Source organism: Carettochelys insculpta, chromosome 12 (assembly GCF_033958435.1).
Source record: "Carettochelys insculpta isolate YL-2023 chromosome 12, ASM3395843v1, whole genome shotgun sequence".
NCBI lineage: Eukaryota > Metazoa > Chordata > Testudines > Carettochelyidae > Carettochelys > Carettochelys insculpta.
This window is the reverse complement of record NC_134148.1, coordinates 45,592,251-45,658,622: the sequence shown is the minus strand read 5'-3', so window position 1 is coordinate 45,658,622 and position 66,372 is coordinate 45,592,251. Positions and strand designations below refer to the sequence as shown.

General features: G+C 64.0%; 2 protein-coding genes across 6 annotated transcripts; one reads left to right on the top strand and one right to left on the bottom strand.

Annotated features, from left to right (window-relative positions):
* The first annotated feature begins 30,275 nt into the window (after positions 1-30,275).
* On the top strand, positions 30,276-60,568 carry ANPEP (alanyl aminopeptidase, membrane). 5 transcript variants are annotated; one of them, XM_075006506.1, is made up of 21 exons: positions 30,276-30,346; positions 39,948-40,679; positions 44,247-44,389; positions 45,474-45,610; positions 45,687-45,813; positions 46,388-46,542; positions 47,317-47,430; positions 48,844-48,987; positions 49,088-49,153; positions 49,686-49,751; positions 50,942-51,114; positions 51,431-51,510; positions 51,922-52,058; positions 52,220-52,275; positions 56,534-56,681; positions 56,848-56,939; positions 57,429-57,539; positions 58,465-58,632; positions 58,761-58,901; positions 59,454-59,535; positions 59,948-60,568. In XM_075006506.1, the coding sequence occupies exons 1-21, from the start codon at positions 30,333-30,335 to the stop codon at positions 60,107-60,109; spliced, it is 3,048 nt and encodes a 1,015-aa protein (XP_074862607.1). In that variant the 5' UTR covers positions 30,276-30,332; the 3' UTR covers positions 60,110-60,568. The 5 variants fall into 5 exon arrangements, with proteins under 5 accessions (XP_074862607.1, XP_074862609.1, XP_074862608.1 ...); XM_075006508.1 differs by having other exon boundaries at positions 30,296-30,346; positions 39,812-40,679; XM_075006507.1 differs by having other exon boundaries at positions 30,302-30,346; positions 39,808-40,679.
* A 1,948-nt stretch (positions 60,569-62,516) lies between these two features.
* On the bottom strand, positions 62,517-64,435 carry LOC142019824 (uncharacterized). The gene is given in 3 exon segments (XM_075007129.1): positions 62,517-62,674; positions 62,677-62,728; positions 63,428-64,435. Coding segments are annotated over 3 exon segments (1,185 nt in total). The 3' UTR covers positions 62,517-62,549.
* Positions 64,436-66,372: the final 1,937 nt, after the last annotated feature.

Genomic DNA, 66,372 nt, shown 5'->3' with positions numbered 1-66,372 from the left:
GGATAGGTTACAAACCACTGTTAATAACTCCGCAATTTCACATTTGAGTTCTTTCAGAACCCTTGGGTGAATACCGTCTGGTCCTGGAGACTTGTTACTATTCAGCTTATCAATTAACTCCAAAACCTCCTCTAATGTCACTTCGTCTATCTATAGACATCTATCTATAGACATCTATCTAACCTGTTCTTAAATATCTCCAGTGATGGAGATTCCACAAACTCCCTTGGCAATTTATTCCACTGTTTGACCACCTTGACAGTTAGGAACTTTTTCCTAATGTCCAACCTAAACCTCCCTTGCTGCAGTTTAAGCCCATTGCCTCTTGTTCTATCCTCCGAGGCCAGGAAGAACAAGTTTTCTCCTTCCTCCTTATGACACCCTTTTAGATACCTGAAAATCGCTGTCATGTGCCCCCTCAATCTTCTCTTTTCCAAACTAAACAAGCCCAGTTCTTTCAGCCTTTTCTCATAGGTCACATTCTCTAGCCCTTTAATCATTCTTGTCACTCTTTTCTGGACCCTCTCCAATTTCTCCACATCTTTCTTGAAATGTGACACCCAGAACTGGACACAATACTCCAGCTGAGGCCTAACCAGCGCAGAGTAGAGCGGGAGAATGACTTCTCGTGTCTTGTTCACAACACACCTGTTAATGCATCCCAGAATCATGTTCGCTTTTTTTGCAACAGCATCACACTGTTGACTCATATTTAGCTTGTGGTCCACTATAACCCCTAGATCCCTTTCTGCTGTAGTCATTCCTAGACAGTCTCTCCCCATTCTGTATGTGTGAAACTGATTGTTCCTTCCCAAGTGGAGCACTTTGCATTTGTCCTTATTAAACTTCATCCTGTTTACCTCAGACCATTTCTCCAATTTATCCAGATCATTTTGAATTATGACCCTATCCTCCAAAGCAGTTGCAACCCCTCCCAGCTTGGTATCATCTGCAAACTTAATAAGCGTAATTTCTATGTCAATATCTAAATCATTGATGAAGACATTGAACAGAACCGGTCCTAACACAGACCCCTGCGGAACCCCACTTGTACTTTTCCAGCAGGATTGAGAACCATGAAGAACTACTCTCTGGGTACGGTTATCCAGCCAGTTATGCACCCACCTTATAGTAGTCTCATCTAGATGTATATTGGAAAGGGTCCCATATGGGGAGAGGCTAGAGAGACTGGGACTTTTCAGTTTGGAAAAGAGGCGATTGAGGGGCGATATGATAGAGGTATATAAAATCATGAATGGTGTGGAGAAAGTGAATATAGAAAAATTATTTACCTTTTCCCATAATACAAGAACTAGGGGACACCAAATGAAATTGATGGGTAGTAGGTTCAAAACTAATAAAAGGAAATTTTTCTTCACACAGCGCACAGTCAACCTGTGGAACTCCTTGCCCGAGGAGGCTGTGAAGGCCAGGACTCTATTAGGGTTTAAAAAAGAGCTTGATAAATTTTTGCAGGTCAGGTCCATAAATGGCTATTAGCCAGGGATAAAGTATGGTGCCCTAGCCTTCATAACAAGGGCAGGAGATGGATGGCAGGAGATAAATCACTTGTCTTCTGTTCTCCTTCTCTGGGGCACCTGGCATTGGCCACCGTCGGCAGATGGGATGCTGGGCTTGATGGACCTTTGGTCTGACCCAGTATGGCCATTCTTATGTTCTTATGTTCTTATGTTCTTATTTGCCTAGTTGTTTGATAAGAATATCATGCGAGACCGTATCAAATGCTTTACTAAAGTCTAGGTATACACAACACAGTTAAGCCAGTGCCAAAGAACAAACGATACTGTTGTTTTCTGCGCATCGCTGTAGTTTCACATACGTGTTTTAGACCTGGTAAAGGCAAGGCAGCAGACTAAAGCTGTTTGCTTAGGACCCAGTAGTCCCAGAGTGGAGGGGGGGTGTCCCCAGGCCCTGCGCCTCAGCCGTAGTGAGAGGTGAGACTCAGCACACAGAACAGGAAGTTTATTAGGTGACCGAGACACATTGTAGAAGTGACAGGAACCAGAAGGAGTCAGTACCATCTATGCTGGGGAGAGCAGCCCAGAGGGGGTCGCAGCCAGGGCCCTGGTCCTCCTTCCTTTCCAGCCAGCCAGGACTGCCCCACTCCCCAACAGCCAGACCCCTCCTCCACCTGCTGTTGTTTTGGGGAAAAGGTGTCACCTGGTTGCCCTGGTTACAAAGGGCAGGGAGGGGCATTTCCTGCGTGTCTGCCTTCAGCACTGAAATTCCCATCAGCGGCTGTGCGCTGATGGTGTGCCTAGGGAAGCTGAGGCACAAGCGCGCTGTTACTGTAGGAAACATGCACCACAACAAGGGGAATCAAATCCCCAGAAACCCCACTTCATTGCACTGGTGATGTAACTGGCGTATCTGCCTGAGCCCCAGGCACCTATGTGGTGGGCACCTGGCTGTAGCTGAGCACCAAGAAGGAAGAACTTGGAGGGGTTGCGGGGGTGGACAGGGTGCAGAGTGAGGCTGCCTTGCCAGCAGGGAGGTACAGGAGCAGGGAGTGTAACACCCAATCCCCTCCTATACACAGGGCCAGACAGGCTCCTCCACCTGGCCCCATTTGCTGAGCTGAGGTAGGAGCCAGGGCACAGCTGTGATGTAGTCACATGATAGAGCCCCAGAGTAACATTCTGAGGTCTGTGCTAACAGCAGCAGGCTGGATGTAGGGCAGGGAGCTGCAGGACTTACACTGACAGTGGCCGATGGCGGTGCGGGAGTGTGGGAGTTACTCTGACAGTGGCCGATGGCAGTGCGGGAGTTACTCTGACAGTGGCCGACGGCGGTGTGGGAGCGCGGGAGTTACTCTGACAGTGGCCGACGGCGGTGCGGGAGTGTGGGAGTTACTCTGACAGTGGCCGATGGTGGTGTGGGAGCGCGGGAGTTACTCTGACAGTGGCCGACGGCGGTGCGGGAGTGTGGGAGTTACTCTGACAGCGGCCGATGGCGGTGTGGGAGTTACTCTGACAGTGGCCAACGGCGGTGTGGGAGTGCGGGAGTTACTCTGACAGTGGCCGATGGTGGTGCAGGAGCACGGGAGTTCTACTAACAGTGGCTGAGGGCAGTGCAGGAGTTACTCTGACAGTGGCCTATGGCAGTGCGGGAGCGCAGGAGTTATGCTGACAGTGGCCTATGGCAGTGTGGGAGCGCGGGAGTTATGTTAACAGTGGCTGAGGGCAGTGTGGGAGTTACTCTGACAGTGGCCTATGGCAGTGCGGGAGCGCAGGAGTTATGCTGACAGTGGCCTATGGCAGTGTGGGAGCACGGGAGTTACTCTGACAGTGGCCTATGGCAGTGCGGGACAGCGGGAGTTATGCTGACAGTGGCCTATGGCAGTGCGGGAGTTATGCTAACGGCGGCTGAGGGCAGTGTGGGAGTTACTCTGACAGTGGCTGGTGGTGGTGCGGGAGCGCGGGAGTTATGCTGACAGTGGCCTATGGCAGTGTGGGAGCACGGGAGTTATGTTAACAGTGGCTGAGGGCAGTGTGGGAGTTACTCTGACAGTGGCCTATGGCAGTGCGGGAGCACAGGAGTTATGCTGACAGTGACCTATGGCAGTGTGGGAGCGCGGGAGTTATGCTAACAGTGGCTGAGGTCAGTGTGGGAGTTACTCTGACAGTGGCTGGTGGTGGTGCGGGAGCGCGGGAGTTATGCTGACAGTGGCCTATGGCAGTGTGGGAGTTATGCTAATGGTGGTTGAGGGCAGTGCGGGAGTTACTCTGACAGTGGCTGATGGTGGTGCGGGAGTTATGCTAACGGTGGCTGAGGGCAGTGCGGGAGTTACTCTGACAGTGGCCTATGGTGGTGCAGGAGTGCGGGAGTTATGCTAACGGTGGCTGAGGGCAGTGCGGGAGTTACTCTGACAGTGGCCTATGGCAGTGCGGGAGCGTGGGAGTTATGCTAACAGTGGCTGAGGGCAGTTACTCTGACAGTGGCCTATGGCAGTGCGGGAGCGTGGGAGTTATGCTGACAGTGGCCTATGGCAGTGTAGGAGTGCGGGAGTTATGCTAACAGTGGCTGAGGTCAGTGTGGGAGTTACTCTGACAGTGGCTGGTGGTGGTGCGGGAGCGCGGGAGTTATGCTGACAGTGGCCTATGGCAGTGTGGGAGCGCAGGAGTTATGCTGACAGTGTCTGAGGGCAGTGTGGGAGTTACTCTGACAGTGGCCTATGGCAGTGCAGGAGCACGGGAGTTACTCTGACAGTGGCCTATGGCAGTGCGGGACAGCGGGAGTTATGCTGACAGTGGCCTATGGCAGTGCGGGAGTTATGCTAACGGCGGCTGAGGGCAGTGTGGGAGTTACTCTGACAGTGGCTGGTGGTGGTGCGGGAGCGCGGGAGTTATGCTGACAGTGGCCTATGGCAGTGTGGGAGCACGGGAGTTATGCTAAGAGTGGCTGAGGGCAGTGTGGGAGTTACTCTGACAGTGGCCTATGGCAGTGCGGGAGCGCAGGAGTTATGCTGACAGTGGCCTATGGCAGTGCGGGAGCGCAGGAGTTATGCTGACAGTGGCCTATGGCAGTGTGGGAACACGGGAGTTATGCTAATGGTGGCTGAGGGCAGTGTGGGAGTTACTCTGACAGTGGCCTATGGCAGTGCGGGAGCATGGGAGTTATGCTGACAGTGGCCTATGGCAGTGCAGGAGTTATTCTAACGGTGGCTGAGGGCAGTGTGGGAGTTACTCTGACAGTGGCCTATGGCAGTGCGGGAGCGTGGGAGTTATGCTAACAGTGGCTGAGGGCAGTTACTCTGACAGTGGCCTATGGCAGTGCGGGAGCGTGGGAGTTATGCTGACAGTGGCCTATGGCAGTGTAGGAGTGCGGGAGTTATGCTAACAGTGGCTGAGGTCAGTGTGGGAGTTACTCTGACAGTGGCTGGTGGTGGTGCGGGAGCGCGGGAGTTATGCTGACAGTGGCCTATGGCAGTGTGGGAGCGCAGGAGTTATGCTGACAGTGTCTGAGGGCAGTGTGGGAGTTACTCTGACAGTGGCCTATGGCAGTGCAGGAGCACGGGAGTTACTCTGACAGTGGCCTATGGCAGTGCGGGACAGCGGGAGTTATGCTGACAGTGGCCTATGGCAGTGCGGGAGTTATGCTAACGGCGGCTGAGGGCAGTGTGGGAGTTACTCTGACAGTGGCTGGTGGTGGTGCGGGAGCGCGGGAGTTATGCTGACAGTGGCCTATGGCAGTGTGGGAGCACGGGAGTTATGCTAAGAGTGGCTGAGGGCAGTGTGGGAGTTACTCTGACAGTGGCCTATGGCAGTGCGGGAGCGCAGGAGTTATGCTGACAGTGGCCTATGGCAGTGCGGGAGCGCAGGAGTTATGCTGACAGTGGCCTATGGCAGTGTGGGAACACGGGAGTTATGCTAATGGTGGCTGAGGGCAGTGTGGGAGTTACTCTGACAGTGGCCTATGGCAGTGCGGGAGCATGGGAGTTATGCTGACAGTGGCCTATGGCAGTGCAGGAGTTATTCTAACGGTGGCTGAGGGCAGTGTGGGAGTTACTCTGACAGTGGCTGGTGGTGGTGCGGGAGTGCGGGAGTTATGCTAAGAGTGGCTGAGGGCAGTGTGGGAGTTACTCTGATAGTGGCTGATGGTGGTGCGGGAGCGCGGGAGTTATGCTGACAGTGGCCTATGGCAGTGTGGGAGCGCAGGAGTTATGCTGACAGTGTCTGAGGGCAGTGTGGGAGTTACTCTGACAGTGGCCTCTGGCAGTGTGGGAGTGCAGGAGTTATGCTGACAGTGTCTGAGGGCAGTGTGGGAGTTACTCTGACAGTGGCCTATGGCAGTGTGGGAACGCGGGAGTTATGCTAACGGTGGCTGAGGGCAGTGTGGGAGTTACTCTGACAGTGGCCTATGGCAGTGCGGGAGCACGGGAATTATGCTAACAGTGGCCTATGGCACTGCGGGAGTTATGCTAACGGCAGCTGAGGGCAGTGTGGGAGTTACTCTGACAGTGGCTGGTGGTGGTGTGGGAGTTATGCTAAGAGTGGCTGAGGGCAGTGTGGGAGTTGCTCTGACAGTGGCCTATGGCAGTGCGGGAGCGCAGGAGTTATGCTGACAGTGGCCTATGGCAGTGTGGGAGCGCAGGAGTTATGCTGACAGTGGCTGAGGGCAGTGTGGGAGTTACTCTGACAGTGGCCTATGGCAGTGTGGGAACGCGGGAGTTATGCTAACGGTGGCTGAGGGCAGTGTGGGAGTTACTCTGACAGTGGCCTATGGCAGTGTGGGAGCGTAGGAGTTATGCTGACAGTGGCCTAGGCAGTGCGGGAGTTACTCTGACAGTGGCTGATGGCGGTGCAGGCTTGTGGGAGTTACTCTGCCGGTGGGTGATGGTCAGCGGGTGGAAACGGTAGAAGGAGGTTGCCACAGACCTTGCTCAAGACGAGCTCTCCTGTGGTGGAAGGCGGCAGTTGGGCTGTGGTGTCCTGCCAGGAAGCCTCAGCAGTTCCCCTGGAGCGTGCAGTTACTGTGCAGTAACGCCTGGGCAGTGGGAGGGGCTGGTGCCAGCCTGTGTCCCACTGTGGTCCTGCTCCAAGGCCCCTCAGCAAGTGTCCCACTAGCGCTTTGGGGCTCTGGGCCCATCTCCCACAGCAGAGGGGAGGAGTCCTCTTGCACTGGGCAGCTGCTTTCAGCCTGGGTTTTCCTCCCAGGGCTCCAGGAAAGGTCCCTCCGGGCCCATCACCCAGCTTGCTGCACCGCTTTGGGGCTTGGTACTGGTGCCAGAGTCTGAGCTGTCTCTGCCGCGCCTCTGGTCCTCACAGCTTTGGTGGGGTGCTTGGCAGTGCTCTGCCCAGTGACGGTGGCCCCTGGATCTGTTGCTGCCAGTGGGGGCTAGGAAGGGGGCAGCTGCCCCGTGGCCCAGGTGATTTGAAAGGGCCCAGTGGTCCCCTGCGTAGTGGGGCTAAGGCAAGCTTCCTGCCTGCCTCTGACCAGAGCCTGGGCCCAGACCACTCCGCTCCCCTCTGCTGGGGCTGGCCAGGCAGGGGCACCTTTCCTGCCCTGGGGCTGCCCCCACGTCCCCATGTTGTGCCTGCTCGGTGGGGGGCTCGGCCCAGGGTGCCCCTGCTCAGAGCTGTGCGCAGCTCTTTTGAGGGCAGCCTGCCACGTGGCCCTGTGCCAATGGGCTGCCCCGGACACACTGTCTCAGGTCAGCATGGGTGTTCCTGGGACAGTACTCAGCCCCGAAGCTGGCTGCCCAGCTGGTGCCCCAGAGACCGGTCTGGTTTAGGGGCAGCCCCCTGCTCGTGGGGGCACACTATGGAGGGGCTCAATCCCAGGTGAAATGCTGAGAGAGGTAGCTGCTCAGCCCAAGCCCACACTGTGGCACCAAACCAGTCCCAGAGCAGTGCTGGTTCTCCCCGTGAGGGGTGTCAGTGGTCACCTGGTAAACCTCGCCCGAAAGAGCCCCCACTGGCATCTGCCTGTGAAGCCTGGCGGTACCAGCACCCCGGCTGTCACTCCCCTGTGAGCTTGTACTTGTGCCCCGGCAGCGTCTTCGCCTGTGAGGCCTGGCGGTACCAGCTCCTGGCTGGCTCTCCTGGCAGCTCTGCTGGTGGCTCAGTTCCTGTGCTCCACCTGTTCCTCTGCCTGTGAGGCCTGGCCATGCCGGCGCCCCTGCCATTGCTGCCCGTGAGACTCAGCTGGTGCTGCTTCTCCAGCACAGTTGTTGTGTGCAGGGCAGGTCTCAACTGTGCTCTCGTCCAAGCCCTGGGATGCTGAAAAGTGCTCTGGGAGGGTCTCTGAGCTGGAGCTGAGCTGTCGGATACAGGAGGTAAGGGTGGGGTCGACTGCCCCCGTGGCTCCGACAGGGCCTGGTGCGCAGCCCCACCTTCCACCGGCCTTCTGCTGCGTTCCTGTCTCGGCACGTGGCTCCTCCTGGCTCCAGCTGCCATAGCGGAGGTTTCTGCGGCACCACTGAGAGGGCCACATCCAGGCAAATTGCTTAGAACAGGGCTACTGGGGGCCTTCCGTTGCAAGGCTGCGCAGCCGTCATGTGAGCCCTTCTGTCGCCACACGCCTGGCAGGAGTCCCACCAGCAATTTCCCCCGACACTCCGGTTTCCCCTGGGCCACAGCCCAGCCCCTCCTCGCACAGGGGAGAGGTGCTGGAACCCATCACAGCGAATCCACCCAGGTTCCTCCCGCCCCAAAGGAGCAGCCCTGGCCCCGGCCCCACTCAGCGAGCACCTCCCATCGGCCCCCACCTTGCACGCTGGGCCCATCCTTTTGAATCCAGCTTCCCAAGGGCTGGTGACAGAAGGGGAGAAGCGGGCGAGAGTAGAAATTTGTAAAGCACTCAAATTACATGCATCTATCACAAAGTGCTTGATACAGGCTGCAGCAGATGGCACAGGCTGTTAGCTTAGAAGTCTTTGAAGTACAACCTTGTTAGGGTGAGCCGTCATTCCTTCCAGGCCCAAGTTCATAGCACAGATGGTCCTGATGGGATGAGCTGGAATGAAGACCTGTGGAGGAACCCCCCAGGGCCCTCTGCATGTCCTTGCCCAGGTGGAGGGGCTTCTAGTGGTGTTCTGCGTGAAAGGCTGCCCAAGATGGAACGTGTCCCAGGAGTCCGTCCTTCTGGCAGCCGTGGCTTAGCCGCTGGTCTGAGCCTTCACAGCGAAGGTCCTCATGTGGATTGGCACCTGCTAGAGCCGTTTGTCTGTCAAGTACTGATTGACTCAACTAGGAGCCTTTCGCTATAGTTTGCCAAGCCTCCTGTTCTGCTCTTCCAGAAGCGAACGTTTGAAATGCACGTCCAGCGCCAATGGTCCTAATGTCAGATACAAAACTGTTACCTCAGTAGAAGCACAATCGGCGAATCACCAGCTTTCCATAGACATCTCCCTCGGCCCACTGCACACAATTTGGCCCAAACCTAGTCGAGTGGTTGCACCAATGATTTTGCATGTTCGTATCACAGGCCAATCACAGCGCACCTGGTGTTCTTCTGGCCCCATGGAACCCTTCTGGAGAGCTGGAGCTGAGTTGGGAGTTGCTGTGTGGCTCCCTCCCCTTGGAAGGGCTGAATCCCGCCAGGGGAGTGCTACATTTTGGACCCTCCTGCAGGCCTGCCCGGAGGCTTACCTTCCCTCGGGCCCTAGGCCTGGCCCCTTTTCTGCATCACCGGCTCAGTGCTAGGGGCAGGGTCGGGGGAACCCAGAGCATGTGGTTTGAGCTCTGGTACGTCACAAGCTTTCCACACTCCAGCTCAGCACCCTGGTCAGCCCGCAGAGACTGGGTGGGGACATGCTGCCCCACCGAGCTGCCCCAGGAAACGTTCAGGGAGCCCGGCCCGGGCAGCGCTGGCAGGCATGCCGCTCACCTGCTGCAGGCGAAGCGGAAATCACTCAAGGTCCCTGCCAATCTGATCTTGGGCAAGTTCTTGCCAGCCCCACGTGTGGGCAGTTCCCTGGCCACGTGAGGAAGAGCCGGCTGGCCCCACACATGGGACAGCTCAGAGCCCTGCCCTGCCACTGACGCAGGGCCCTGCCCGCAGCTGCAGCTCTCCTGGATGCCTCTGGGGGAGGAGACCCCCAAGTGCCATGTGGAAAGAGACCCCAGAGGGTAAAAAGCAGCCTCCAGTGAAGCTCCCCCAGCCTTCCAAGCAGCCATGCAGGACGGAGGCCATGCTAGCTGCAGCCTGGGGCGCTGTGCAGAGGAGGGCCAGACCAGCAGTGCGGAGCAGCCGTGAGCCAGGCAGCAAAGCAGCAGCGGAAGGGACGGCAGGAGACCTCCCGCACAGCCTCACAGCCCTGTCGTCTAGTCCTGTGGGAACGCTGCCGGGCCAGGCTACGCCCTGCACCCCCGGGCTGGCTACACCGAGGAGCTCGGGCCGGAATGAGCCAGAGGTGCACGAGAGCTGCGCAGGGCTTACCAAGCGCACGCAGTGAGCTGCCAGTGATGGGCGCGGGTGGGGCTGCGTGGCCAAGGTTTCAGGCAGGGTGAGCTGTTAGCCATGTCCCTGTGCTCCGAGCTGGCGCGTGCTGGGAGGGGAAGGGGCGAGCGGCCGGTTATCTACCTCCTTGCATGTGTCTGGGGAGCTCAGTGAAGCCACTAGGGATAAGACTTTGTCTAGGTGAGGGGCTGCATGTGCCTGGCCTCCTGCTGCCTGCCTGGCTTGGCAGCTCTTCCGGCCCAGGTCCACAGCTCCACCTGCTGCTGGGCATTGCCCGTGCCAGCCTGGTGCTCTGTGCTGGGCAGCAGGGGTTCACCCAGTGCCCGTCCCAGCATGGCTGGGGAGGAGATTGCGCCGGTGCGAAAGACGCCAGTGGCGCAGTGCTTTGGGAGGGCTGTGCCCAGCACCGCCCCAGCCTGGCATGGTGAGTGTGGGAGTACTGGGGCACCAGCACCCTTCAGCTGTCTCAGCAAAGTGCAGCCAGCTAGCAGGTCAGTTTCTTAGCCTCCTCAGCAGCCAGGCTGCTGGCTTGTTTACTGGGTCCGCCAACCTTTGGGAGCCCATAAAGCAATATAATGATTACATGACAGAGCTCCAGTTTCACAGAAATAAACCCAGGGTTGTAAACCCTCCCTCAATCTGGGCAAGGGTGGCTCAGCTGGGCAGCCTGTCTCCCATGTGGGCTGGGACAAGACTCACCTCAGTCTGTTGGTAGGGCTATTTTTGGTAAAAGCACCGGCAGATAGTGAGTAAAACCAACAATGGACGAGTGCTGCTGCTGTGCCATTTTGTGTGTGTGGGGGGCCACTGGCGGGTTTTCAGGTGCTGCTGGAGGGCCAAACCAGGGCAAATTGCTCAAAATAGGGTGACTTGCAGCCCTCGACTGGGGGTGTAATATTTAGGGGATTTCTGGGCACAGGTGAGAGAACCAGTCCAGGGCAGATTGCTTAAAACTGCGCCCCATACAGCCCAGACTGTGATTTCCTTCTCACAGAGACGTGGTGGGATAAGATACGACTGGAATGTTGGCATGGAAGAGTGCAGCTTATACGGGGAGGACAGGCAGGGGAAACGGAGGAGGTGTGGCCTTATATATTAAAAATGTGCACACCTGGACGGAGGTGGAGATGGATGCGGGAGACAGGCACGTTGGGAGTCTGGGTTAGGTTAAAAGGGGTAAAAAACAAGGGTGATGTTGTGATAGGGGTCTGCTACAGCCCATCTACCCAGGTAGAAGAGGTGGTTGAGGCTTTTCTAAGCAACTAACAAAATCATCCAAAGCACAGGATTTGGTGGTGATGGGGGACTTCAGCTATCCAGACGTATGCTGGGAAACTAACACAGCGAGGCACACACTATCCACAAAGTTCTTGGACTGTATGGATGACAGTTTTTTATTTCAGAAGAAAAAAAGGTGCTAGGTAACAGCCAGCATGGGTTTGTGAAGAGCAGATCACGCCAGACCAGTCTGATGGCTTTCTTTGACAGGATAAAAGGTCTTGTGGATAAGAGAGAGGCGCTGGAAGTGGTATACCTAGACTTCAGTAAGGCATTTGATACGGCTTTGCATGATCTTCTTATCAATAAACTAGGCAAATACAACTTAGGTGGGGCTACTATAAGGTTGGCGCATAACTGGCTGGTAACCATTCTCAGAGAGTAGTTATCAATGGTTCGCAGTCACTCTGAAAGAGCATAACGAGTGGGGATCTGCAGGGTCTGTTATGGGACAGGTTCTATTCAATATCATCATCAACGATTTAGCTTTTGGCATAGAGAGTTCGCTTATTAAGTTTGCAGATGATACCAAGCTGGGCGGGGTTACAGCTGCTTTGGAGGATAGGGTCAGAATTCGAAATGATCTGGACAAACTGGAGCAATGATCTGAGGTAAACAGGATGAAGGTTAATAAGGACAAATGCAAAGTGCTCCACTTGGGAAGGAACAATCAGCTTCATGCATAGAGAGTGGGAAGCGACTGTCTATTATCGGACGGGGTTTCTGGGCACAGCCAGAGAAATCATTCCAGGGTAACTTTGCTTAAAATCCAGGCTACTTACAGCCCCAGGCTGGGATTTCCTTTTCACTAAGACAAATCCAACCAGCCATCACAGCACCTCTGCCAGCCCCACTGGCCAGCCAGAAGCCACACAAGCAAACCCACAGACTTCCCAGCTGCTACAGCTCCAACAACCCCCAAATTAAGGTGAGCAGTTATTAAACCTGTTTTACCCAACACTGCACAGATTCTTCCAAACCCCGAGGGACCTAGCCCCAGCCCCAGCCCCAGCCCCAGCTCAATATATACGTGGATCTTACCCAAGAAACACACTCACCAATCCTAGACGGTACATGGTTCTGCCATGGGGGCAGGGGACTGGATTCAATCACCTCTCAAGGTCCCTTCTCATTCCCGTGTTCTATGATTCTAACAAGGCAAATCCAGCCAGCCACAAGTGTATCTCTGCCAGCCACACTGGCCAGCCAGACACCACACAAGCAAACCCACAGAGTCTCCACCTGCTCCTAATGCCCGAACCAGCAGCCTCTGTTACTCAGGTGAGAGGTTATTAAACCTATTTCACCAACTCTGCACAGGTTCTCCTGGGCTCCAAAGGCTCCAGCCACAGTCCCAGGTCAGTATATACTGAGATCTGACCCCAAAAGCACGCTGGGCCAGGCCTTTAGAATCTAACAGCTGAAGGGCTATTAAAAAGGAAGAAAGAACAGGTAAAGTGGTACGTTACATACATCAGTTACAGCTATTGATGCAGGCTACAGCCACCGGTCTTTTCCACTGGGTGTATGAAAAGTAAAAACCAAACACAAGGGATTCCTGCCTTTGGCAAAATCAGTGTAAAGGTGGAAACCAAGCAACTGTGGCTGCTGCTGGACCCCCAGGTATGCCTGCTTCCCAACCAAGGTGACTGTAGGTACGCCTAAGGGTGAACAGAAGAAGGATCCAGGCTCCAGCTGAGAGGCTGCCGAGCTTGCGACAGAAGAGGGTGCGGGAGAGAAATCACGTGGAGTGTGTCTCTGAGTATTAGGCATAGCTGGCATGTTTTGTTTGGCATAGTACATTCCTTTGGTCTGTCTGCCATCGCTGCAACCACCTAAATCCTATTTTTGTACTTTACAAAATCACTCTTGTTATGAATAAACCCACTGTGAGTAATTGTTGCTAGAGGCAGGGACGGGGAGATGCAAGAGCTGTGCCTCTCTCTTTCCTTGATAAAAGGGGCAAAGGGTTTGTGAGCCGACTCTGCATAAAGCTTTGGATGGAGTGAGACGGATAAGTCTGAGGTTCTGGTCCCAGTGGGGCTGTGCACCAGGGAGCTGCGTCAAGCCCTTGTGACAGAGCTTTCCCAGAGCTGAGCTGGTGGCCTGGTCTGTTGCTTTGCTGTGGCTCCGGCTCAGTGCTGTTGCTGGAGGAGATGGGGCATCTGGCCGAGCAGAAAAGGGAGATGGGGCACTCCCCAAGGCAGGTGGGTGGGCTCAGTGGTATTTCAGCTCATCAAGGGACCGTCTCAAGGGAACTCAGTGACCAAACCCCTCATACCCCCTGTAAGGCAGTACCACAGGCCGCTGCCGCTGCCCAGGACTGAGAGCAGCTGTAGCAAGGTCCAGCTCCCTGCCTGGGGAGATAGGCCAGAGGCAGGAAGGAGCCATGACTCTGCACAAGTGTCTCCCAGCTGCTTCCAGCAGTGAACAGCCCCCTTGGATCTCTGCTGTGCTCAGTGTGCTGGCTCCAAGCCAGCCCACTTGCAGCGAGACGGTGGCAGCACAGCCCCCAGTGCGGTCTGCACCCGGCTCTCCGAGAGCACAACGCTGCCTGCCTTTCACGCTGGTGGTGGGAGAAGAGGCCAAACCCTCCTGCTGCCAGCAGGGCAGGGCCATACTGGAGCACCACGGCGGGGGTCACACCTTGCCGCAGGTATGGCTACGAGCAAGTCAGAGAGGTCACAGCTTCTGGGATTTACACCCTCTGCCTGCTGTCAGCCCCCGGCAGCAGGGCCAGGCTGTCAGCTCCCCCGGGATGTTACTGCATTGTTACACCCCCGTCCTAGGTTTGCACCAACTCATGTGCCAAGTGCGCTAAGGGAGGTGTCTGCTGGGAGCTGGTGATTCACTGATCTGTTCAAAATGTGTGTGTCATTTCATACGTGGCTTTACGAGTGCTGGCTCTGGCTGGTGTGTGAAATTTGGGTTTCTGGGAAACTCAACAGGAGGTATAGCACCTGCCATGCAAGAGTGCTTGTCAGGCGAGGCCGAGCTTGGCACACAAAGGGCTGTATCAGCGTTCAATCAGCCTCTGAAGAGCTGGTATGTGAGGCTGTAACCCAGCCAAAGCAATGGCCGATTGCGCAAAAAGGACAGCCTTACCTCAGTCTTTGGGAAAATCATGGAGGGGATGTTCAAGGAATCTGAAGCACTTGGAAGGGAGGAAATTGATCAGGAATAGTCAATGTGGATTTACCAACGGCAAGTCCTGCCTGACCAACCTGATTAGCTTCTATGACGAGATAACAGGCTCTGCGGACAGGGGGAAGTCAGTGGATGTGACATACCTTGACTTCAGCAAAGCTTTTGATACAGTCTCCCACAACATTCCTGCCCTCAAGTTAAGGAGTATGGATTGGGTCCATGGATTGTAAGATGGGGAGAAAACTGGCTTGATGGACAGGCCCAACAGGTAGTGGTCAATGGCTCAGTGTCTGATTGGCAGTCAGTTTCGAGCGGGATGCGCCACGGCTCAGTTCTGGGGCCAGTGCTGTTCAACGGCTTTATTAATGACCTGAATGAGGGGATGGATTGCACCCTCAGCAAGTTTGCGGGTGACACTAAGCTGGGGGGGGATTTCCTTCCACATGGGCCAGGGTATCACTTCAGGAGCATCTTTGCTATGAACTGACCTGGAAGGACTGATAATTAGTCATAACATAGGATATAGTGCAGAGATTTTAAGATAGCAACCTGTAATGACGTGGTCTGTGTGAGGGTTTTATTCCTCTAGTTAGGCTGCCTGTGTTTCCTATGGTCATGTAGTAACAAGGTGGGTGCCTCAGTTTCCCTGGGCACAGCACTAGTACATGGTTGGTGATGGGAAATTCACTGTGATGACTTCTCACACAAAGGCAATGGGGCTGCATAGCCTTTGTAACCTAGGAAACCAGGTGACCCCTTTCTTCCCCAGGAAACAGGAAAGGCAGGAGGAGGGGCCTGGCTGGGTTGAATGGGACCTGAGCAGTTGGAGAAGCGGGCAGTCTGGTCTGGCTGGAGAGGGCAGAAGCAGGGACAGGGCCCGGCCTGGGGACCCCTCTGGGTCCCTCTCACCAAGATGGATGGTACTGTCTGCTTTTGGTTTCTGTGCTGACAAGTCTGCTCTGTTCTACCTGCTGACTGTGGGGTTTGATTATGACATGGCAGATGTGTTTGATCAGTTTTATGCCATAACCCAGCCCCAAAACGAGCATGAATGTAGCTCTTCAGTTCTACCTGTAACTAACAGGGAAGTTTGTGAAGGGGCGAGAGGGGGAGGGGGGTATGATGCGGAGCGCTTGTCTGGGTCTAACCAGTTCACGGTGACCAAAGGGAGGGTTGCTCTGGATGTGCGTGTGGGAAGAGAGCTGCCTGTCTGTGCAGAAGAGCAGAGCGCCTGTGACTGAGAGTTCTGACTGTTGGGCCGATGTTTCAGAAGGGAATCTGGAATTAGATCAAGCACAGGGAGAAGTCGCTGACCAGGAAAATGTTTCTCTGGGGTGGGTTGAAGCTGGAGGTCAGGTTGAAGCCCTGAGTTAGGAAAAGGGTAAAGCTTCTGGTAGTGGTTGATTTTTGGCTAGTGAAGTTTGTGAGAGTGAACCTGAACAAGGTGACAAAACACACCAGCAGTCCGGTAGCACCTCAGAAGACTAACCGTACGTTTGTGAGGTGATGAGCTTTCCTGGGACACACCTGCTTCTTCAGACCCGGAGAACCCTAATAACTGACAAGTGAGACAGAAGTCTGTAAGGTGCTGCAGGACAGCGCTTTTATTTTGTGAAGATACAGAGTAACACAGCTCCTGCTCTGAGACTAAGGTGACAACTGGTTTAAGGGAGCTCAGTGCAATCAGCCACTGCTTGTGGAGCCTGGCAGCTTCTCTGCTGGGAGTGGCAGGTTGTCTGTGAAAGAAGCTGTCGCCTTTTCCAGGTGTGCCTGAAACCAGGGACAAAGGAGAGAGTGTCTCTGATTGTCTGTGCTGAGCAGGGGCAGCACGCCTGGGGAGGAAGAGCTTCTTTCGAGTTCTGTGTCTGCAGAAGGTGCCTCTCAGCCTGTGCTGCTGAGGATGCTTACAGCCCCCGAGGAAGAGAGCTCTCGGGGTAGTTTTTGCAAGCAGTTGGTTGTGGCTGAAGGAGCGGGAGTGAAGTGATTCTGGGAGGTCAGGAGAGATGCCTCTCTGGAGAAGGCAGCAGTTTATCTGTTGAGAGACTTGGGTCGGTTGCTAACGGCCAGGATTTTTCTGTGAAAAGTGACTCCGCTGACTTGGTTTAGATTAGGGTGGATGGGTCTGAGGAGGTGTCAGATGGACTGAATGTTGTTTGAAATGAAGGGGAGGCTGCCAGGGACCTGATGCCCGAGAGGCCGTGTTCGACCAGCCTGCTGGGAAGGCAGCATTGTTGGAACAGGAACGTTTCTGTGCTGGCTCTGGCTGTGGACAGGCAGCGTTCCAGGTCCAAAGGGAGGCTGCAGAGCTGAGGAGGCGGTTCACCTCTCCTGGGTGCAGGGCGTGGGAGGTAAACGCCCAACTCCAGACACTGTGGACACTTGTCATCTTTTAGTGCACTCAAGCTCTGATCCCTTTGGAAGCAGATGCTGGTGATGGAAGGACAACAGACCTGTGTCTCTAGGAGGCCAGTGAACATGGACCCTGCCTTCTTGAGGCAGAGACCAACTCTGGAAAGGGGGACAGTCAGAGAGCTGAGAACTGATGAACAGATTAGTGTCTGTGTTGATGACAATGACTTGACTGGGGCAGAAAGAGTCCATGACGGTTAGTAGTACCAAGGCCATTGCTAGCAGAGGGGGCACACCCAGCCAGCAAGGGAGACCAGGATTTGAGCCCACAGGGCAAGCGGGGAGGAGAAAACTTGGCTTAGCACAGGGAAGCCACGAGCTGACCTTGAAATGCCAGGACCCCAAAGGCATCGAGTCATATCTGTGGCTTGAGAAGAACTGTAAACATACACTTGCAATGGGTTTCTTCTTATTGCTGATGTTAACTTTTGTAATTAATGTGCTGCTGACACCAAACACTGTAAAAAAGTACAAGGTGCAAGATCTTTCTCGAATCATGTGGAACATGCCAAGAGTGATACATAAGCCCAGACTGATTGCGTATTGAATGATTCAGGATTCTAAAATTTCACGGTTGGGGCCTGTAACTTGTCTTAGAACTTGGTATGAAAAGGGAAATCAAGGCATGCCGCCATTTTGCTTGCATGGCTAAATGCAAAGATTTCTACACTCAGGGAAAAATAAATGTGCACGTTGATTTGCTTGGATTGTTTGGATTCCAAACATTTGCCAGAGCCTGTATGGATAAGTTAACTACTTTGTTTAGCTCTTACAAAATCACCTAGCGCAGGGAGGAACTGTGCTTCAAAAGCAAATTCAATCCACTATTGTTCTCAGCAAGTGTTACCTGAGCTTTGTAAATGGACACACTGCTTTTGTTACTGCAGTGGTGAAGTCTGTTTTAGGCAAACATGGTTTTCATTCCAGTTACATACTCATATTTCTAATATTGGATTAGAACTTATAGCAAGAAAAAACCAAGCATGGGAAGGCCCAGCGACGCATTCAGGGATGTTACTGTCACCCCCCATGCATCAGTTGAGCATTGGTGCTGTGATGTTATTGGGCTTTCAGATGAATGGACAAAACGCTGTTACAACGCCTGTCCTAGGTTTGCGCCAAGTGCGCTAGGAGAGGTAGGTCTTGGGAGCTGGTGAGTCGCTGCGTCTATTTATACAGCTCAGGTGTTTGTCTCATTTTTATATGTGGAGTTATTAGTTTTGGCTCTGGGCCAATACTCTGGCAAACCTCAAGAGGAGCAGGGGCACCTACGGCGCCAGGGTCCCTGTCAAGTGAGGCCGAGCTCGGCGCACAAAGGGCCGTATCAGATTCCACACCCCAGGAGCTGCTCTGGCAACCTGTGTGTGACCCAGCAGCCAGAGGCCACGGCTGGTTGCCCACAAAGGGCTTGGACCAGCGACCTGCTCATGGGACCGGCTCTGTCTGGGACACGTTTCCACCCAGGGAGAATAATGCAATTCCCTCCACGTGGGCAGGGGTGTGAAGAATTCCTCCACCTTCATCTTCACTCCAGCTCATTACTTTAGGAGCATCTGTGATAGGACGGGGTTTCTGGGTACAGCCAGAGAAATCAATACAGGGCAACCTTGCTTAAAATCCAGGCTACTTACAGCCCCAGACTGGGATTTCCTTCTCACTAAGGTAAATCCAACCAGCCACCACAGCACCTCTGCCAGCCCCATGGGCCAGCCAGAAGCCACACAAAGAAACCCACAGACTTCCCAGCAGCTCTACCAGCCCAGAGCAACAACCCCCAACTTCAGGTGAGAGGTTCTTAAAACTTGTTTCACCAACTCCACACAGATTCTCCCAGGACCCAAAGGGTCCTGCCACAGCCCCCGGTCAATATGTACCTAGACTTACCCAAAACACCACGCTCACCAACCCTTCAGATCTAAATATCTAAAGGTTTATTAACCAGAAGAAAGAGCAGGGCTAGAGAGAGGGACTGTTCAAGTGATACTTCACATATGTCTGTTGCAGCTATTGACACGGCCAGAGATGTTACCTGCTGATTCTTGAAAGTCTCTGAAAGTCCATTTCAGGTTACATGGTTTCAGTTACTGGAAAACTGTAGATCTGGCCTGTTGGAATCCACACGCTGGGACAGGACCCTTGGAGTCAGGCACCAGAACAAAAAAGTAAGATCCAGTCCCAGATGGACGCTGCTATGCCCACATCATGGTTCTTTCTGTGTTCAGGGACCAAGCCCTTTCTTCTTCCCATCAGGCCCTTACAGATCAAAAGTCACCTGACCCAGGTGAGAGGCTGTGGCAAAATGCCATTGGTCACTGGTTTTGCCAGCACACGCCATGGCAGGTGGGATGATGCCTTGGGCTGCATCCCATTGACAAGTCCCACGCATCTGGGAAGAGGATTTGATGTGGGAGCGCCTGTTTCTGAGCGCAATGTCCTGGCTGGGCTGAGTTCACACCTGCTGTTGTGAAGCTTGGCACTGAAATGTTTTCTGCCACAGTGACGGTGGTAAAATCCGTAACCCCACCCACCAGCTCGATACAGGCATGTGAGTAGCGCACTCAGATTCAGGGCTGCCTCAGCATTCACTGGACACCTCCCACGGCCCCCAGCACAATGCTTGGGGCAATAGATACACTGGGCACAGAAAATGGCTTCCAGACCCAATAGAAAAATCTACCCATGTGACAGCATCTCTGCTATGAACTGCGCCCAACCCAGAAGGACCGATGACCTGTCATAACATGGGATATATTCCAAAGACTTCTAAGATAGCAGCCTGTGCTGAAATGGGCGGCGTGAAGGTATTACTCCCCTGGTTAGGGCTTCCTACTGTCCTGTGGTAACACAAGGTGAGTGCCTCAGTTTCCCTAGGCCTAGCATCTGTGCATAATTAGGGATGGGAGTTCTGGTGTGACGAGGTCTCACACAAAGGCAATGGGGCTCCCTGTCCTTTGCAACCTAGGAAACCAGGTGACCCCTTTCTTCCCCAGGAGACAGGACAGAGGCAGAAGGAGAGGCCTGGCTGGTTTGAATTGGAACTGGACTTTGAATGGGGCAGTCTGGTCTGGCTGCAGAGGGAGGAAGGGGGGCCAGTGCCCCAGCTCACAGACCCTCCTGGGCCCCTCTCCCCAAGAGGGACTGTACTAATGGCTCCTGGTTTCTGTGATGCCAAGGCTGTTCTCTGCTGTGGGGCAGGGGAGCTCAGTGGTTAGACCCTTGGCCTACTAAACCTGGGCATGTGAGCTCAAACCCTGAAGAGCCCATTTAGGGGTCTGGGGCGAATAGATTAAAAAAAGGTCAGGGATGGTACTTGGTCCTCTCAAGAGGGCAGGGCCCTGGACTTGATGATGCCTTGAGGTCCCTTCCAGCTCTGAGATATGTGTAGAAGTCTGTTCTACTTTATGTCCCTGGTGCCTAATAAACCTTCTGTTCTCCCTGCAGAATGAAAGTCACCTCTGCCTATGGATGATGTTACCCACACAAACTTTTTAGCCCTTCCACACTCAGGGACACACACAGCCTTACCCCCTCCGTATGGCTCAGGGCGTGACCCTGTTCATTTCAACTCCCCCTAGGGCTCAGGGCGTAATTCCCTGCGGGACCTGCGCCACTGAAAAAGCCTCACACAGTAATATCCTTATTCTTGATTTATTGAGAGTTACCGAGAAAGCAGAATACACGCTAAGCACCCAGTGTCATGCTCGCCAATCCTGAGAAGGCAGGAGCCTTCCCCGGCTGGGACAGTCACCCTCTGGACACTGGTTGCTGCATCTCAGGGTCTTGGGGGTGACTCGTCCTTAAGGTCTTCCTTCTTCCTTCTTCCTTCTTCCCTGCTTGATGTTCTGTTCTTCCCTCTTTTTCCTTCTTGGACCCCAATGTGAGTAGTGAAACTTGAGTCCTCCTTGGCTCTACTTTGACCAATTATTTTAGTATAATTTTACTAACCAATCATAACCCACAGTAACAGGCATCAGAGCGGTAGCTGGGTTAGTCTGTATCTTAGGGAACAACAAGGAGTCTTGTGGCAGCCTGTAGCCTAACAGCTATTTTGGAGCATGAGCTTTCGTGGGCAAAGACCCACTTCATCAGATGCATGAGTGGGGGGTTCCAGAGGAGTTTAAAGAGGGAGTCTCAGTCCAGGGGAGGGCCAGAGCTGACGAGGTCAGTTCAGTCATGGAGGATGTGGCCCATTATCAGCAGTTAATATGGAGCTGTGAACATGAATGATTTCTCCTCTCTTGATGGTCACAACTCCACGTGAGCTGCCAATAATGGGCCAGAGCCGGCTCTGCAGCTGGCTGCCCAGGGCCCAGGTCCTGCTGCCGGGGGAGCAGGAGTGGGGACACACCTGTGCTGCCTGGGGCCGGCTCCATAACAATTCCCCATCTCAGTGGGACTCCGAGGGGTCCGTAGCTGGGGTGCGGCTGGCTCAGCGGGGTGCGGGGAGGGCCACAACTGCTGGTAGAGTGGAAAGGGTGTATTCAGTGACCCCGGGGGAGCAGGTGAGCGGGCGCCTTGTGAGCCCCTGTGAGTGCGAACCTCGGCAGACAGGCGACACAAGCAGAGGGAAGGGCCGACCCCCAGAGCAGGGGTCACATCCTGCCCAGCAGGGGAGAGCTGCTGGCTGTTTTCTTTCCCCAAGATGAGTCACGCAAATGCTCCCCTCCCCTCAGCTGACTTCCCAGCTCCGAGTACGGGCGGGAGGGGACTAGAGCCCCTAACACGAAGGAACTGGATGCTGCTTGGCCTCGGGGCAGGTTTCTGAGCATACGCAGGGGATCCCCGCCGGCTTAGCTAGGGCGCGCGCTAAAGCAAAGTTTCTGACAGCAGGGCCCAGCCTGCTGCCTTCCTACCCTGTGTCAGGGAGCTCCCCACCGTCAGCGCACGGAGAACCGCTGCCCTAAGGCACTGCTGGAACTTGCTGACAGCGTGTGTATCCCGGTAACCTTGAAGATAACTCTGCCTTCATTTCCTGTCCCTGAACTGGCAATACTTTATCACAGGACTTGCCTTTGGATTCGTTCTAAAGTGCAAATGACATGGGGGAAGTGACTGGGTTTCTGAGCCTCCGAGTACCTGACTGGTGCTGTTGTTCTTGGCGTAAGGCCCTGGACACACTTGTCACAATGGGCGGCTCAGCGGGGTCAGGAGAGCGCACAGTGCTCAAGAGCCTGTCTGGCGCCACAGTCGGGCTCTCGCAGCGCCTGTGGGTTTGTGCTACATCTGTGTCTGGTGCCCTGCTTGCTTTCAACCTGCCCGGAGCCGGGGCCGTGTGCTCTGCAGCCAGCAGCAGTGTCACAGGTGCTTTTGTGGGGGCTGCTCTCAGCAGTAGCAGCAGCCACTTAACTGAGGCTGCTGCGGATGGAGGCCTGCGGGGCTGCAACCTCCCATGCATGGGACAGTGCCAGGCTGGGCCATTCATCCTGTTCAAGGCACATTTCCGCGGGAGCCAAAGCAGCGCTCCCCAGACAACAATGGTCGGTCTGTCTGTCGGAACATAGGGCGCTCCTGCCTTGCAGTGGGATGGTGGGGGTGTGGCTGGTGCCAGTAAATCCCTTCTTGCAAACTGCTGGCTGTGTGATTGCCCAGAGGGGGAGCCCAGAGCCCACTGGGGTTGCTCCACACTGCGGTCAAGGCCTGGGGGAGCTGACAGTGGAGCCAGGCAGCTGGTTGGGGCGGCACTACTGCAAGCTGCGGCCAGAGCAGTGCTGGTGTTGCCCCCCCAGAGGGAGGCCAGGCCAATGCCAGGAGAGGGGTGAGCTGCTGGGCTCAGCATGTAGCCTCCTCACCGCGCAGGGCTGGCGGGGAGGCCGGCCCAGGTGGTGGTGAGAGGGGCCTGGTGGCCCTACGGGGTGGCAGGAGGTACCCCCCAGCAGCAAGCTGTGGAGAGGGGTAGGAGCCCTTTGGAGGCTGCCCCCAGCACACGGCTGCAGCATCCCTCCCTGGAGAAAGCCCAGGCTGGGACTGCTGGACCTGGGGCAGCCTGGCTGGAGCCAGCGGTCTGGGCTGCAGCTCTGCCACCGGCTGCAGTGGGGCCAGACCTGTGCTGCCTTGTGCCCCTCTGGCCAGCTTCACCGTACGCTCGCTGGCTGCACACGTGGGCGCTGGCGTGATGCAGCTGCTCCTGGCCTGATGAACTCTTCTGGAGGCTCAGGGCAGCGGGGATGAGACACCTGGGGTTCAGGGGACTCCAGGCTGCAGCCCAAGGCTGTGGGGTCTGGGAGGGGCTCAGGCCGCAGGTTGGAGTGGAGCTGCACGGTCTGGCCAGGAGTGGGGTGCGGAGGAGGCTCGGGGGCACGCTGGGAGTGCGGCTGTTCCTCGCTGGTGCTGGCCCCACCTCACAACCCGGGTCAGCCCCACCCAGGCTGGCACCCGGCAGCGGAAGCCTCGAATGACCGCCTCGGCCTCAGCGCTGTGTCACCAGTCCAGCTGCCAGCGTCTCTCGGGGGCACGGCGCGAAACACCCACTCTGCTGGCAGACATCAGGAGGCGTCACGCACCCAGTCCCCAGCTCCGAGTGCAGGGCTGTGCCCGCGGTGCACGGCCGGAGCCGGCTACCAGTGTTGGGAGTGGGGCAGGCAGGGCTCACCCCCGGGTTACCAGCCTGCTGAGCCCCTGGCTCTGGCGCGGGGGCGGGGGCCCTGCCAGACTGTGGACGGGGCGCCCCGCGGACGCAGTGCTAAGCGCGGTCGGGGCCGAGGCGCCTGGCTCTGGTGCTGCATGTTGGCCAGAGACAACTGCCCGGATCCTGCCTGTGCCTGGCCCTGTGCTTGTGGAACACGGCAGGCGCCAGGCTGTTACCTGGGGAGGCCCGTCTCTGGTGCTGCCCCGGAGGGGGCAAGGCGTTCTGCGTTACCTCCGCCAGGAGACCGCCACCGTGAGAGCAGAGACACCTCCAAGCCTGGCTCCCAGGCCGGCCCTCCACCCAGCGCAGCGCCGGCGGGGCCCAGGAGGGAAGTGGAGCTGTTGGGGCAGGTCGGAACGGACTTGGCACTGTCAGAGCCGCGTGCTGGAGCGTGGCCGCGCCCCTGCCGGGTGGGTGGCTCCCGCGCTCGTGCAGAGCAGCCAGCCCTGGGGACCAGATGTGGGGCTGGCCAGTGCAGGGCCTGGCGCAGCACCCAGGCCCCTGGAGCGCCACTGCTCAGGGCTAGCTCCTGGCTGGGGGGCAGAGGAGAGTGGAGGGCTGGCGGAGGCACCCAGGGAAAGTGCCCTGTGGCTGGGAGGTGCCTGGGTGTGCAGCAGGGCGCCTGCTGTGAGCAGGGGTGGTCTGCACCAGGCTCTGGGCATGTGGCCCGGGGTCACCCTCCAGGCCACGGGTCTGGGGAGGGCTGCAGGGGCAGGGGCAGCGTCGTGTCATGGTGTCGAATCCTGCAGTGCCTGGGCGCACCCCCGGCACTGGCCCCCCCGGTGGGGCTGGGTTTGGGGGAGGGCCTAGAGCGGAGCCGGAGCCGGAGCCGGAGCCGGAGCCGGAGCCCCACCTCCCCTGACTGGCTGTCCCACCCCCAGCCAGTGTGGCTCTGCGGCATGTATCCGGGCGGCTCCCTGCCAGTCGCTCCCTGCATGGCCTTGGCAGCTGGCACTGGGCCTCCCCGGGTCATGGCTGTTCCTGTTCCCCCCGCAGCAGGGGCAGCGCAGGGACAGCCGGCTGGCCGGCCAGGGGTCTGTACCAGCTCTGTGCCAGGCCCGGCTCGGCCATCACATATCAGAGCAGAGGGCCAGGGCAGAGGCCGGGCAGGCCCTGCCCAAGAGGGGTGGTAATGTCCAGGAGGCCGAGCCTGGGCCAGAGACCTTCCCACCAGCTCTGCCTCAAGTCAGGGCTGTGGTGCCATGAGTGGCACAGGGGCTGGCTGGCAGGAATGCAGGTGTTATGGGCACAGGCAGGGGCTGGAGGGCGAGTGGGTGACACCGGCAGAGGCTGGGGGGCGAGTGGGTGACAGGCACTGGTGGGAACCATGCCCCACAGTTACGTGAGCAGAAGTGCAGCTGCTTCTGCTTCGGGGTGGCGAGCCCGGCAGTGCTGTGCCTGCAGGTGCAGGTTCTTTCACTCGCATGGGTTCCCAGAGGGGCACCGGCGCCTCCACCGCCAGGACGCCACCGGCGCCCTGCACTTTTACTCCAGTAGCTGCGGGGCACTTCCCCACCACTGCGCCTGTGCCTGGGCCTGGGCCTGGCCCTGGCAGGGCGGCAAGGGGCAAGTTCCCGTCAGCTTCTCGCTGCCCCCTGTGCTGTGTTCTCCGTGGGCCTGGTGCACTGCCCGGGGCTGGTTTGCAATGCAGCGGAGCCCCAGTCCGGGCCCAGCCCACCGGAGGGGCGCAGGTCTCTGGTGCCCGCGGCCGGGCACTGCTGCTCCCAGGGGGCGGGGGCTGGAGTGGCCATGTCCCCAGCTCTCCCCCAGGCGTGGCCCAGCTCCCCTCCCCACTGCCTCCACTTCCCTGCAGCGGGACAGAGATGACGCTGTTTGGAAGGAATTTTCCTGCGGTTTCTGCTGCTGCCTGCCCCCAACTTCCCAGCCAGGTTTAACCCTCTGGGCACCAGCCAGCAGCCAGTGGGGCGTGGCCGGCGCGGGGCTGGGCTCGTGCCATGCCCTGGTGCTGCAGGCACAGGCTCTGGGAGCTTGGTGTGGCCGAGAGCAGCAGCAGGGCTTGCTGGCAGGGCTGGGACCAAGGGTGCTTGGCACCAGGTCCCGGGTGGCCCCACATGGCCCTGCCCATTGTGGCAGGGCAGTGGCCACCAAGCCACATGAAGTGGCGCACGCTTGCACGGGGGTGGAGGCTGGCGTGCACACAGCCGGGGCGTGCACCTGGGGGTGCAGGCAGCTGCCAGCAGCCCACTTCACCATGGGCGGGGGTGGGCCCAGGGCCGGGTTAACCTTTTGTGGGCACAGCACCAAATGTGTCCGTGGGCCCTATGGGGCAATGGCACATGGATGGGGGGTGAGTCCCTGCAGCCAGGGGCCGGCCAGGGGCAGCCCAGCCCAGCCCAGCACCAGGGCAGGGAGCACACACCCACAGTGGTCAGACTACCCCCCCCAGCCCTATAGGCAGAGCCCCCACCCCAGTGCCCCACACTGACCCCCGCCCCCACAGCTCCAGCACACAGGGCCCCTTGCCCCACACCCGGCCAGGGCCAGCCCTAGGGGGTGCAGGGCGCTGGACAATCCCCCTCCACCCCAGGCCCTGTCTCCACCCCACCTCTTTCCCCAGCCTCCGCTCGGTCCCCTCCCGCGCCCTGCCCCCATTCCACTGCTTTCCCCCAAGCCCCCAGCGACACGGCCCAGGTAGTAGCAGGGCTGGGTGCCTATGGCAGGGGCAGCGACTCCACACTCATCCCGGAGCTCCCAGGTCCCAGCCGCCTGCTCCGCCCCGCCCCAGCAAACCTCTGCCCTTGGCACTGCCCAGCTGGCGTGTGCCCCCGCGCTGGGGCGGCGATGCTGCAGGGAATGGCCACGAGTCCATTGAAGGGCCGGAGTGGGCCTGACCGCGCCCAGTGCCTGGTGCCGGAGGGAGGGACAAGCAGAAGGAACCACCGCGTGACCCCCCCCCCGGCGCCCGGTCCCAGCCTCTGCCCCACAGAGCCGACGACGCCCCTGCGCAGCCTGGTGACCAGCCTCTGACAGCCTCTCCTGGGGGCCTTCTCCTGCTCCGCCCAGCCCTGTCGGATGGAGCCTGGGTCTCCCCCGTGGCCCCGGCGGGGAGTTCCCCAGGTTGCAGGGCAAGAATTCGGCTGGCTGGACCCTGGCTGCGGGTCCCTCTCCTTTGCAGAGCCCAGCGCTGGTGCTCAGAGGTGGGGGGGGGGGCGGCTGCCCCACTTCCCCCCCAGCCAGCGTTTCCTAGACCCCTCGCCCCCCACCCCAGGCTGCTGAGTGGTCCCGGTCTGGCCTTTGACTGGCTCCTTGCAGGCCCCTGCCCTGCCCCCCCCCCGGGTGCCCCAGCTGGCCACAGCCTCTGGCCCTGCTGCACAAAGCCCCTTGCTGCCCACGCTGCGGCTGGTGGCCGGGGCCGGGGCGGCTGGGCTGCGTGTGGCCGGCTGTGCCTGGAGGTGGTCGCTGCCTTTCAGTGCACTGTGGACAGGCAGGGCCAAGCTGTGGCCAGCCACATGGCGGGGCGGGAGGGAGACAAGGGGGCCCTCAGGAGCCCCGGGCTAGGTCCACCCTGGGGCCAGCCAGGCATGGAGGGCAGAGGGCACCAGAGTGCAGGGGGTCAGTCAGGCCCTGTGAAAGGCGTGGAGGGGGGTTCACCCCTCCCTGTGCGAACCCCAAAGCCTTACAGGTAAGGGGAAGCAGAGGCCAAGCCACGTGGTCGTCTTTACCGGCTCCAGCCGCCGGGTGACCCAGCTGCCGTGCCCGGAGTGCCAGTGCCCTGCCAGGCACTCACCTGAGTACGAGGCCCTGCTCGGCCTGGGGAAACACGGCCCCCCCAAGAGCTACTCACCCGACCCCAGGGCTCTCCCGCGGGGGCAGCCGCTTGCGGCAGCGTGTGCCCCCTTGGGGCATGGCCCGGGCTGCGCTGCCCTGGGGCCCAGGATCGCTGTCAGCGGCTCGCCGGGCGTGTGCCAGCGTGTGCTGGGCTTTGCCAGGCGACTGATACTCCAGGGCCCCTCCCTGCGGCAGAGGCGCTGGCCAGGGGCTCCTGTGCACCCTGCTGCTTTGCCAGCCCCGCTCCGTGCCACAGGAGGTGCTCTGTGCCCCTCCGGCTCTGCGGCCCCCGCGGGGCGGGCAGAGATCAGGCCCTGCCCTCCATTCCATGCCGAGAGCCCAAGGCAGAGGTTCTCCGGCAGCGATGGCTACGCCTGCACCAGACCTGCCTGGGTGGCCTAGAGACGCAGCCCCAGGGACACCTCGGAGCAGAGCCAGGCCTGCGCGCTGGGCCCACGCAGGCAGAGCGCCTCGGCCAGGCTCTCGGGGGAGCACCGGCACCGCGGGGAATTGGGGTGTGGGTCAGGCCTGGCAGCGAGCGCCTGCGCCTGTTACCGGCAGAGAATGGAGCTTCCTGGCAAGCGGGGGAGCAAACGTTTCACGCTGGGCCCCGCTTTGCGTCCCAGCACTTAGCAGCCCCCGACCTCCTGGCCGAGGGACACGCAACAGCCCCCCCCCGGCACCAGTAAGACCGTGAGCACAGTGCGGAGAGCCAGACCTGGCCACGAGCACCCCCTGCTCACGGCACCGAGCGCAGCATCTTCCAGGGCCGGCTGAGCAGCGCCCCTTTGAAATGTCATGCGCCCTTTGTGCCAGGATTGATGGCACCTGGGGCTAGTGACCTTATTTCGGCTCTGGCAGCCCCCGGCAGCCCCCAGTCCAGCCCCCAACCCCCAACCCAGCCCGCAGCCCGGCCCCCAGCACCACCCAGCCCCCAGCCCGGCCCCCAGCCCAGTCCCCCCAGCCCGGCCCCCAGCACCACCCAGCCCCCAGCCCGGCCCCCAGCCCAGTCCCCACAGCCCAGCCCCCAGCATCACCCAGCCCCCGCCCCGGACCCCAGCATGACCCAGCCCCCAGCCCGGTCCCCAGCCCAGTCCCCACAGCCCGGCCCCCAGCATCACCCAGCCCCCGCCCCAGACCCCAGCATGACCCAGCCCCCAGCCCGGTCTCCAGCCCAGCTCAGCCCCCACCCTAGCCCCCAGCCCAGCCCCCAACCACCAACCCAGTCCACAGCCTGGCCCCCAGCATCACCCAGCCCCCAGCCCGGTCCCCAGCACAGCCCCCGCCCTGGCCCCCAGTCCAGCCCCCAACCATCAAGCCAGCCCGCAGCGCGGCCCCCAGCATCACCCAGCCCCCAGCCTGGTTCCCAGCCCAGCCCCCAACCACCAACCCAGCCCGCAGCCCTGCCCCCAGCATCACCCAGCCCCCAAGCCCGGTCCCCAGCCCAGCCCTCGCCCTGGCCCCCAGCATCACCCACCCCCGCAGCTCGGTCCCCAGCCCAGCCCCCGCCCCCGCCCCCGCCCTGGCCCCCAGCATCACCCAGCCCGGTCCCCAGCCCAGCCCCCGCCCATGGGAATATTTGACAGGCTCACTCGGTGGGTGACACAGACCCTCCACCTTTGGCCGGGTGCTTTGGGCCCCTGGCTGCTGCCAGCGTCTCTGCTTGCTTTGGAACCACGCAGGGTGGCCAGTCCTCTGCTTGCCCATCTCAGGGCTCGGGCTTGTGCCGAGTCAGGGACAGGCTGCTTGGTGGCCGCTGCTGGGCTCCCGGGGCAGGACCTTGGCTCCCGGCCTCTGGGGCATCTCTGGCATTGGCCTCCTGTGACCAGCCCAGGGACACCCCAGCGCAGGGGCTGGCCCGGGGCAGCAGAGGGGGAGGGCGGGTTGTTAAACTCCTCCCGGCAGCAGCTCAGGCCCAGGAGAGTCGGACTCACTGCAAGCACCTGAATAGGTCATTAAAGTGGCTCGTGACCCCCAGTGCCAACCCCCCCGGACAGTAGGGGTGAGTTGGCCTGACCTGGCCACGCTGAGGCAGGTCCAGGGCTGGTTCCTGCTCTCCAGGACACCTGCACCAAGGCCCTCGCCCCAGGCACAAAGGGCTGTGGCCCAGGGGCAGGGGAGCCTGGCCAAGGGGGAGGGATTCACGCCTTCCGCCACTTCACACCGGACCTGGGCTTGGGAGACAGGGGCTCTGGCCAAGCCCAGCTGCCCTGGCCTGGCACTCAGTGGACCTCAGGTCCCGTGGCTCTGGCTCCGCCCAGCTCCTGTGGGCCCGCCCCGTTCTTGTGGCATGCTGCGCTATTCACAACGAGCGCGCGTCTGGCTGCAGCAGCGACAGGTAAGCACGGCTGGCAGGCCACCCTCCTCCCCACTGCTGAGCTGTGGGATGGGGGCGCACCATGCGTCCCGAGCGCTGCTGGCTCTGCTAGCGGCTCGCGCGTGTGGGTTTCCTCAGTGTGCTGTTTAGGGCCCCAGAAAGGCTGCAGTGCGGCCAGCAATGGGGCGAGGGCTGGCTGGACTGACAGTGACTGGGAACGCACTGAGGCTGGCGCTGGGGCAGGGCCTGTGGCCTGGGATGCAGCAATAGTGGGGGTGTGGAAGGGGAGACACTTGTGGCCTCGTTCTTCATGCACCCAGCACATCTGGCCACTGCTGGAGCAGGGCTGGGGCTCACTGGGCCAAGCCCGCCGGGCTGGGGCTGGTCTCTGGTGTTAGCCACATGGCCGTCAGGCACTTAGCCTGGGAGTGCACCTGGCTTGCCTTGCCCTGGACAAACGCGGGCTGCCCAGGGTGCTGGTGACCACGGCGGGCAGGTGCCACCCCTGGGCACAGGGTTTGTGTGTGTCGGAGTCTGATGGTCACCCCCCAGCAAGTGCCCATTTTGCTGTGACTCTGCACTGCTCAGAGCTGACACGTGGCACGGCCCAGCCACCTGCGCCAGGCCTGCTGACGCTGTGAGCTTCCCCAGGCAGTGCCCTGCTAGCTGAGGAGCCTGGCTGGGCAGCCGGCAGTGCAGGGGTTAAGGTGGTGGCTGGTTCAGGTCGGGTTACTTCCCTTGGAGCTTTCCGAGGAAACTTCCCTTTGCTGCTAGTTTGGGGCGAGCTGGGGCTGGCGGGCGGAGGCAGAGTCGCTGCAGCCCCTGCGGAGTTCACACCCCAGGATGAAACCACAAAGGTGAGTGGGAGCCCCCAGCTCTGGCTTGGTTTGCTGCACCCTCCCGCCCCCCCGCAGTCCACAGCCCCTGCACCCCCCCTGCAGTTCACAGCCCCTGTGTGCGACCTTAGACCCCCCCAGCTACACCCCCACCCACCACATACCCTGCACCCCACAATCCACACCTGCCATGCCCCCCCGGACCCCACCACACACCCCACACTCCGCACCCCTTGAACCCCCGGACACCCACATGCACCCCACACTCTGCACCCCACAATCCACACCTGCCACCCCCACCCCTGGACACCACCATGCACCCCACACCCTGCACCCCACAATCCACACCTGCCATGCCGACCCCTGGCAACTACCATGCACCCCACACCCTGCACCCCACAATCCACACCTGCCACCCCCCACCCCTGGACACCACCATGCACCCCACACTCTGTACCCCACAATCCTTAAAACCCCAGCCACACCCATGCACCCCACAATCCACACCTGCCGTGCCCACCCCTGGAAACTACCATGCACCCCACACCCTTCACCCCACAATCCACACCCCTTAAACCCCCGGACACCCGCACACACCCCACAGTCCAGAGCCCCTGCACAAACCCCTGTGTACAGCCTTACATCCCCAATACACACTGCTGCACCCCCATACCCTATCCCCCACAACGCACACCGTGAACACCCTACACCCCTGCAACCCCCATGCACCCCATACCTTGCACCCCTCAGGCCATAGCCCTGCACACCTCCTGAGATGCACCTTATGCCCCCTGCACACACCCACTGCACACTTGGCTCACACCTCTGTCATGCCCCATATGCCTTGCACCTCCAATGTGTCCAGTACACCTGGCCCTCCCCACAGACACTGCACATGGCCCCCTTACACACCTACACAACCTATACGGCCTTCTGGCCCCTTCCCACCCTCGGCACCCCTCTATCCCCATACACACCTTGAACACCCCATCCGCATGCACCCCCCCCAGCTGCTCTAGCTGCTTCCCTGAGCCCTCCCCACACCTGCGCACCCAATGGCCCCACCCCGGCGCACACACACACACACACACACACACATTCTGCCACTCAGCAATGCCAAGCGCCTTCCCCTTGGACAGGGGCTGCTGGATGGCAAACCCCAAGAGCACAGAACCCATGGGTGTGGCTGTGCAGCGGGAGTGTGCAATGGGGCTGTGAAGTGAGTGTGCAGCAGAGGTGTGCGGGGTGTGCAGGGTGTGGGAATCAAACACAGGCTGGAGGTTGGGCCTTTTACTGCACTTTGGCAACCCTTGTGGAATTCTCCTGTGTAGAGAGGAGAAGCTGGGTGTGTGGAAGGGAGCTGGCCGTGAGGTGGGTGTGCAATGGGGCTGTGCAGTGAGTGTGCAGTGGAGGTGTGGGGTGTGTGCTAGGGAGCAGGCTGTGTGGTGGGTGTGCAATGGGAGTGTGCAATGGGGCTGTGAAGTGAATGTGCAGTGGAGGTGTTGGGGTGTGCTGGGGAGCAGGCTGTGCGGTGGGTGTGCAATGGGGCTGTGCAGTGAGTGTGCAGTGGGGGTGTGCCAGAGAGGGGGCTGTGAGGTGGGTGTGCAATGGGGCTGTGCAGTGGATGTGCAGTGGAGGTGTGGGGTGTGCGCCAGGGAGCAGGCTGTGTGGTGGGTGTGCAAGGGGGCTGTGAAGTGAGTGTGCAGTGGAGGTGTGGGTGGGTGTGCCGGAGAGTGGGCTGTGAGGTGGGTGTGCAATGGGGCTGTGCAGTGGAGGTGTAGGGTGTGCGCCAGGGAGCAGGCTGTGTGGTAGGTGTGCAATGGGGCTGTGCAGTGGAGGTGTGGGGTGTGTGCCAGGGAGCAGGCTGTGTGGTGGGTGTGCAATGGGGCTGTGCAGTGGAGGGGTGGGGTGTGTGCCAGGGAGCAGGCTGTGTGGTGGGTGTGCAATGGGAGTGTGCAATGGGGCTGTGAAGTGAATGTGCAGTGGAGGTGTCGGGGTGTGCTGGGGAGCAGGCTGTGTGGTGGCTGTGCAATGGGGCTGTGCAGTGAGTGTGCAGTGGGGGTGTGCCGGAGAGGGGGCTGTGAGGTGGGTGTGCAATGGGGCTGTGCAGTGGATGTGCAGTGGAGGTGTGGGGTGTGCGCCAGGGAGCAGGCTGTGTGGTGGGTGTGCAATGGGGCTGTGAAGTGAGTGTGCAGTGGAGGTGTGGGTGGGTGTGCCGGAGAGCGGGCTGTGAGGTGGGTGTGCAATGGGGCTGTGCAGTGGAGGTGTGGGGTGTGCGCCAGGGAGCAGGCTGTGTGGTAGGTGTGCAATGGGGCTGTGCAGTGGAGGTGTGGGGTGTGCGCCAGGGATCAGGCTGTGTGGTAGGTGTGCAATGGGGCTGTGCAGTGGAGGTGTGGGGGGGGGTGTGCCGGAGAGTGGGCTGTGAGGTGAGACTAACAGATATTTGGAGCACAGGCTTTTGTGGGCAAAGAGCAGGACTCCTTGTTCTCGAAGATACAGACTAACACGGCTGCCTCTCTGCTGGCAGTGAGATGGGTGTGCAGTGGAAGTGTGCAATGGGGCTGTGGAGCAGAGGTGTTTGAGGTGTGCCAGGGAGCTGATCGTGAGGTGGGTGTGCAATGGGAGAGTGCAGGGAGGTGTGTGGTGTGCCAGGAAGCAGGCAGTGAAGTGGGTGTGCAGTGAGAGTGTGCAATGGGGCTGTGGTAGGACAGGGTTTCAGGGCACAGCCAGAGAAATCAATCCAGGATAACGGTGCTTAAAATCTGGGCTACTCACAGGCCCAGGCTGGGATTTCCTTCTCACTAAGGCAAATCCTACCGGCCACTGCAGCACCTCTGCCAGCCCCACTGGCCAGCCAGAAGCCACACAAGCAAACCCACAGACTTCCCAGCTGCTCTACCAGCCCAGAGCGACAGCCCCAAACTCAGGTGAGCGGTTATTAAACCTGTTTCACCCAACACTGCACAGATTCTTCCAGACCCCCAAGGGCCCAGCCCCAGGCCCCGGTCAATATATACCTGGATCTTACCCAAATCACCACACTCACTGATTTTAAATATAAATATCTGAAGGTTTGTTCATCAAAAGGAAAGAGCAGGGTCAGAGAGACGAATAGGTAAAGCAATACTTTACACACGTCAGTTATAGCTATCGGTGCAGCCTGCAATGTTATTTGCTGTTTCTTGAAAGTCTCTGAAAGTCATAAGAACATAAGAATGGCCATACTGGGTCAGACCAAAGGTCCATCCAGCCCAGTATCCTGTCGGCCGACACTGGCCAGTGCCAGGTGCCCCAGAGGAGGTGAACCAAAGACAATGATCAAGTGATTTGTTTCCTGCCATCTGTCTCCAGCCTTTGACTAAAGGCTAGGGGCACCATACTTTACCCTGGGCTAATAGCCATTTATGGACCTAACCTCCAAAATTTATCAAGCTCTATTTTAAACTCTGTTAGAGTGCTGGCCTTCACAGCCCCTCCGGCAAGGAGTTCCACAGGTTGACTGTGCGCTGTGTGAAGAAAAATTTTCTTTTATTAGTTTTGAACCTACTACCCATCAATTTCATTTGGTGTCCTCTAGTTCTTATATTATGGGAAAAGGTAAATAACTTTTCAATATTCACTTTCTCCACACCATTCATGATTTTATATACCTCTATCATATCGCCCCTCAGTCTCCTCTTTTCCAAACTAAAAAGTCCCAGTCTCTCCTGCCTCTCCCCATATGGGACCCGTTCCAAACCCTTAATCAGTTTAGTTGCCCTTTTCTGAACTTTTTCTAATGCCAATATATCTTTTTTGAGGTGAAGAGACCACATCTACACGTAGTACTCAAGATGTGGGCGTACCATAGTTTTATATAGGGGAAGTATGATATTCTTCATCTTATTCTCTATCCTTTTTTTAATAATTCCTAACATCCTGTTTGCTTTACTGACTGCCACTGCACACTGCATGGATGTTTTCAGAGAACTATCCACTATAATTTCAAGATCCCTTTCCTGATCTGTTGTATCTAAATTTGCCCCCATCACATTGTATGTGTAATTGGGGTTATTTTTCCCAATGTGCATTACCTTACACTTACCCACATTAAATTTCATTTGCCATTTTGCTGCCCAATCACTCAGTTTGCTGAGATCTTTTTGAAGTTCTTCACAATTTACTTTGGTTTTGACTATCCTGAACAGCTCGGTATCATCTGCAAACTTTGCCACCTCACTACTTACCCTTTCTCTAGGTCATTGATGAACAAGTTGAACAGGATCGGTCCCAGGACTGACCCTTGGGGAACACCACTAGTTACCCCCTTCCATTGTGAAAATTTGCCATTTATTCCAACCCTTTGTCCATGTCAGGTTACCTAGATTCAGTTAGTGGGGCAGTGTAGGGCTGGCCAGCTGGGGTCCCCCTGCTGGGACATGGACCCCTGGAGTCCCCAGGACAAAGGATCCAAGCTGGACACTGCTACATCCAGTATCAGAGCTAGCTGGGTGAGTCTGTATCTTCCAGAACAACGGCTGCTAAGTCCACAGCATGGCTCTCTCTTTCTTGGCGTTGTCTCTGCCGAGAAAAAAGCCCCTTCGTCTTCCCATCGCCCTTGAGGGTCGCCCCCACCTGGCTGGGGGGGCTGTGGTGGCAAACTGCCCTTGGGTCAATCCCAGGAGCCAGTTTAACATTTCTGAGATGGACCTGGTCCTCTGTCTCAGTTCAGGTCACTCAGCCACTGGGCTGAATCCCATCGACACGTCCCAAGCACCCAGAATGTGGGGTCAGTGTCTGAGCACCGGGTTTCCACCCCCTTGTTCAGCCCAATGCCCTGGCTGGGCTGAGGTCACACCTCCCGTGGTGGAGCTCAGCACTGAAACGTTTTCTAACACAGCTAGAGAGCTAAAACCTGTACCGTTACCTGCACGCGCGGTACAGACGTGTGAGTAGCGCACACAGGTTCAGGGCATCATTGGCTTTCATTGGACACCTCGTGTGCCCCCCTGATAGCAAAACATTTGGGGCCAATAGTTACATTGGGCATTAAAATGGCTTAGAAACTCCATATAAAAGTCCAGTCACGTGACAGGGGCTGTGAAGTGTGTGCGCAGCAGAGGTTGGTGAGCTGGGTGCAGAGGAAGCGTGCAATGGGGCTGTGAAGTGAGCGTGCAGTGGAGGTGTGGGGGTGTGCCGGGCAGCAGGCGGTGAGGTGGGCGTGCAGAGGAAGCGTGCAATGGGGCTGTGCAGCGGAGGTGTGGGGGTGTGCCGGGCAGCAGGCGGTGAGGTGGGCGTGCAGAGGAAGCGTGCGATGGGGCTGTGCAGCGGAGGTGTGGGGGTGTGCCGGGCAGCAGGCGGTGAGGTGGGCGTGCAGAGGAAGCGTGCGATGGGGCTGTGCAGCGGAGGTGTGGGGGTGTGCCGGGCAGCAGGCGGTGAGGTGGGCGTGCAGAGGAAGCGTGCGATGGGGCTGTGCAGCGGAGGTGTGGGGGTGTGCCGGGCAGCAGGCGGTGAGGTGGGCGTGCAGAGGAAGCGTGCGATGGGGCTGTGCAGCGGAGGTGTGGGGGTGTGCCGGGCAGCAGGCGGTGAGGTGGGCGTGCAGAGGAAGCGTGCGATGGGGCTGTGCAGCGGAGGTGTGGGGGTGTGCCGGGCAGCAGGCGGTGAGGTGGGCGTGCAGAGGAAGCGTGCGATGGGGCTGTGCAGCGGAGGTGTGGGGGTGTGCCGGGCAGCAGGCGGTGAGGTGGGCGTGCAGAGGAAGCGTGCGATGGGGCTGTGCAGCGGAGGTGTGGGGGTGTGCCGGGCAGCAGGCGGTGAGGTGGGCGTGCAGAGGAAGCGTGCGATGGGGCTGTGCAGCGGAGGTGTGGGGGTGTGCCGGGCAGCAGGCGGTGAGGTGGGCGTGCAGAGGAAGCGTGCGATGGGGCTGTGCAGCGGAGGTGTGGGGGTGTGCCGGGCAGCAGGCGGTGAGGTGGGCGTGCAGAGGAAGCGTGCAATGGGGCTGTGCAGCGGAGGTGTGGGGGTGTGCCGGGCAGCAGGCGGTGAGGTGGGCGTGCAGAGGAAGCGTGCAATGGGGCTGTGCAGCGGAGGTGTGGGGGTGTGCCGGGCAGCAGGCGGTGAGGTGGGCGTGCAGAGGAAGCGTGCAATGGGGCTGTGCAGCGGAGGTGTGGGGGTGTGCCGGGCAGCAGGCGGTGAGGTGGGCGTGCAGAGGAAGCGTGCAATGGGGCTGTGCAGCGGAGGTGTGGGGGTGTGCCGGGCAGCAGGCGGTGAGGTGGGCGTGCAGAGGAAGCGTGCAATGGGGCTGTGCAGCGGAGGTGTGGGGGTGTGCCGGGCAGCAGGCGGTGAGGTGGGCGTGCAGAGGAAGCGTGCGATGGGGCTGTGCAGCGGAGGTGTGGGGGTGTGCCGGGCAGCAGGCGGTGAGGTGGGCGTGCAGAGGAAGCGTGCGATGGGGCTGTGCAGCGGAGGTGTGGGGGTGTGCCGGGCAGCAGGCGGTGAGGTGGGCGTGCAGTAGGAATGTGCAGTGGGGTTGTGGGGTGTCCGTGTGGTGGGGTGTGGAACGTTTTGTGCGACCAAGTGGTGGGAAGCGTTTGTGTGTGAGCTGGCTGGGAGGGCTGGGATGGGGGGGGCTGGCCTGGCGTGTGAGCTGGGAGAATATGTGGGGCTGGCCTGGGGGTAGGCGCTAGGCATGTGGGGCTGACTAGGCATGTGAACTGGGGGTGGGGACTGACGCCAGAGGCAGCCCAGGCTTGTTTGCCTCCAGCCCGCCCCGCCTCTGGCCACACAGCTGCTCCTGCGGAGGGCTCTGGGGCCGGGCTCTGGGGCAGGCGGGGGCCGCTTCCCACCAGGCCGAGGACGGGCTCCTGAGAGTTTTGCTTTTGAAAACCGTCAGTGTCGTTTGCCAAAGAAAATCTCCAGATGGAGCTCAGCCGTCCAGCCGGGACCAGCTCCTGCGTGGGAACCGCTGCAGCAGCCCCTGGCTGGGAACGGCCGCCCTCCCCAGCTGCACCAGGCTGGGGCAGTGCGAGGGGCAGCACCGCAGCCTTGTCACTGCAGTGGGGGGGGCAGCACCGCGGCCTTGTCACTGCAGTGGGGGGGGCAGCACTGTGGCCTTGTCACTGCAGTGGGGGGGGCAGCACTGTGGCCTTGTCACTGCAGTGGGGGGGGGCAGCACTGTGGCCTTGTCACTGCAGTGGGGGGGGCAGGTGTGTGGCCTTGTCACTGCAGTGGGGGGGGCAGGGGTGCAGCCAAGTCACTGCAGTGGGGGGGGGTAGCACTACAGCCAAGTCACTGCAGAGGGCTCTGGCTCTGGCTCTGGCTCCGGCTCCGGCTCCGGCTCCGGTGTGCCGGCAGCAGGCAGCCAGAGGAAGCTGGCGAGGGCTTCAGGTGCAGAGCTGCTGTGGCAGGGGCTGGCCTGGGAGCCGTGCAGGGGTGGCAGGGCCTTGCCATGCTCCATTAAGTGCAACTTGCTGGCTCTGCACTGCCGCCCGGCCCCACTGGCTCCCCGTGGCCCTGTGCCCTACATCAGCTGGGCCACACTCCCTGGGGCAGCGCGGGCGAGGCGGGGGCCCAGGCTGCCTGGCACAGCCCTGCTCTGTTCCGCCGGCTGGTCGGGCTGCAGCACAGAGGCCGGCTGAGCAGCCGCTTTCCTCAAGCTGGGCCCCACCTGACTTCCCACCTCCTGCCCTGGGCCCAGGTGTGCAGGGCTGCAGGAGCGCCAGTGCAAGTGGCCTCGGCCAACTGCTCTCTCCTGGCCTCCAGCCCACTGGCAACGTGCTTCCTGGAGCCTTTGCTCAGGGCAGCTGCGAGTTAGCGATAAACTTTATTACGGAGGAGGAGATCAGGGACTTTGGAAGCTGGGCAGGCGGCTGGCAGATCCCCAGCCTGTTCCTGGGCGCCCTGTGCACGGGGTCTCGCACGGGGAAGGGCCCCGGGCGTTGTGCTGGGCTGAGCACCTGCCCCCAGCCCCCCACGTAGTGTGCTCACACCCCCGCCAGGGAGAGGCACATGTGAACACCCCCCGCCACAGGCACACACATGAACAGCCCCTGCCACGGGGGGACACACACACGTGAACACCCCCCCCAGGGGAAGTGAGGTGCTGCCGACGGTGGGACTGTGCACTCCCTGTGCCCAGCCCCGTGGGGCTGAGGCCGCGTCCGAGTGACCCTGTGGCTCAGAGGCAGTGAGAGGCCCTGGCGGGGCGTGGGCTGGCCAGCGTGTGGCCCACAAGACGCCTTGTTTGCCACTGCAGTTCCACGGGCAGTCGGCTGGCTCTGGGCGCGTGGGCTCAACTCTGTCCTGTCCCGCGAGCCCGCCTTGGCCGCCACCGTCCTGTGCCCACTTGCCAGCCGGGGCTGCGGCCGCCCAGCTGGCCGGGCGGTGGGCAGGCGCTGAGTTCTGCTCCCTGTACTGGGCTGGGCGAGGGAGGCCGTGGAGAGTTTGTCCAGTTGGCTCTCGAAGCCCGTCCCTGAGGGAGGCCCCCTGCTGCCACCCAGCCCGGTGCAGAGCCCAGCCGCCCTGACGCAGGACGGTCCCCATGTCTCCTGGCTGCAGCAAAGCACGCGGCTCCTGGCCTGCCCGGCAGTGCCCAGGGAGCATGTGTCTGGCTGCTGCTGGAAGGGCCCCCCGAGCCCTGCTGGAGTTCCCAGCGCCCCAGCTCTGGGCCCTGGGGTTAGCCCCCCACTGCAGGGCAGTGTGTGAGCCTGGGCTGTTTGCTGCGCCCGCTGGACTTGCTGTGCTGGACAGTGGCTCCGGGAGCCAGTCCCAGTGCACCAGCTGGGGCCTCCCCAGTGCTCAGCCGAGCGGGCCCCGGACCTCCTGGACAGGGCCCCTGGCAGCTGAGCGCGGGGCGGCCGTCCAGGTGCTGCGCAGCCGGGTAGGACAGTGCCGCGCCGGCCGCGTGTGTTTCTATGGGTGGTGCTCATCCGCACAGGCCTGGGCGCAAGCACCAAACTGCATCCGCCCGGGAGACAGAGCCCCGCCCCATGTCCTGCGTACGTAACCGCTGCCTCGCCGTGGTCCCCGGCCTGGGCAGTGGTACCGAGACCACGTCACCGACAGAATAAGAGTCCTCCCCCGCCCCCCACCCGAGCACCAGCCAGCCTTTAGCTCCAGCTGTAGAGGTGCCTGCACTGAACTCCCAGGGCCCAGGTTCAAGTCCCCCTGTGGGAGGTTACCTATGGAACACAATGGAGATGACTGTAAGCATGTCACTTAGGGGAAACTGAGGCACAGGGCAGTTACCTGGAGCACAGGCATGCAGAGTCTCAGCCTTTCCTGATGTAGGCACCAGCCCCCACTCCCCCTGCACTGGGAAGAGAGCCCAGGCCCTGCTCCAGCCTGCCGCTGACGTGCCTGGGCGGAGGGCTGGGCTTGCCCTTTGGAGGTGTCTGACTGGGAGGGGCAGTTGGGGCTGGCCCTTTGGAGGGGTGGGGGGTGGTCTGGCCCTTGAGGGGGGATGGGGCCCAGGGCCATCCCTGGGGGGGGTCTGACTTGCCGCTTCTCCCCAGACAGGCCCTGCGCCCACCGCCCAGCTTCCCGTTAACTTCGGCTGGGAGCGGGGGCTGGTGGTGGCGGATGCTGCCAGGCTGCAGGGACTTTGTGAGCCTGGGTGCCATTAATCCCTCACCCATTAACCCGGTGCTGATAGGCCTGCCGAGCCCCAGGATAAAAGGCTGCGCCCGCCGCTCCCTGCCCAGCCGCACACCATGGCAGCCGGGTTCTTCATCAGCAAGCCCCTGGGCATAGCGGGCATCCTGCTGGGCGTGGGCGCCGCGGCCACCATCATCGCCCTGGCCGTCGTGTACTCGCAGGAGAAGGACAGAAACGCCGGGGCCGGGGCCGGGGCCGGGGCCGGGTCTGGGTCTGGGTCAGGGGCCGGGACCACGGCCACCCCGCCCAGCACCACCCCTGGTCCGGCCACCCCACCTGGCACCACCCTGCCCAGCACCACCCCGGGCAGCACCCCGGCCAACCCCTGGAACAGCTACCGGCTGCCCCAGACGCTGAGCCCGGAGCACTACACCGTGACCCTGCAGCCCTTCCTGACCCGCGACGCTGCCGGCCTCTACATCTTCCGGGGCAACAGCACCGTGCTCTTCTCCTGCCGCAGCCCCACCGACCTCATCCTCATCCACAGCAAGCAGCTCAACTACACCCAGCACGGCGGCTTCCATGTGCAGCTGCAGGGCTACCAGGGCTCCAGCCCCCCGTCCATTACCCGCACCTGGCTGGAGACCGAGACCCAGTACCTGGTGGTGCAGCTCGGTGGGCAGCTGGAGCAGGGCAAGATGTACCAGCTGCTCAGCACCTTCACGGGGGAGCTGGCCGACGACCTGGCCGGCTTCTACCGCAGCGAGTATGTGGAGGATGGCAGCACCAGGTATGGCCGGGGGCCGCCCGCCCCAGACTCCCACGCGAGCCCAGCCCAGCCCAGCTGCGGGCTGCGGCAGAGGGTGCCCCAGCCCTGTGCCATGGTGGGAGGGGCGCTGTGAGCTACAGGGGCTGCCCCCACCGAACGCGCCAGCCCAGCGGCACCGCGAGTGCCTGCTGCAGCCTGGGGGTGTTTGAAAACGCCCGTCCCACTGCCCGCAGCCCCAGGCCCCTCTGCCCCAGCACCCGCAAGGCTCTGGCTGGGCAGGGCTGCCTCTGCCCCTGTCTGTGCAGTGCCCAGCGGCGCCAGCCCCCAACCTCTGGGCTCCTGCCCACTGCCTCGGGCCCCTGCTGGCCTGGCAGAGCTGTCCTTCCCCGGCTGCCCTCCCCCAGCCCCCTCCCCCGCGCTGCCCTCCCCCAGCCGGGCAGGGCCCTCTGTCCCCACACTGCCCCGGATGGAGCCTGCAGACCCCTGGCCAGGCCCTCCTGCTCTAGGTGCCTAGAGGACGTCCAGCCTGATAGGGGCTATGGTCCTGCCCCCTCCCCGCCCGGCAGCTCCAGCGTTGTGCTCAGTCCCGTTGTGTGCCAGGCCGGGTACGCGTCCCCAGCCCGCAGGCTCCTGAGCAGCCCAGCCCTACGGGGGGCCAGGGGGCTGAGCCGTCACAGGGTGAGCAGCCCCCACAGCAGTCGGGCTCTTCCTGTCCGCCAGGTACTCGCAGGAGCACAGCATGCACGCAGCCCAGCCACCCTGCACAGTAGTGGGAGGTCTGAGCCCAGGTAGCCCCTGGCCTGCTGATGGGCCCCCATGCTGTGGCTGTGGGGGTGGCTGGCCTGGCTGGCTGGGCCGTGGCTGGGGGGGTGTCAGGGCTGGCTGGGCCGTGGCTGCGGGGGTTGCTAGGGCTGGCTGGGCCATGGCTGCGGGGGTTGCTAGGGCTGGCTGGGCCGTGGCTGCGGGGGTTGCTAGGGCTGGCTGGGCCATGGCTGCGGGGGTTGCTAGGGCTGGCTGGGCCGTGGCTGCGGGGGTTGCTAGGGCTGGCTGGGCCGTGGCTGCGAGGGTTGCTAGGGCTGGCTGGGCCGTGGCTGCGGGGGTGTCAGGGCTGGCTGGGCCGTGGCTGCGGGGGTGTCAGGGCTGGCTGGGCCGTGGCTGGGGGGGTTGCTAGGGCTGGCTGGGCCGTGGCTGCAGGGGTTGCTAGGGCTGGCTGGGCCGTGGCTGCGGGGGTTGCTAGGGCTGGCTGGGCCGTGGCTGGGGGGTTGCTAGGGCTGGCTGGGCCGTGGCTGCGGGGGTGTCAGGGCTGGCTGGGCCGTGGCTGCGGGGGTTGCTAGGGCTGGCTGGGCCGTGGCTGCGGGGGTTGCTAGGGCTGGCTGGGCCGTGGCTGCGGGGGTGTCAGGGCTGGCTGGGCCGTGGCTGTGGGGGTTGCTAGGGCTGGCTGGGCCGTGGCTGCGAGGGTTGCTAGGGCTGGCTGGGCCGTGGCTGCGGGGGGTGTCAGGGCTGGCTGGGCCGTGGCTGTGGGGGTTGCTAGGGCTGGCTGGGCCGTGGCTGCGGGGGTGTCAGGGCTGGCTGGGCCGTGGCTGCGGGGGTGTCAGGGCTGGCTGGGCCGTGGCTGCAGGGGTGTCAGGGCTGGCTGGGCCGTGGCTGGGGGGGTTGCTAGGGCTGGCTGGGCCGTGGCTGCGGGGGTGTCAGGGCTGGCTGGGCCGTGGCTGCGGGGGTTGCTAGGGCTGGCTGGGCCGTGGCTGCGGGGGTTGCTAGGGCTGGCTGGGCCGTGGCTGCGGGGGTGTCAGGGCTGGCTGGGCCGTGGCTGTGGGGGTTGCTAGGGCTGGCTGGGCCGTGGCTGCGAGGGTTGCTAGGGCTGGCTGGGCCGTGGCTGCGGGGGGTGTCAGGGCTGGCTGGGCCGTGGCTGCGGGGGTTGCTAGGGCTGGCTGGGCCGTGGCTGTGGGGGTTGCTAGGGCTGGCTGGGCCGTGGCTGCGGGGGTGTCAGGGCTGGCTGGGCCGTGGCTGCGGGGGTGTCAGGGCTGGCTGGGCCGTGGCTGCGAGGGTTGCTAGGGCTGGCTGGGCCGTGGCTGCGAGGGTTGCTAGGGCTGGCTGGGCCGTGGCTGCGGGGGTGTCAGGGCTGGCTGGGCCGTGGCTGCGGGGGTGTCAGGGCTGGCTGGGCCGTGGCTGCAGGGGTGTCAGGGCTGGCTGGGCCGTGGCTGCGGGGGTTGCTAGGGCTGGCTGGGCCGTGGCTGCGGGGGTTGCTAGGGCTGGCTGGGCCGTGGCTGCGGGGGTGTCAGGGCTGGCTGGGCCGTGGCTGCGGGGGTTGCTAGGGCTGGCTGGGCCGTGGCTGCGGGGGTGTCAGGGCTGGCTGGGCCGTGGCTGCAGGGGTGTCAGGGCTGGCTGGGCCGTGGCTGCGGGGGTTGCTAGGGCTGGCTGGGCCGTGGCTGCGGGGGGTGTCAGGGCTGGCTGGGCCGTGGCTGTGGGGGTGTCAGGGCTGGCTGGGCCGTGGCTGGGGGCGTTGCTAGGGCTGGCTGGGCCGTGGCTGCGGGGGTGTCAGGGCTGGCTGGGCTGTGGCTGCGGGGGTGTCAGGGCTGGCTGGGCCGTGGCTGCGGGGGGTGTCAGGGCTGGCTGGGCCGTGGCTGTGGGGGTGTCAGGGCTGGCTGGGCCGTGGCTGGGGGGGTTGCTAGGGCTGGCTGGGCTGTGGCTGCGGGGGTGTCAGGGCTGGCTGGGCCGTGGCTGCGGGGGTTGCTAGGGCTGGCTGGGCCATGGCTGCGAGGGTTGCTAGGGCTGGCTGGGCCGTGGCTGCGGGGGTGTCAGGGCTGGCTGGGCCGTGGCTGCGGGGGGTGTCAGGGCTGGCTGGGCCGTGGCTGGGGGGGTTGCTAGGGCTGGCTGGGCCGTGGCTGGGGGGGTTGCTAGGGCTGGCTGGGCTGTGGCTGCGGGGGTGTCAGGGCTGGCTGGGCCGTGGCTGCGGGGGTTGCTAGGGCTGGCTGGGCCGTGGCTGTGGGGGTGTCAGGGCTGGCTGGGCCGTGGCTGCGGGGGTGTCAGGGCTGGCTGGGCCGTGGCTGCGGGGGGGTGTCAGGGCTGGCTGGGCCGTGGCTGTGGGGGTTGCTAGGGCTGGCTGGGCCGTGGCTGTGGGGGTGTCAGGGCTGGCTGGGCTGTGGCTGCGGGGGTGTCAGGGGTGGCTGGGCCGTGGCTGCGAGGGCTGGGCTGTGGCTGCGGGGGTGTCAGGGCTGGCTGGGCCGTGGCTGCGGGGGGTGTCAGGGCTGGCTGGGCCGTGGCTGCGAGGGTTGCTAGGGCTGGCTGGGCCGTGGCTGTGGGGGTGTCAGGGCTGGCTGGGCCGTGGCTGCGGGGGTTGCTAGGGCTGGCTGGGCCGTGGCTGCGGGGGTTGCTAGGGCTGGCTGGGCCGTGGCTGTGGGGGTGTCAGGGCTGGCTGGGCTGTGGCTGCGGGGGTGTCAGGGCTGGCTGGGCCATGGCGGGGGGTGTGCTAGGGCTGGCTGGTCTGGCTTTGGTGGGGGTGGGGGTGCCTGGTCTGTGGCTTTGGGGGCATCACGTGGCCCGTGGCCATGGCTGCGGGCGTGGCAGGGCTGAGTGCTGCCTTTGGTGCAGGGTTGTGGCCACGACGCAGATGCAGGCGACCGACGCGCGGAAGGCCTTCCCCTGCTTTGACGAGCCCGCCATGAAGGCCACCTTCACGGTGACCCTGATCCACGACCCCAGCCACACGGCGCTGTCCAACATGCCTGTGAGAAGTGAGTGGGCCAGGGCCTGGCGGGCTCTGGGCAGAGGGCCCTGCACCAGCAGCTGCCACCCTGGCTCCTGCTCCCCCTTGGGCAGTGGCTGCCAGCTCCAGCAGGGCCCCAGCTGGCACCGAGGGGGTGCTCCTGGCTGGGCAGCTTGGGGCCAGGGGTGGGAGGAGCCAGCTGAGCAGAGGAAGGGGCTGCAAAATGTGGGGGTGTTTCTCAGGTGGGCTCAGTCCTGGGCCAGAGCCCTCCAGCTCATCACCGTGTGGGGCAGCCTGGCTAGAGCCCTCCAGCTCATCACCGTGTGGGGCAGCCTGGCTAGAGCCCTCCCCCAGCTCATCACTGTGTGGGGCAGCCTGGCTAGAGCCCTCCCCCGGCTCATCACTGTGTGGGGCAGCCTGGCTAGAGCCCTCCCCCCGCTCATCACCATGTGGGGCAGCCTGGCTAGAGCCCTTCCCCTCTCATCACCGTGTGGGGCAGCCTGGCTAGAGCCCTTCCCCTCTCATCACCGTGTGGGGCAGCCTGGCTAGAGCCCTCCCCCCGCTCATCACCGTGTGGGGCAGCCTGGCTAGAGCCCTCCCCCGGCTCATCACCGTGTGGGGCAGCCTGGCTAGAGCCCTCCCCCGGCTCATCACCGTGTGGGGCAGCCTGGCTAGAGCCCTCCCCCGGCTCATCACCGTGTGGGGCAGCCTGGCTAGAGCCCTCCCCCCGCTCACCACCGTGTGGGGCAGCCTGGCTAGAGCCCTTCCCCCGCTCATCACTGTGTGGGGCAGCTTTACCACCTGTGCCTGCCGTGGCCATGTGGGGCAGAGGAACCGGAGTGCTTGCCCCAGCAGAGATGGGGAGTGAGGACCGGGGAAGCAGCCAGAGAACTGAAATGGCATGGGGGGCGGGGTCCAGCTCTGCCCCAGAGCTTCCTGCCCAGGCTGGTGGGTGGCAGATCCCAGGTGGGTCGGGGAGACCGGGCCGGGGCCTGAAGCTCTTTTGTGGCAGCTGGAAGGAGATGTGGCCGCTGGGGGAGAGGCAGGACCCAGCAGCGCCCTGCTCTGGGGTGGAGCCGGAGGAGCACGTGACTCCCTGGCTCTCCTTTCAGGCTCCGGGCAGCAGAACATCGACGGCACCATCTGGAATGTCACCGAATTCGAGCCCACCCCCAAGATGTCCACCTACCTGGTGGCCTTCATCGTCAGCCAGTTCGAGGCGGTAGAGGCCATGCAGGACAATGTGACGGTAGGGCTTGGGGAGCTGCCTGGGGCGGGGGCCTGGGACCCATGGGCCCTGCCTGAGCCTGGCCTCTCCCCTGCAGATCCGGATCTGGGGCCGGCCAAAGGCCATCGCCGAGGGGCAGGGGAGCTACGCGCTCAACGTGACCGGGCCCATCCTCAAGTTCTTTGAACGCCATTACAACACGGCTTACCCGCTGCCCAAGTCTGGTGAGGGCCCAGGCATGGCCATGTTCTGCTGGGCTGGCATGGCGCCTGCACCCTGTGCTGGAGCGGGGCTCTCCTCGGGGGGTTCCTGCTCCCCTGGGGGGGTTCCTGCTCCCCTGGGGTGTTCCCTGCTCTCCTGGGGGGGTCCCTGCTCCCCTGGGGGGGTCCCTGCTCTCCTGGGGAGTTCCCTGCTCTCCCGGGGTGGTTCCTGCTCCCCTGGGGAGTTCCTGCTCCCCTGGGGGTTCCCTGCTCTCCTGGGGTGGTTCCTGCTCCCCTGGGGAGTTCCCTGCTCTCCTGTGGTGGTTCCTGCTCCTCGGGGGGTTCCCTGCTCTCCTGGGGTTTCCCTGCTCCCCTGGGGGGATCCCTACTCTCCTGGGTGGGGGGATGTTCCCTGCTCTTCTGGGGTGGTTCCTGCTCTCCTAGGGGCGGGGATGTTCCCTGCTCTCCTGGGGGGACGTTCTCCCCCGGGGGGTTCTGTGCTAGCCCAGGGAGTGGGGGGGTTCCATGCTGTCCCCCGGGGGGTTCTGTGCTAGCCCGGGGGGTGCCAGCCTGCTGATGAGGCCTGTCCTTTTCCCAGACCAGGTTGGCCTTCCGGACTTCAATGCAGGTGCCATGGAGAACTGGGGGCTGGTGACGTACCGGGAGAACTCGCTGCTCTATGACCCCCTCTTCTCTTCCATTGGCAACAAGGAGAGGGTGGTCACAGTGATTGCTCACGAGCTTGCCCACCAGGTACAGCACGCAGCCCCCCCATCCCCTGACCACCCTGCTGGGGTGGGGACCAGTTCCTTGTATGCTGGGCACTTGGATGGCCACACCACAGGGGTTCCAAAACCACACAGGTGGCCAACAGATCCCGGGGTTCCATGGCTGGGGGTGGATCCCATGGTTCTGTGGCTGGAGCTGGATCCTGGGGTTCTGTGGCTGGGGGGGCGGATGCCGGGGTTCCATGGCTGGGGGGGTGGATGCCGGGGTTCTGTGGCTGAGGGGGTGGATGCCGGGGTTCTGTGACTGGGGGGGCGGATGCCGGGGTTCCGTGGCTGGGGGGGCGGATGCTGGGGTTCTGTGGCTGGGGGGGGCGGATACTGGGGTTCCGTGGCTTGGGGGGTGGATGCCGGGGTTCCGTGGCTGAGGGGGTGGATGCCGGGGTTCTGTGGCTGGGGGGGCGGATGCTGGGGTTCCATGGCTGAGGGGGTGGATGCTGGGGTTCCGTGGCTGGGGGGGGTGGATGCCAGGGTTCTGTGGCTGGGGGGGGCAGATACTGGGGTTCCGAGGCTGGGGGGGTGGATGCCGGGGTTCTGTGGCTGGGGGGGTGGATGCCGGGGTTCCGTGGCTGGGGGGGGCGTGGATGCCAGGGTTCTGTGGCTGGGGGGGGCAGATGCTGGGGTTCCGTGGCTGGGGGGGTGGATGCCGGGGTTCTGTGACTGGGGGGGTGGATGCCGGGGTTCCGTGGCTGGCGGGGGGTCCTGGAGCTCCAGGGCTGACCCTGTCTCACTCTGTTCTCAGTGGTTCGGGAACCTGGTAACCCTGCGCTGGTGGAACGACCTGTGGCTGAACGAGGGCTTTGCCTCCTACGTGGAGTACCTGGGCGCAGACTCTGCCGAGCAGTCCTGGCACATCGTAAGTCAGCCCCAGAGGGCTGCTGCCCGCAGGGTGGCAGGTGGTGTTGGGGGGCTTGGGGGCTGGCTGGGGCAGCAGGCCCCTGTGGCCCGGCAGGCAGGAGCTGCCAGGGGAGGGACCCTGCTCTGTGCCTGGCCACTGGGTCTCAGTGCTCCCTCTGAGGGCAGCCGGGAGCTGCAGGCAGCAGTGAGCAGAGCTGCTGCCAGTGCAGGGCCCTTCCCCAGCTCCTGCTGCTGCTGGAGGGGAAGCGGCCCCTCTGCTTCAGGCCTGGGTGCCAGGACACGGCACTGCAGGCTGAGGCAGGGAGGGATGAGGTGGCGCTGCACAGAGCTGGCACCAGTCCCTTCCCGCCCACTGGGGGCCGGCCTGCAGCTGGCACCAGCACAGAGCTGGCACCAGTCCCTTCCCGCCCACTGGGGGCCGGCCTGCAGCTGGCACCGGCACAGAGCTGGCACCAGTCCCTTCCCGCCCACTGGGGGCCGGCCTGCAGCTGGCACCGGCACAGAGCTGGCACCAGTTCCTTCCCGCCCACTGGGGGCCGGCCTGCAGCTGGCACCGGCACAGAGCTGGCACCAGTCCCCTCCCGCCGGCAGAGGGCTGGTCTGCAGCTGGCACTGCACAGAGCTGGCACCAGTCCCTTCCCGCCCACTGGGGGCTGGTCTGCAGCTGGCACTGCACAGAGCTGGCACCAGTCCCTTCCCGCCCACTGGGGGCCGGCCTGCAGCTGGCACCGGCACAGAGCTGGCACCAGTCCCTTCCCGCCCACTGGGGGCCGGCCTGCAGCTGGCACCGGCACAGAGCTGGCACCAGTTCCTTCCCGCCCACTGGGGGCCGGCCTGCAGCTGGCACCGGCACAGAGCTGGCACCAGTCCCCTCCCGCCGGCAGAGGGCTGGTCTGCAGCTGGCACTGCACAGAGCTGGCACCAGTCCCTTCCCGCCCACTGGGGGCTGGTCTGCAGCTGGCACTGCACAGAGCTGGCACCAGTCCCTTCCCGCCCACTGGGGGCCGGCCTGCAGCTGGCACCGGCACAGAGCTGGCACCAGTCCCCTCCCGCCGGCGGAGGGCTGGCCTGCAGCTGGCGCTGCACAGAGCTGGCACCAGTCCCCTCCCGCCGGCGGAGGGCTGGTCTGCAGCTAGCGCTGCACAGAGCTGGCACCAGTCCCCTCCCGCCGGCGGAGGGCTGGCCTGCAGCTGGTGCTGCACAGAGCTGGCACCAGTCCCCTCCCGCCGGCGGAGGGCTGGTCTGCAGCTGGCACTGCACAGAGGTGGCACCAGTCCCTTCCCGCCCACTGGGGGCTGGCCTGCAGCTGGCACCAGCACAGAGCTTGCACCAGTCCCCTCCCGCCGGCGGAGGGCTGGCCTGCAGCTGGCCCGTGTGCTGCTTGGGCTGCTCTGATGCGGCGCCTTTGCAGGAAGACCTCGTGGTGCAGAATGATATGTACCGTGTGATGAAGATCGACGCGCTGGTCTCCTCGCACCCCCTTTCCTTCCGGGAGGACGAGATCAACACGCCAGCCCAGATCAGCGAGGTCTTTGACGCCATTGCCTACAGCAAGGTGAGAGCCCTGGGCCTGGCGGGCGGGTGCCGGCGGAGCCTTCGGGGGGCAGGAGCCCCGCTCAGCGCCCCTCTCGCTCTCGCTCTTGCTCTCACTGCAGGGCGCCTGCGTGCTGCGCATGCTCTCCAACTTCCTCACCGAGGAGCGCTTCAAGAGGGGGCTACAGGTGAGTCCTGGCTGTGCCGCTCGCAGGGGTGGGCTGAGGGGTGGTCAGGCAGGCAGCAGCCCGGGCTCCTCTGGGAGGCTCTCTGCCCGGGGAGGACCTGCCCTTCTTCCCTGAGCTGCGGCAGCCCTCCTGAGAGCCACGGCCAGCGCGCAGGGCTTGGCGCTGAGGGGCACCGCAGTGGGCAGTGCCTGAGGGCCCGGGGCGGTTGCCCTGGAGATGGAGTTACCTGCTCGTGCTGGGCCAGCGCAGTGGCTGGGGTCCCTTCTCCAGTTACACAATGGCCGCCACGGCCTGGGGAAGGGCCCAGCCTGCGCACCTGCTCCCACTCTCAGGGCCGTGCGTGGGGTGTGAGCAGCAGGCCAGGCATTGTTGCTGGGAGCTGAGGCTGCTGTCCGGGGGAGCCAGGCCCAGAAAGCCCCCGCCATGGGGTTGGCTCAGAGCGGTACCTCGGCCTCGCTGCAGGCTTGGGGGGTGACTCTGCTCTGAGCCTGACTCTGACACCCCATCTCCGCCCTGTCCCTCTGTCTGACAGTCCTACCTCCACACCTTCAGCTACGGCAACACCGTCTACGACGACCTCTGGATTCATTTGCAAAAGGTGCGTTGGCTCCCCGGCACTGGCAGAGCGTGGCCAGGCGTGGCTAGGCCTGGCACTGTGGCAGGCGCCTTCGTGGGATTCTCTTGTGACAAGCCCCTTACTGTCGGGGCAGGACAGCTGAGGCCCACCCTGCTGTGATGCTCCCGCTACCACCTTCCCTCCCCTGCTTGTCCCACACTGGGCCCGGTGCTGGCTGCTGCAGGCGCGTGGGCAGGCTTGGTGCATGGCTCCACTGGGCACAGGAGAGGAATCCCTGCTGTTCCCTGGCAGGGCCTGTGGTGGCTCTTGCATTGGCCTGGGGAGTAGTGGAGGTTTCTCCAGGCACCGCTGGGAGGGCCAGCGCAGGGCACACTGCGTAAAACGGCTCCACCAGCCCGGGGGTTCTCCGCCGCAAGGCACCGCAGCCGTCACACGAGCCCTTCTGTCGCCACACGGCCGGCAGGAGTCCCACCAGCAATTCCCCCGACACTCCGGCTTCCCCTGGGCCACAGCCGGTGCCACGAGCAGGTCGCCGGTCCGAGCCCTTTGTGAGCAAGCGGCCGTGGCCTCTGGCTGCTGGGTCACACACAGGTTGCCAGAGCAGCTCCTGGGGTGTGGAATCTGATACGGCCCTTTGTGCGCCGAGCTCGGCCTCACTTGACAAGGACCCTGGCGCCGTAGGTGCCCCAGCTCCTGCTGTGCTCTCCCAGAAACCCCCGTTGCACACACCAGCCAGAGCCAGCACTCCTAACGCCACCTAGAAAATGCCACAGATGTGTGAGCAGCACACACGGGGCAGCCACTCGCCAGCTCCCCACAGGCGCCTCGCTGGGCCCTGGGCACGGGAGTTGCTGCAGGCCTGGGCTGGTGGTTGCGGTAGTGCTTTGCCCCATTCATGCTAAAGCCCAGTTGTGTCCCAGCCTGGCCCCTGCCCGGGCAGCCCTCGAGCCCAGCTCCTCTGCGCAGCAGCTGGAAGTGCCGCTGGCCACCCTGGGCAGCCGCATGCAGTGGGAAGGCGTGGCTCTTCCACAGCCTGGGGAAGCACGTGAGCAGCTGGGTGGCTCTGCCAGAGTGGCAGCCAGGCGGGAGTGGGGGTGTCCCCATCAGCGCGTGAACCGCCCCGAACACCGGGTGCTGGGCACTGCTCCCTGCCCCAGAGGTGCCCCGTGGGAGGGCGGAGCTGCCAACAGCCCCTCACTGCTCCTGCCCAGGTGGTGGAGGAGGACAAAGTGCAGCTCCCCAGCTCCATCAAAGGCATCATGGACCGCTGGACGCTGCAGATGGGCTTTCCCGTGGTGACTGTGAACACGCAGACGGGCACCGTCAGCCAGAGGCACTTCCTGCTGGACCCCGAGTCCACTGTCCAGCGGCCCTCAGAGTTCAAGTGAGTGACGGGCAGCTCTGTCCGCCCCAGTGCCCCACGCCCCACAGCCTGGCTTGCCTAAGTGGGGCGGAGCTCTCGGCACCGCCCGGTCTGCACTGGGAGAACTGAGGCCAAGTGGCGTCGGGCCTCCGGGGAGCCACCAGGCCGGCCCCCGTCCTCTGGGCTACTTGCAGGGCCTCGCCATGGGGCCTGGCCCCTTGGAGGGGGCGGGGGAGACAGGCAAATCAGCAGCGATTTCGGGGGGATCCCTCGGGCCAGGGAGCTGGGCCTCTGCCAGGGCAGGAGAAGTCCCCTATGCCCGTCTGTCTGTCTGCAGCTACACCTGGATAGTGCCTGTCACCTGGAGAACCAACCAGAGTCAGACACCTGGGACGTACTGGCTCAGCGAACCCTCAGGTACCTGCAGGGCCAGGCTTTGGTGCCGTCTGGCCCCGGTGCTGGGCTACCCTAGCAGTGCCATGGCCAGTGCCCTGGGAAGACAGCAGTGCGGCCACTGGGAGTGTCGTCTGCACCTCTTAGGGGGCAGTTTGTGCAGGGAGGGACCCGGGGGGGTTCTGGGAGTGGCCCCAGAGGAACTCAGTGGGGAGTTCTGGGGAGGACCCCAGAGGGGCTCAGAAGGGGGTTCTTGGGGTGGCCCCAGAAGGGCTCAGTGGGGGGTCCTGGGGATGGCCCCAGAGGGGCTCAGTGGGGGGTCCTAGGGGTGGCCCCTGAGGGGCCCGGCGTGGGTGGGTGCCGGGCCCCTGCAGTGATTTAAGTCAGGGACTCTGCTGCCGAGCTGCCGGGCTCAGCCCCACCAACGTTTCTCAGACAATGTTGCAGGCTTCAAGGTGTCCGATGCTTCCAACTGGCTCTTGCTCAACCTCGACGTGACAGGATATTTCCGGGTGAACTATGACCAGAGCAACTGGGACAAGCTGATGGCTCAGCTGAGCATCAATCACTCGGTACCCAAAAGCCCCACCTATGCCCTGCCCCAACCCCAGGGAACAGTGGCCCTGCCATGGCGTGGCTGGAACTGAGCTGGGACAGGGAGCCCAGGGCCAGCCCAGGCCGAGTGGCCATCCAAAGCTCTCCTGCCCTGGGTAAGAACCTTTTTCTTTTCCAGGCCATCCCTGTGATCAACCGAGCCCAGCTCATCGACGACACCTTTAACCTGGCCAGGTGAGCTGCCTCTTCCAGCCTCCTACGCAGCCCGCAGCTCAGGCCTCTCCCAATGGGGGTGGCCACTCCTCTGGCCCCCTGTAATAGTGGAGGTTTCTCCAGGCACCGCTGGGAGGGCCAACGCAGGGCACACTGCGTAAAACGGCTCCGCCAGCCCGGGGGTTCTCCGCCGCAAGGCACCGCAGCCGTCACACGAGCCCTTCTGTCGCCACACGGCCGGCAGGAGTCCCACCAGCAATTCCCCCGACACTCCGGCTTCCCCTGGGCCACAGCCGGTGCCACGAGCAGGTCGCCGGTCCGAGCCCTTTGTGAGCAAGCGGCCGTGGCCTCTGGCTGCTGGGTCACACACAGGTTGCCAGAGCAGCTCCTGGGGTGTGGAATCTGATATGGCCCTTTGTGCGCCGAGCTCGGCCTCACTTGACAAGGACCCTGGCGCCGTAGGTGCCCCAGCTCCTGCTGTGATCTCCCAGAAACCCCCGTTGCACACACCAGCCAGAGCCAGCACTCCTAACGCCACCTAGAAAGTGCCACAGACGTGTGAGCAGCACACACGGGGCAGCCACTCGCCAGCTCCCCACAGGCGCCTCGCCGGGCCCTGGGCGCCGGAGGTTTGGGTCACACCCAGGCCGGTGGTTGCTGGGTGGGAGGAGGGAGGCGGGGCGTTGCTAGGGTGGGAGGCAGGGCGTTGCTGGGGTGAGAGGAGGGAGGCGGGGCGTTGCTAGGGTGGGAGGCAGGGCGTTGCTGGGGTAGGAGGCGGGGCGTTGCTGGGTGGGAGGAGGGAGGCGGGGCGTTGCTAGGGTGGGAGGCAGGGCGTTGCTGGGGTAGGAGGCGGGGCGTTGCTGGGTGGGAGGAGGGAGGCGGGGCGTTGCTGGGTGGGAGGAGGGAGGCAGGGCGTTGCTGGGGTGGGGGGAGGGAGGCAGGGAGTTGCTGGGGTGAGAGGAGGGAAGCGGGGCGTTGCTGGGGTGGGAGGAGGGAGGCGGGGCGTTGCTGGGGTGGGAGGAGGGAGGCGGGGCGTTGCTGGGGTGGGGGGAGGGAGGCGGGGCGTTGCTGGGTGGGAGGAGGGAGGCGGGGCGTTGCTAGGGTGGGAAGCAGGGCGTTGCTGGGGTGGGGGGAGGGAGGCAGGGCGTTGCTGGGGTGGGAGGAGGGAGGCGGGGCGTTGCTGGGGTGGGAGGAGGGAGGCAGGGCGTTGCTGGGGTGAGAGGAGGGAAGCAGGGCGTTGCTGGGGTGGGAGGAGGGAGGCAGGGCGTTGCTGGGGTGAGAGGAGGGAAGCAGGGCGTTGCTGGGGTGGGGGGAGGGAGGCAGGGCGTTGCTGGGGTGAGAGGAGGGAGGCGGGGCGTTGCTGGGTGGGAGGAGGGAGGCGGGGCGTTGCTGGGGTGGGAGGAGGGAGGCAGGGCGTTGCTGGGGTGAGAGGAGGGAGGCAGGGCGTTGCTGGGGTGAGAGGAGGGAGGCGGGGTGTTGCTGGGGTGGGAGGAGGGAGGCAGGGCGTTGCTGGGGTGGGAGGAGGGAGGCGGGGCGTTGCTGGGGTGGGAGGAGGGAGGCAGGGCGTTGCTGGGGTGAGAGGAGGGAAGCAGGGCGTTGCTGGGGTGGGAGGAGGGAGGCAGGGCGTTGCTGGGGTGAGAGGAGGGAAGCAGGGCGTTGCTGGGGTGGGGGGAGGGAGGCAGGGCGTTGCTGGGGTGAGAGGAGGGAGGCGGGGCGTTGCTGGGTGGGAGGAGGGAGGCGGGGCGTTGCTGGGGTGGGAGGAGGGAGGCAGGGCGTTGCTGGGGTGAGAGGAGGGAGGCAGGGCGTTGCTGGGGTGAGAGGAGGGAGGCGGGGTGTTGCTGGGGTGGGAGGAGGGAGGCAGGGCGTTGCTGGGGTGGGAGGAGGGAGGCAGGGCGTTGCTGGGGTGGGAGGAGGGAGGCGGGGCGTTGCTGGGGTGAGAGGAGGGAGGCGGGGCGTTGCTGGGGTGAGAGGAGGGAGGCGGGGCGTTGCTGGGGTGGGAGGAGGGAGGCAGGGCGTTGCTGGGGTGGGAGGAGGGAGGCGGGGCGTTGCTGGGTGGGAGGAGGGAGGCGGGGCGTTGCTGGGGTGGGGGGAGGGAGGCGGGGCATTGCTGGGGTGAGAGGAGGGAGGCAGGGCGTTGCTGGGGTGAGAGGAGGGAAGCAGGGCATTGCTGGGGTGGGAGGAGGGAGGCAGGGCGTTGCTGGGGTGGGAGGAGGGAGGCGGGGCGTTGCTGGGTGGGAGGAGGGAGGCGGGGCGTTGCTGGGGTGGGGGGAGGGAGGCGGGGCGTTGCTGGGTGGGAGGAGGGAGGCGGGGTGTTGCTGGGGTGGGGGGAGGGAGGCAGGGCGTTGCTGGAAGCAGGGCGTTGCTGGGGTGGGGGGAGGGAGGCGGGGCGTTGCTGGGTGGGAGGAGGGAGGCGGGGCGTTGCTAGGGTGGGAAGCAGGGCGTTGCTGGGGTGGGGGGAGGGAGGCGGGGCGTTGCTGGGGTGGGGGGAGGGAGGCGGGGTGTTGCTGGGTGGGAGGAGGGAGGCGGGGCGTTGCTAGGGTGGGAAGCAGGGCGTTGCTGGGGTGGGGGGAGGGAGGCAGGGCGTTGCTGGGGTTGGGGGAGGGAGGCAGGGCGTTGCTGGGGTGGGGGGAGGGAGGTGGGGTGTTGCTGGGGTGGGGGGAAGGAGGCGGGGCGTTGCTGGGGTAGGAGGTGGGGTGTTGCTAGGGTGGGAGGAGGGAGGCGGGGTGTTGCTGGGGTGGGAGGAGGAAGGTGGGGTGTTGCTGGGGTGGGGGGAAGGAGGCAGGGCGTTGCTGGGGTAGGAGGCGGGGCGTTGCTGGGTGGGAGGAGGGAGGCAGGGCGTTGCTGGGGTAGGAGGTGGGGCGTTGCTGGGTGGGAGGAGGGAGGCGGGGTGTTGCTGGGGTGGGAGGAGGAAGGCAGGGCGTTGCTGGGGTAGGAGGTGGGGCGTTGCTGGGTGGGAGGAGGGAGGCAGGGCGTTGCTGGGGTAGGAGGTGGGGCGTTGCTGGGTGGGAGGAGGGAGGCGGGGCGTTGCTGGGGTGGGGGAAGGAGGCAGGGCGTTGCTGGGGTAGGAGGTGGGGTGTTGCTAGGGTGGGGGGAGGGAGGCAGGGCGTTGCTAGGGTAGGAGGCGGTGCGTTGCTGGGGTAGGAGGTGGGGCATTGCTGGGGTGGGGGGAGGGAGGTGGGGCATTGCTGGGTGGGAGGAGGGAGGTGGGGCGTTGCTAGGGTGGGAGGCAGGGCGTTCCTGGGGTGGGGGGAGGGAGGCGGTGCGTTGCTGGGTGGGAGGAGGGAGGCAGGGCGTTGCTAGGGTGGGAGGTGGGGCGTTGCTGGGGTGGGAGGCGGGGCGTTGCTAGGGTGGGAGGCGGTGCGTTGCTGGGGTGGGGGAGGGAGGTGGGGGGTTGCTGGGTGGGAGGAGGGAGGCGGTGCGTTGCTAGGGTGGGAGGCGGGGGGTGGCTGGGTGGGAGGAGGGAGGCAGGGCGTTGCTAGGGTGGGAGGCGGGGCGTTGCTGGGGTGGGAGGCGGGGCGTTGCTAGGGTGGGAGGCGGGGCGTTGCTGGGGTGGGGGGAGGGAGGCGGGGGGTTGCTGGGTGGGAGGAGGGAGGCGGTGCGTTGCTGGGGTGGGAGGCGGGGCGTTGCTAGGGTGGGAGGCGGGGCGTTGCTGGGGGGGGAGGGAGGCGGGGCGTTGCTGGGGTGGGAGGCGGGGCGTTGCTGGGGGGGGAGGGAGGCGGTGCGTTGCTAGGGTGGGAGGCGGGGGGTGGCTGGGTGGGAGGAGGGAGGCAGGGCGTTGCTAGGGTGGGAGGCGGGGCGTTGCTGGGGTGGGAGGCGGGGCGTTGCTGGGGGGGGAGGGAGGCGGGGCGTTGCTGGGGTGGGGGGAGGGAGGCGGGGGGTTGCTGGGTGGGAGGAGGGAGGCGGTGCGTTGCTAGGGTGGGAGGCGGGGCGTTGCTAGGGTGGGAGGTGGGGCGTTGCTGGGGGGGGAGGGAGGCGGGGCGTTGCTGGGGTGGGGGGAGGGAGGCGGGGGGTTGCTGGGTGGGAGGAGGGAGGCGGTGCGTTGCTAGGGTGGGAGGCGGGGGGTGGCTGGGTGGGAGGAGGGAGGCAGGGCGTTGCTAGGGTGGGAGGCGGGGTGTTGCTGGGGTGGGAGTGCCGGTGTGGGGTGGGGCCCCTGTGTGGCTGGCAAGGCGCGGCCGGTGGCAGCGAGGTGCCCACGGCCAGGCGGGCGGGCAGGCGCGGAGGGCCAGGATGCTCCAGCCTGTCCCGTGCGGTGGCCGGACTTCAGTGGCTCTCTCTCCAGGGCTACGTACATCGGCATCGAAGGGGCCCTGAACACCACCCGCTACCTGGCGGTGGAGCACGAGTACCTGCCCTGGAGTGCGGCCATGGACAACCTGGGCTACTTCCGCCTGATGTTTGACCGCAGCGAGGTGTACGGCCCCATGCAGGTGTGCCCCGTGTGCCCTGCTCTCCCCTGGGGCCTGGCATGGCGCAGGGTGTGCCGCCAATGGCCTGCACGCTGGAGGGGGGGTTGGGGTGCCCAGGGAGCGGGGATTGGAGGCTGCGGGAGCTGGGGGTGATGCCAGATGCTGACACCCGCTGCTCCTCCCGCAGAAATACATCCAGCAGCAGGTCCTCCCCTTGTTCCAGTACTTCACAGAGTTCACCTCCAACTGGACCAAGATCCAGGGCAACCTGATGGAGCAGTGAGTCCCGGCTCAGCGTGTGTGCAGCCAAGTGTCCTGGGGCTGGAGAGCCGACTCCTCCCAGCAGCGCTGCCGCCTCTTCCCTGGGGACAGCCCCTCCCTCGCAGCAGGGCCCTGGCACGGCTCCCAAGCCCCCAGAGGCCACCCTCGCCCTGGCTCTGTGCTACAGGGAAAGACCACGGCACCCCAGTCCCAGGTGCCCTCCAGAGCCCCTCCCCTTCCGCACCCCAGCAGAGCCCAGGCCCTGGGGAGCCAGCAGAACTGGGGTGGAGGCGGTGCCCTGTGGGAGGTGCCTGGGGTTCTGCCCCCGATAGTGCCCTGCTGGCTGCCAGCCTGGCCAGTGGGCAGCAGGACACACTCCTGAGCCCGGCTGTGATGGGCCAGGGTGCACCTGCCCCGTCACCGTCATCTGCCTGGTCACCCTGCCCGCCAGCGCTGGCTCCTGCCACCCCGTGGCGGGGTCCAGCTGGTGACATTGCTCCTGTGCAGGTACGGTGAGATCAGCGCCCTCAGCACGGCCTGCTCCTACGGGCTCCAGGAGTGCTCGCAGCTGGCCACGGCCTTCTTCAACGCGTGGAAGCAAAACTCCAGTAACAACCCGTAAGCCCATCCCAGGGCCTCTGGGCTGCGGCTGGGACAGACCGTGGGGCTCTGCGTTGGAGGGTTGGGCTGCGGGGTCAGCATGCTCCTCTAGTGAGGAGAAGCTGGGCTGGCTGGGCTGTGGCACCCTCTGGGCAGGGCTGGGCCCTGGGCCCCGCTTGGCTCGGGGCTGGGATGGGTTGTGGTACTCTTCTGGGGTGGGGGACTGGGCTGGTGGGGTCACGGGACCCCCAGGATGAGGGGCTGGGTTGGCAGGGCCATGGGACCCCTGGGATGAGGGGCTGGGTTGGCAGGGCCATGGGACCCCTGGGATGTGGGGCTGGGCTGGGCAGGGTCACAGGACCCCCGGGATGAGGGGCTGGGCTGGTGGGGTCACAGCACCCCCGGGATGTGGGGCTGGGCTGGGCAGGGTCACAGGACCCCCAGGATGAGGGGCTGGGCTGGGCTGGGGGGGTGGTCACAGGACCCCCGGGATGAGGGGCTGGGCTGGCGGGGTCACAGCACCCCTGGGATGAGGGGCTGGGCTGGGGGGCGTCACAGCACCCCCGGGATGAGGGGCTGGGCTGGGGGGGGGTCACAGGACCCCCGGGATGAGGGGCTGGGCTGGGGGGGTTCACAGCACCCCCGGGATGAGGGGCTGGGCTGGGGGGGGGTCACAGCACCCCCGGGATGAGGGGCTGGGCTGGGGGGGTTCACAGGACCCCCGGGATGGGAGTGGGCCAGGTCCATGGCAGAACCACAGCATTTGCCTGTTTCCAGCTGGCAGGTGGCAGCTCCCTGGTGCCGCCGGGCGCTGGTGTCCTGGGGAGAGGCTAGTCTGGGGCATGGCCCAGTGGGTGCCAGGGCCGTGTGTTGAGTGGGGTTGCCGGCCGGCCGGCTGGCTGGGTGCACAGGCTCGGCCCGTGACAGGCACGTCCCTCCGCAGGATCCCCCCGAACCTGCGCTCCTCCATCTACTGCAGCGCCGTGCGCTCTGGCGGCGAGGCCGACTGGGACTTCGTCTGGCGCATGTTTAAAGAGGCCACGGTGGTGGCAGAAGCCGACAAGCTCCGCTCGGCCCTGGCCTGCAGCACAGAGCCGTGGATCCTGAGAAGGTGGGGCCGCTGGGCGTGGCGCGGCATGGGGCTGGGGAGGGGCAGGGCGCTATGGGCACAGGGCAGAACGGCTGCTGGGCCTCGCCTGCCCTGGGCTGTGTCTACCAGCCCTGCCGGCCCCTCCCCAGGTACCTGCAGTACACCCTGGATCCCACCAAAATCCGCAAGCAGGACGCCACCTCCACCATCAACAGCATCGCCAGCAACGTGGTAGGGCAGAGCCTGGCCTGGGACTTCATCCGCGCCAACTGGAGGGTCCTTTTCACCCAGTGAGTGCCGCCGGGGGGGCCTGGCCAGAGGGAGTAGGAATGGGGGGAGCACAGGGATGGGAGAAGCCCGGGGAGGGGGGGAGCCTGGGGGATGGGGGAAGCCCGGGGGAGTGGGAGCCCAGGGGAGGGGGTAGAATCTGGGGGACGGGGGGGAGCCCGGGGAAGGGGGGACCCGGGGGAAGTGGGGGAGCCCGGGGAGGAGATGGAGCCTGGGGGATGGGGAAGCCCAGGGGAGGGGGAACCCTGGGGAGGGGGTGGAACCTGGGGGACGGGGGGAGCCCGGGAAGGGGGTGGAGCTTGGGGGATGGGGGAGCCCAGGGAAGGGGGGACCCACGGGAAGTGGGGGAGCCCAGGGAGGAGATGGAGCCTGGGGGATGGGGGAAGCCTGGGGGATGGGGGAAGCCTGGGGGAGTGGGGAGCTGCGGAGGGGGTAGAGTCTGGGGGATGAGGAAAGCCCGGGGAGGGGGTGGAGACCAGGGGAGGAGGGAGCCTGGGGTAAGGGGAAGCCCGGGGAGGGGGGGAAGCCCCATGCCCACCTACTCCGCCCCCCAGGTACGGCGGGGGCTCCTTCTCTTTCTCCAGCCTGATCCAGGCGGTGACGCAGAGGTTCGCCTCGGACTTCGAGCTGCAGCAGGTGAGGCTGGTCCGGGCAGCCCGGTGCCCTGGAAGCCCTGGCTGAGCGCTGGGCTGGCGTGGGTCACTGGCGCGTCCCAGCCCCTCCCCGTCTGTGTGGCTCCGCTGGCGGCCAGGCACAGCAGCAGAGGGTCCCTGCCGGGCAGGCCCTGGGGAAGGTCCAGCCGGGGAGCCGCTCCCAGGGCAGCAGCGCCCCGTCTGTGGGGCCCCGGCCGAGGACGCGTGTTACCCAGGCCCCCTGGGCACAGCCCGTGGCTGCACGCCTGTCCCTGCGCGGCTACGCTGTGCCCAGCCGGCTGCTGGCCCATCCCGCGGCTGCTGGGCGTGGGCTGCTCAGCTGCCAGGGCCTGTGAGGGGCGGGGGTGCAGGGCAGCCCTCCCGCGCCCGGCTGACGCGGCCCCGCTCTCTCGCAGCTGGAGCAGTTCAAAGCGGACAACGCCGACGTGGGCTTCGGCTCAGGCACGCGGGCGCTGGAGCAGGCGCTGGAGAAGACCAAAGCCAACATCAAGTGGGTGGCGGAGAACCAGCAGCCGGTGCTGACGTGGTTTGAGCAGGCCACCAGCTCAGCGGGTTAATGCAGCGACGCCGGGATCCCTGGCTGCCCTGGGGCCCGGGGCTGCCGCAGCACCCCCAGCCCACCTCTCCTCCCGTTGCTCCTGCTGCTGGGCCTGCCCCACACTAACCCCGCCCGCTCCCACTGCCGCAGCAGGGCCAACAGCCCTGTGGTCCCCAGGCCAGGCGGGGGGCAGCCTGCCCCAGAGCGCCCGCTCCCGAGAGCTGTGTGGAGCTGTACCCCGTGCGCCGGCCCCACTGTGCTCGCCCCTGCCCCCCGCAGCAGCGTGATAGTCGGTCTGTGCGCCCCAAAACCTGCCCCGCCTGGGGCCTGACCTGCTCTGTGCCCGCCACTCAGGGACGGCCTGCCCGGGGGGGCCCAGCATGTGGGGCCGGGTGGGGGGTGGGACATGCTGTGTGCTGCCCAGGCCTGGCAGCCCCCAGCGGCGTCAATAAAGCAGTGATGTTCAATGGCGAAGGCACGGTGCTGCCCACGTCTGCTCACTCCCAGCCCGGGCACGGGGGCAGGGAGAAGGGGGGGCGGATACCCCCGCAGCCCGGGCACAGGGGCAGGGAGAAGGGGGGGCGGATACCCCCGCAGCCTGGGAACGGGGGCAGGGAGAAGGGGGGTGGCGGATACCCCCGCAGCCCGGGCACAGGGGCAGGGAGAAGGGGGGGTGGATACCCCCGCAGCCCGGGCACAGGGGCAGGGAGAAGGGGGGGCGGATAACCCCGCAGCCTGGGCACAGGGGCAGGGAGAAGGGGGGGCGGATACCCCCGCAGCCTGGGAACGGGGGCAGGGAGAAGGGGGGTGGCGGATACCCCCGCAGCCCGGGCACAGGGGCAGGGAGAAGGGGGGGTGGATACCCCCGCAGCCCGGGCACAGGGGCAGGGAGAAGGGGGGGCGGATAACCCCGCAGCCTGGGCACAGGGGCAGGGAGAAGCGGGGTGGCGGATACCCCCGCAGCCTGGGCACAGGGGCAGGGAGAAGGGGGGGCGGATACCCCCGCAGCCTGGGCACGGGGGCAGGGAGAAGGGGGGGCGGATAACCCCGCAGCCCGGGCACAGGGGCAGGGAGAAGGGGGGGTGGATACCCCCGCAGCCCAGGCACGGGCAGGGAGAAAGGGGGGCGGATACCCCCGCAGCCCGGGCAGGGGCGCAGGGAGAAGGGGGGGCGGATACCCCCACAGCCTGGGAATGGGGGCAGGGAGAAGGGGGGGCAGATACCCCCAAAGCCTGGGCACAGGGGCAGGGAGAAGGGGGGGGCGGATACCCCCACAGCCCGGGCACGGGGGGCAGGGAGAAGGGGGGTGGATACCCCGGCAGGCTGGCGCCAGGGCAGGGCCAGGCTGCTGTACGCTGTGCCGGGTCGGGGCTGCTAGAAGCCTGGCGGCATCTTGGAAGGGGGGAAAAACTGGGGGAGGGGAAGGCAGCGGGATGGGGAACCAGATCCCCCCCCCCGCCCCACATGGCACCAGGCCGGATCCCCCCCTCAGCCATTGCTGGGCCCCCATGGCACAGCTGCCCAGCTTCATGCCAGCCCCCCACACCCGGTGAGCCCAGCACAGCAGGACACCAGGTCCCCAGCGGTGGAGGTGCTGCCGAGGGAGTAGCCAGCCCGGACGGAGGCTGCTGGGCAGCGGGAAAAGGTGATGGCGGTTTCAGAAGCCGGAGGCCCAACCCGGCCGCGCACAGCCCCAGGAGCGGAGAGCGCCAGGGAGAGCCCGGCTGGAGCGCCAAGGGACCCCGGGCAGCTGAGATATGGGACCGCCTCCAAGAGCGCAGCAGGGACCCTGCCCCCCAGCCCCTGCCCACCGCCAGGGCCGCCCTGCCCCTGCTGCCCAGCCCCCACCTGCCGCCAGAGCCGTCTTGCCCCCACTGCCCAGCCCCCGCCCTCTGCCAAAGCCGTCCTGCCCCCGCCCGCCACCAGGGCCGCCCTGCCCCCACCGCCCAGCCCCCACCTGCCACCAGAGCCGTCTTGCCCCCACTGCCCAGCCCCCGCCCTCTGCCAAAGCCGTCCTGCCCCCGCCCGCCACCAGGGCCGCTCTGCCCCCACCGCCCAGCCCCCACCTGCCACCAGAGCCGCCCTGCCCCCACTGCCCAGCCCCCGCCCTCTGACAGAACCGTCCTGCCCCCGCCTGCCGCCAGAGCCGCTCTGCCCCCACTGCCCAGCCCCCGCCCTCTGCCAGAACCGTCCTGCTCCCGCCTGCCGCCAGGGCCACCCTGTCCCCACCACCCTGTCTCTGCCCACCTCCAGGGCTGCCCTGCCGCCACTGCCCTGTCTCCGCCCACCGCCAAGGCCACCCTGCCCCCCCGCCCCAGCCCCCCTGTGAGTAAGAAGGCAGTGTGAGGGCCCCTACAATAACCAGGCAGCCGGCTGTGGTGCCGCACGTGAAGGGTTTAATGGAAGGTCGTGGCTGGCACAGCCTGTGGGCGCTTGGCCCCGGCAGGGCTGCGACTGAGCTACTGCGGGAAGCTCCCCGTGTCTCTGCAGCCCGGCGCGGCCGACGTTCTGCTCCTCACGTCTTCAGGGCTGGCTGCCCGCTGGTGCTGCCCGGCCGGCTCGGCGCTGCCGCGGTGGCCTTGCGGGGGCTGGGGCTGGGGCCACCGGGCCAGGCCAGCGGGGGGGATGTGGGCCCTGCCTAGGCCGGAGGAAAAGCCGTGGTTAGAGGGGTGTTCAGCAGGGTGCCCGGCGAGGGGCACGGCCTCACCACCAGCTCCCCAGGCATCTTCTGCCCTGCGGCTGCAGGGCCAGAGCCCGGGCCCCTCGGCGGGGCATCTCCCTCCCCCCGCAAGGCACCAGGTCACCCTGCGCACCGCCCCTCGGCAGCCCCTGCACCAGGAGCCAGGCGCTGCGCCTCTGGCCGGCCTAGCACGGCTCCGCACAGGGCTCTGAGGCCTGTGTGGAGAACCCGGCAGCACCCGGCTGACGAGGCACAGCCCAGGCACCGAACGCCAGAGGGGACGCGGGGGCAGAGGGAGCTCCTGGCTGCCAAGCTGCTGCTGCCTGGAGGAGCCGGAGGGGCAGCCCAGCTCGCTGTGCCCCAGTGTGCCAGAGGGCCCCATCATGCAGGGCCCAATGCCCCAGGCTTGTCCTGGCTGGAGCCCGCTGGAGCGAGTGGGGTGCAGGCCGCCACCCCCCCAGAGTGGCACAGACAGAGCGCATCTGTGCTGCAGCTGCCTCAAAGGGCTCCTGAGCTGAGCCCCAAGGGCCAGGCTGGAGCCTGCCTGTGGGCAGTCGTGCTTCCTGGGGGAGCTGGGTGCACAGACTGGTGCCGATGCTGCAGGCCTCTAGGGCGGGGTGGCCCCGAGCTGCTGGCTGGACAGCGTGCGGCGCATACCTGGTAGCAAGCAGCGAGCCGGGGACAGTGCATGGCCGATGTCCAGTGCCTCGCATCTGCAGCTCCAGTCCCAGTGGCCTCAGGTGGGGCAGCTGCGTCGGTGCAGGAGAGGGGTGAGCCCCAAGGCTCTGTGTCTGTGCTCTGCCGCCTGGGGGGCCCGAGATGGATCCCGGCCTTGGGGCAGGTGGCGGGCGAGCCCCAGGCCATTAAGTCTGAGCCCTGAGCCCCAAGGAGCTCCAGGGGCGTCCCTGCGTCAGAGCAGGAGGTGGGGGGCACCCAGCACCCGGCTCCAGTAGGCTGTGTGGAAAACAGCTGCAGGGGTGTCCCTGCACCGGGGCAGGGAGGGGCTGAGCGCCAAGCGGCCGTGTCTGCGCCGAGGGCCCGGAGCGGCTGCGGCTCTGTCTCTGCAGCAGGGCAGTAGGCGGGCGACACCCAGGCCTCCGTGGCCACGGGGGACCCTTCCCACTGGGCCGGAGGTGCTGCCCGCAGCCCTGCGGCCCTGGCCTGGCAGCAGCCCAGCCCCTCGGGGCACAGGCGGCAGCTCCGGGGCGCGCCCGCCCTCCTCTGGGCCAGCGCCTCCTCGCTGAGCCCCAGCAGCTGCGACAGGTGGGAGATGTAGCGGGTGGCCAGGCGCAGGGTCTCAATCTTGGTCAGGCTCTGGCTGGCGGGTGCCACCGAGGGAGGCAGGTAGCATCTCAGGGTGTGGAGCGCCTTGGCCAGGTTCCTCATGCGCAGCTTCTCCCGCTCGCTGGCGCTCTGCCTCTGCCCGCAGCCCGCCCGGCCGCGCGCCCCACGCCCGCTGCGGCAGGGCTCTGCCTGGTGCTTGGGGGGCAGAGTGTGCGGGCGCCCAACGAGGCAGCTGTGGAGCGGCTCTTGGGAAGCCAGGAGCGCAGAAGGGGACAGGCTGTAGGAGTCTGAGGAGGAGGTGGGAGAGGTGGAGTCCGCGTGGGCCCAGCTGGGGAGCAGTGGGGCAGGCTGGGCTAGGAGCTGGGGCGGAGAGCTGGCCATGCTTGTGGGGTCTGGGGCTCCTCAGGCTGAGTGTGGGCAGACGCAGCAGCCTGGGCTTTATGCTGAGGCCAGAGGTGTGAAGTGGCACCTCCCCAGGTTGCATGGAGGTGTCAAAACCCACAGAGGCCAGGCCGGGCTGAGGCAGGAGGCCCCTGGGAAAGCCAGCCCCATTTGCAGAGGTGGCAGTTCTGACACCTCTGCCCTTTAATTGGCGCTACCCTGCGCTGGGAAGTGTGCAAGGACCAATTCACATGGCAGTGAGAGCTGCTAATTTTCTTACCATCCCTCCTTGCGGGAACCAGCCCAACCCCACAGAGCCCAGGGCTGTCCCCGGGCCAGGGGAGCTGCTCAGTGTGCCAGGGCATGCAGGACCTTGACCTTCTGGAGGATGCGGCCCGCAGTGGAGAGACCTGGGTGCTTTGCCGTCGTTATCGTGGAGAGCCACCAACGGGCTGCTCGGCACGGCTGCCGCAATGCAATGCAGCACACAGAGGGCAAGGCTGAGCCAGTGAAACCCCAGCACGCCTGAGTCCCATCCCCAGCTCCATCAGCCGCACACCGTGGAGCAAGCAGGCCCGGACCGTAGACTGAAGGCCAGAAGAGACAGGTGTGATCCCCTAGTCTGACCTCCTGTGTGCCTCTGGCCAGCCCTGCCCCGAGCTAAGTCCTGGCTGGCCAGCCGTGCCTGAGCACAAAGGGACGAGCCCCACGCCCTGGTAAATGTTCCAGGGTGAGGTACCCCTCCTGGGAGACCCCACGCCTGCTTCCCAGGGTGGGTACATCAGGCTGCAGCTTCCAGGCGTTGCACCCCACCAGGCCTGGCTCAGCTAGCTTGAAGTGCACCAAACCCTGGGACGTGGCGCCTGGCCTGGCTTCCCCAGACCCAGGTCCCGGGGTTCAAATGGCCCCTGCCTCCGCCTCCCCTCAGCCAGACCCAGGGGTTTGTGTGGCCCTGCCCCGGCCTCCTCTAACCAGTGTCCCTGTGAGCTGAGCGTGGGGGAGCTGCCCAGGAGAGTCAGGTGCCACCCAGCTGACAGCAGAGCACCCCCAGCCACCCGTGATGGGCAGCGTGTGTGTGGACACAGCCACACGTGCCTCGGTGCACACGTTTATTCTGCCTATAGAAGGAAAATCTTAGAGGGAACACTGTCTCTGACCCCCAGATCCCAGGGTTCGCTTGGCTCCTGGCCTGGCCTCCCCTAACCCCCAGATCCTGGGGCCATGCCTGGCCTCACTCCTCATGCCATGGCCCAAGCCCTGCTCTGCCTGTTCTTCGGGGTGCTTCCCCAGAGCTGCTGGCCAGTTGTGAAGAATACAGGGAGTCCCATGCCCTGGCCTAGCCCTCCAGCCCCTGGGCAAGGCAGGTGAGGCTGAGTCCTGGGCCTAGCTCTCCCACTGGGGCAGCCCCGGCCTGTCTGGGCGGGTTCCCGGGGCATGTCCCAGGCAGGGCTCGCAGCCATGCTGCTGGGGGGCATCTCTGCTCAGTGTCCTGCTGGCATGTCCAGGCGGCTGCTCCCATGGGTGGCCCAGCTTGCGTCCAGCTGTGAGCCCGACTGGGCGGTGGGTTGCAGCCTCTCTCCTTTGGCTCCTGGACGACGGGGGCTGCGCCCAGCCGGTGCTGGAAGCGTGAACAAGCTGCACAAGGCACATGGGGGGCGTAGCTTATCTGTGGGAGGTTTCGGAAGAGGCTGTTTTGGCACGTGGCACTGCCTAAGCGGCACCGCATGCTGGAGTGACGCGCCAGGCCCTGGTGCCTGGGGCGCCGGAGCAGCGTGCCTCATCGGGGCGCAGGGCATGCACGCGGAGTGCATGGCGCAGGGCACGCGTGCTGGAGTGACGCGCCAGGCCCTGGTGCCTGGGGCGCCGGAGCAGCGTGCCTCATCGGGGCGCAGGGCATGCACGCGGAGTGCATGGCGCAGGGCACGCGTGCTGGAGTG

Bases quoted from the DNA above. Each gene is read 5' to 3' on its own strand.
- ANPEP (XM_075006506.1), top strand. The intron at 51,511-51,921 runs GTACCTGCAGGG...AACGTTTCTCAG, and splicing joins CTGGCTCAGCGAACCCTCAG to ACAATGTTGCAGGCTTCAAG. The intron at 52,276-56,533 runs GTGAGCTGCCTC...CTCTCTCTCCAG, and splicing joins GACACCTTTAACCTGGCCAG to GGCTACGTACATCGGCATCG.